The following is a 72,089-nucleotide window of genomic DNA, read 5'->3' on the forward strand; positions in this document are numbered from 1 at the left end:
CAGCGCTTGGATCATGGGGCAGCACAAAACACCAACTGCCCGAGGTGGAGCCTTCGGTGCAAGCTCTTACAGGAGGAAAATTGTCTTTCTACAGTCTTGTGACAGCTGGGACATTTCTGTTACCTTCCTCCTTGTCAGGTGCCTTTATAGATGAGAGAGAATGGGAGCATGAAGAGTGCCTGATGCCATAAAGTTTTAATAAATTGCTGGAAGTAACCTATCCCTCCTGGGACGTCACTGCCTTTCAGCCTAGAGCAGCCTGGTGTGTGTTTTCCCTACCATGAAGCAGGGTGGAAGAGGCAGCATAATCAGGCTTCTCCTCACTGATGCTTGATCCCCCCAGGCATGGGGCTGGGTGGAACAAGAAGGTTGTAGCGACGCTCCCCATCGCTCGCTTTGCGTCGTGCCCCACTCAGGAGCCGGCCACATGCAAACCTGCAAAGGAGGAGGCAAAAGCTGGAGGTGCAGGTGCTCTCCAAAGAGCAGGCTACTCGTGGGGGCTGGCAGGGAGCAACGGCTGCATTGGTCCTCAGCTGGCCACGAGGCACGCTTCTCCCCCATGGCCAGTGAAACCTGATGGAGGGAGGCTCAGGGATGCTTCTCCATCCTCAGAGAGCCCAGCAGCACAGTGCTCATAAAGCTTTATTTCCAAAGATGCTGAGAGCATACCATAATCTGCAAAGAGCAAGAAAACACCCAAGTGACAGAGGATAAAGCTATTAAATGTGGAACACACACAAAAGCTGAAGTGTTGTCAGAGGTCAGGAAGGAAAGTTCACAGTGTTGTGCCCACTTTGGAAAAAGACACTTGGCTGCTTTTGGAAACGTCTCCCTGAACAGTGAATATGTGAAATTATAGTAACAATATGTTATTACATCTCCTCCCACCTGTCTCCACTCCAGATCACAGCAGCTTCGGATATCACCATGTAAGGAAGGGCCGTGGCAATTGTGGCACTTCATATATGACAGTCTTGTCAGAAGAGCATTTGGGAGCCAGTGAAGTTTAAGGCCGAAGAAAGACTTACACCAGGTGTTAGTCTGCACAGGTGCTGCCAGAGAGAACTGGAAAAGCCTTGCACAAGCAAGGGCGTGTGCACACATCGAGAGGGTTTCCTACAGGCAGTGTTTGGTTTTATACTAACTTGCTTTACAGTGGCTGAAGCAAAGTACTTTGAACACCCAGGGGAGATTAGCAAAGGTAGGGAGGGAAATTTACAGTGGCTGCTTTCCTTTCGGTGACATGGAAAAAACTCCCCTTTTAAAACGCATTGTCCACCTTGGTTTGTTTCACTTTATCTCAGGAAAATTCTGAATATTCTCTGAATTTCACCTGACAGTTGATGCTGGCCCACAGTACCTTCTGAGGAGTTAACAGCTGCAGCAGCTGTTGTCATCTGATAGAGCCTGGATGGCCTATTGCATTAACTTATGTAGAGATTGCTCTTTTCTAATGGTGAAAAAAAAAAAAATATATCACTGCATGCATGGCTACCCTTGGTTAGCATGAACAGGAAGGATACCCTGAAGGGTGACTTACTAGCATGGGCGAATGCTTCCCTTTTGAAGCAAAATAAAGTTTTTCACATTGCCAGTGATGCAAGCTTAGCCATGCACACTTCTACTGAAGGCGCTGTGTGTTAGAAAATACCAAGAAATTCCCTCACCCACTTAGCATTACTCATTTTGTTACATAATTTTTTTTTTCCTTTTGCTGTGGATTGGGTAAAAAAATATGGTGCCTGCTAAAAAAAAAAAAAAACCAAACCAACAAGCAAGCAAACCTGTCTGTTGTGCTTGTTTATAGCAAATGTAATTCTGTCTGTGACTGAGTGGGTAGGCACAATGGGCCACAGGTCTGAGCAAGATGGCATGGTTAACTTGGCACTGGTTTTCCTGCATCACCTCAGGCTCATCATGGGGCAGCTCATCCATCCCTCCTTATTATCACCTCTGGATATTCAGATTTACCAGACTTAGAAATGCCTCCAAAATCCACTTGTGGTGCTCCGGAGCTCTTACTGCTTGAAGACCATACAAATAGCTGCCAATGGTTGCTGTAAAGAGCATATTGTCAAAACCCAGGTGTTTTAAAGTTTCTCTAACCCTTTTCTTTCATAGACATTTAGTCCTTGCAGATGGGAGAATTTATTTGTGACAGTGCAATGGTATGAGAAGTAGAGAAGCAATGCGATTTCATCTCATGTAAAGCAAAATCCTGTTACATCTCTTTCTTACTGCATTAGCCTTTCCACCACACTGGTGCTGCAGCTGGCTGCCTTGAGAAGGAGAAAGAAAAAAAGAAAAAGAAAGAAATGGGCACTTGGTGACCTTAACAAACTGCTACTCAAAGCACCAAAAGCCAGATCCTACTGTCACTGAGCTCAGGAGGAGTTTCCCTCCTGGCTTCACTGGGGGCAAAGCATCTGGGCCAGAAGCTGCCTGTTGCAGAGACAGACAGTCGCGGTCCTGCCAATGCAAGGGGCCGCCTGCTGCTATACTGCCTGAGCAGCCATAAATTATGAAGTTTCCCTCCCCAGCTGCAAGGCAATGACTTTTTAAAAGACTATTTGAAAAGGACAGACAACAGCATTTAAAGGGATTGCAGACAAAATTCCCTGCTGGAACAGTGCTTCTTGAGTAATGGTAAATGCTCAGCATGAAAAGGCACACATATCGGGGCTTCCGAGGCATCTCTCAGGTAAGGACTTTACTGGCACGGTTACTTCCAAGCCTCCACAGCACTGGCAGCACCATATTACTAGCAGTAATCTCAGGACACAGTTTCATTGTTGTTCCCTATCCCCCTAAACTCCACTCTGAAACCTAGACCAATACCCATTTAGTGTGTAATGCATCTCAATATGTTGAGAAATAGTGACTAGATACTCCAGTAATCCTATGTTTGGGATAGGTGTGCATTTCCACACTGGATAGTCAGATAAAGTCCTGGGAAAGCTCCAAGGACTGGATGAGGATCATATCATGTATTGTTGGAGAAGAAGCAGTACAAGCTGTCCTCATTAGATAAAAAAAGAAACATCTGACAGGGAACTCAAGAACATCATTATTGATGCCTGAGGATCATTTGGGAACCTATATTACAAGAGCTGCTCCAGCTCCGCTTGGTACCAATTCTTTCCTCTTCCCTCACAGGTCCTCTTGAACGAAGTTCCCAAAATTTTGATGCTCACCAGAGCTTGAAAGGATCCTTTTGGGAACTTCCAATCTATAAATTTACACTTTAAAATATTAACCTCACATTTCCAGTGCACAGAGGCCATTCAAGGAAGGTCCATAAGGCAGAATAGGGTGTTCCAGCATGGAAAAGCAATAAAGAGGGCACAGAAGCAACAGAGAGTCACCTCCATCTTCAGTTCATGAATGCACAAAGCAGCTACAGCGCACAGGATTGACAAGAAGTGTAGGTGCCTCCAGTGCTCCTCGGGATGAGGATAACTGTTGGTGACACTGAACCGCACAAGCAAAGGAATCAATGTTATATCTGCAGAACTGAGAAAAAACTATTCAGCTCAGTGCACACTTCAGTGAAGCTCCTCAGAGCTTAAGGGAACAGAGGCTGTCCACCTGCAACATCATCTCCCAGGTGCATTTTTGGCTTTCTTTCACTCCTCCACATAGGCAGGACTTTAAGGTACAAAATCTCAGTACAAAGAATGGAAAGCTGGGCCTATCTTTTCACTGCTCAGGAGAACATCAGGTGTCAGCATGGGCTCATGTAGCCTAAGTCTGCAAGTTCTACAGCTTCTCTGCTGATGCATTCATGCTCTCTCCTCATATTCCTGCTCCTCAAAAGTATTACAATGGTGCTGTAACCATTGCACTACCAAGTACAGTTCACTAGAGGCCAGTTTGTCTATGCCCTCTGGACTAAAACCATCAGTTTGGTTAGTCACTGTGTTTTCAATATTAGGTGGTTTTAGGGGTTTTTTGGGCACTGGCCAATGCAATTTTCAAATACTAGTCAATGTAATTTTCAAAGAAGAGTCCTTTTCCTTTCATCTTGATGTTTACACATATTAGCCATCTTTTCTGCCCTGTCAGAAAATCCAGAATAAAAACTTAACTCTACCTCACTGCATCTTTCTTAGGAAACTTATGCAGATCCTTAAAGTTCCTCATAATCTTCCTTCCAGCTCCCACAGGTGCCGCTATTTGCTTGTAGAGATTTCCCCTTGTGATAAAGCAACAGGAAACCAACAGACCAAAATCAAAGCCTTGCCTGGCTTTCCTCTAAAAACATCATTGTGCTTTTCTCTTACCTTCACTGAGCCAGGCCACTACAAACCCCATTAAGATCGGGTTATCTGTTTGACTGTTCACCTTCAGGGTCTTCACAAGCATGCACCGTGACTGTCCAACACACCAACAGTGAAACAAACTGAGAATCATTGGTGCAAAGCTCTAGAAGACTGTAGGAAAAAGAAATTTGATGACAGCCTGAAGTCATACAATGACTGTGAACCTTTTTTTTCCATTAAATTTTATGCGTTACTTTCAAAGATTATCATAGCAGCCATTTGCATAAGTCAAACAACTGTCACGTTTATTGTTCAAACTATCAGATGTCAGGATGATTTTAAACACATCACCTTGCTGGAAGTTCTTTTGAAACCTTAAGATTAGGCTATACTCTATCAGTAGTCTTGTTTAAATAAATTACCCCTCTCTAGAATGTGATCTTCGTAAAGTCTTCCCACATCTGATTATAATTGACAGGTGGAAGGGGAGGTATATCATAACACAGGTCTTCCTTTTTCTGACTTCTGTGACTTCCCTCCAGGAATGACTTTGCATCTGCAGGGCCTGATAAAAATCATCCCTGAAATGTGAAGCTTCTGTTTGCTAAAGCTGCAACAACATGCAACAGACCAAGAATATTGATCACCTACCTTTGAACGGTGGCTCAGAAACAAAACTGCCCAAAGCATCATTAACTTCTGAAAAAGTGCATTAAAGGCTTATCTTAGGATTGCACTCAATGTTTAAATCCTCCCTTCCAGGTCCTTCAGGCTAATTCTCTCCCAAACAGAGCATGTTCAATATTACCAATGCACAATCAACTCCCGTTGCCTGGGGTACAACCTATCCAGTTCATCAGTAAACCATGGCATGGGTCTGTGCTCAGCTCAGGCTGAGCTGGGCAGGATTGTTACCTTGGCCCTGGATGGGCTCTGTGCATTCAGACCTGGCTACGTCCGAGCTCATAAGCCCTCTGGGAAGCCAGAGCACGCTATGTGTCAAAGCACAGGGCCAGCTGGGATGCTCAGGCAGGCAACTGTCATCACTGTGCAGGTTTTACTCTAGGTGATGGAGACACTACCATATTTATTGCAGTTTCCCAGAAGATGGTCATTACATGCCACTTCGTTGTCAAATATTTCCTTCAGGCATCATTTTGGTAGCTTCTATTGAGATAGGGTTTCTAGCATCTCCTCCTGTCCCTTCTCAAATAAACATAACCCCTTAACTGCAATCTAGCCCCTGCTTGCTTTAATTGCAACCACTTGCTTAAACTATCCGCTGCCCATTTGCCCTCCCTCTCCCCTAGCACACACATGGGTGGAAATACTCTTGCTCAGAGGTTCACGGGACTTCATGAAATGTGAAATTCAAATGTGGCTTGTTTAAAACAACTACTACTGTGTTTCTTCTGCAGCCCACAAAGCATTCTTGTAACCAAAGCCACAAAAAAAGATGCATTTTTAAATGAGCCATGTGGATTGATTCACTGATTACTGTATCTTCCTCCCCATTATTGTTTCCCATCAGAGCTGGTAAATTACTCTCAGAGCACTCACCAAACCATGCTCTCCCTACTCTTACCTTGGCTATTTCCGCAACCTGGTTCCTCACATAGGTTATTTTCAGCTAGGTAAATCATCTATTAGTTTCTAACCATCCTAAAATATGTGCTTCAAATTAAAATGGATAAAACTGCTTGACTTGGTTGAATGAATGAACCACATGGAGTTCAGCATCCATCTTCACTCAGTCTTGAAGGGAGGGAGAGAGGCTTGGAGGGACTACAACAGTCCTAAGCACCCAGCTTGGCACTAGAAGCAACCATGGAGAGATCAAGGAGACCTTGGCCATCAGCAGAAAGACAGAAGCTTCTCCAACATGCGATTTGGATCTACTCTGGTTTGAAGTTAAAGGGAATTTTCCTTTTTAACTGAGGTGCCCACAGCAGGCACTGCAAGTTCCCCAACCCTGCTTGAAGTTCAGTGTGTTTCAAGGCACTGAGGCTCTCAAATCACTCAAACGGAGGAATGGAGGGTCAGTCCCCATGCATTGACCTCCCCCCCGAAATGACCTGAGAAGCAGCGCTGACTGCATTTCACACAACTGCAATGCATTCAGAGAAAAACAGCGGAATCAAGGGGGAGTCCCTTCCTCTGCTGCCTGGAGTTTCCAAGCAGTCTTTGGAAATGAATCAAATTCATGTCTTCCATGAAACAGTCCAAAAGTAGCAGCAGCAGCTTGGCCAAGGAGGCACTAATTTTGTTCCTCCTCCAGTTCTCATCTGCCAGAGCAGCTTTTATTAGATGTATTCTCCATATGTGCTTTCTTTCCAGAACAAGTCTAGGGGAAAATCAGGACATCAGTTTTTTCTGTCGTCATAACCATAGATCCAAAGTATAAGAAACAGTAGAGATTCCCTTTCATTTTTCTTTTTGCCTGCATACTTTTTCCTGCAGTGCATGGAACATATCTCAGCACACGTATCACCAGCCCTCACCACGTTACCTTTAGGTATTCTAATGCTTTAATTTTTTCCGTATGCTATTCCTCCTCCACTTGCCCCCTTTCATCATTCTTGACATCACAGGAGCATTGCATGTCCCTACCACTTAATTTTTACCTGAGATTTTATGTTCAACACATGCACCTGTGGGATGAATTTTGTTGGGGGCAGTCACAACCAGAATTGTTCTGGACTTCTTCCATTTGTCTATATAGAAATGGTGACATCTGCATTTTATGTAATTCACTTGAAACACAGCAACTGGTACCTAGGTAATCAAACCTTCATTTTTCCTTATTCCCATCAACACCCAACCACCATCCCATGCAGCACAGCACTTCCTACGCAGATGGACTGAGGTGTTAAGAATAAGCAAGAAGCCACCACGGCTCCTTGCCCTGCTTCAGAATCTGCTACAAAGGTATTTTAAGACTCTTCAGGTAGAGGACAGATACCCCATTTAACAATACACAACCAGCACTGATGCAGAGCTTTTCCTCAGATGCTTCGCAGAGCTGTACTGGGGAAAGTCATAACAATTCTTCCCATTTTGCTAGAAAAATGAACCAATCCAGAATTGAAGCAACTTGTCGAGTCACACAGCAAGTTGTAGCAGATTTGAGAACAGAATCCCAAATTCTTCTCCATCCAGCATTTTATGGATTGGACAAAGGTGGCTGTATCTCAATATGCCTTCTTGGTAAGCCAAAAGCGCAAGACTTTTGAGTCAAAAAGGACTATTGACTTCCCAGCCTGTCTTACTGCATCACAGGTTCTCTTGTGATCCTTTCTATGCCATTTTGAAAATTTATGTGCATATCAGGGATGTATAATTCTAAGGGAGAAAAGCTCAGCTAGAAATATGTAAGATCTCACAAGACAAACATTTCCTCCAGTGCAATCAACTTGATGTAAGGTGGTCACCCCAGGGAAACAAAGGTCAACTCTAAACATGACAGAAGCCCCACCTCAGTCCCTTGAAATTACAGTTAAGGAGGGAGTACTTAAGATCCTTCCAGTGACAGCAAAGTCCAGAGTGCAGTCACAGTGAATTAGTACATTATTATAATATACCTTGGTGGGTTTTGTATTGTGACAAACCTTTTCCCATTCATCACCTAAACTTATTACTGATGGTTAACTTCAGTATCATACAGACTTACCCAGCTGAGAAATGACAGAGGTACACTTGCAGAGCCTCCAAGATTTGCAGAAATGCAAATGGTCTTCAGTATGGTATCACTAGCCAGTAAAAGCCCCACCAGTTCATTTGTGTGCAACAGAGGCACCTTCCACAACTTGCCAACAGGCCCAGGCTACAGACTTCTGCAAAAATGAGTCTTTACTCAGAGGACAAAAGCTGTTGCATGACATATCCTACCTTCCAGACAAATGAACATCTTTATCGGGTCTGGTAAAAGCCTCACTGCAAACCAGACATTATCAAGGAAATAAGCTACTTAAGAACAGAAGAATCTCATGCCTAAAACCTGAGGATTTAACCAAAGCTTGCATAGCACTCAGGTTTGTTGTTTTTTTTTTTTTTCCTTGTCATCTGCTTTTGAGACATTCAGTGATTACATAAGCCATTTTGCTGGGAAATTATATGCTGCAGACTTACTTTCAAAGACTTCCAAAATGCAATCCTTGTGAAAATATGCAGTGAGCATGCATAAACACAGCCATAATTCTGACATCTCAAATACATCCTCTCTCTAAACAGGGCAGATTTTCCTCTGTTTACAAGCTTTCAACAAAGTCCCACCTTGCCTGAAAAAGCGAGGAATAGAGAGAAACAAGCAAAAAGTTGTTTGCAATCAGCAGCCTGTATATGATGCTGGGTCCACCAATGAACATTGCTTTTTGGCATACAAATAAAACTTAAATATCTCTTTCTAATTTTTCAAATGTCAGGTTCAATACCGTCATGGATCAGCGTTACTATTCCAAAACATTCAGTGCTCTACAGGAGCCAGACTGCCACAGGTGACAACATCCACAGAAGTCACATCAGGCTTGGCAAACCATCACCACCACCATTACAATACAGATGCACAAAAAGCAGAATTGTATTTGTTAACACAATCAAATCAGCAACCTTATAAATAAGCTTTTTTAATTAATACACATTTACAGGAAATAAATTGTTTGCAAGCCACACATTGGCGCTCACTTATGCTGACTCAAGAGCTTTGGGATAAATACCAGTTACTTAAAATAAAAAAGAGAGAAGATGTTCGAGAAATTCTAGCAAAAAATCCCATGTCCTGTATGTGACAAATTAAATAAAAACTTGCTTTCAGAGAAAGAAGGGAAGAAGAAGAATCAGAACTCAGACTTTCAAGGGGTCCATTTGTAAATGCATCTACCCAGATCTAAAGCTGTGAATAGATGACCAAGGGAGCAAACAACTTACACACTTTGCACTTCAAGTAGCTTGGATGTCTTGGTTCTGATCTTTCTATTCATAGTTCAATGAATAATGAAGGATAAAAGCCTGCACATTCATAACTGCCTCAACTAAAATGGAAACTGGGTGCAGGTCTGGCTGAAAATCCCATTTTTTTGAGACTGCTTGCAAATGAATTTTACTCAGTTTACTGCAAATGTGTTCGGTTCACACAAGCAGAACTAAGTCTCCTACAAGGACTGAGCTATGCAGTCGTTCAATGGCAAAAAGGCACATCCTGCTCACACTTCATCACGTGCCTACTCCTAATAATTACACTAGAAACTACATGGAAACTACAGGAAATCATCTTACTACTCACAAGCTGCTCACTTTTGGTAAACTGCAGTTTGCATAATTTACTAGAGCAAAGCACACATTCAAACATGTGTAAAGAAGAATTTGTTCCCTGGGTGAGGGCAGAAAAATAACACTGGAGAGCAGCTAAATGTAGCAATGAAATAGTTAAAACACAGAGGAGCCAGGGCACATGGAAAACGAGAACCACATTTAAAGCTCTGCTGAGAGCAAAGTGTGAAAATAGCTGTTTCTGTCAAATGCTTTCTGTCTCCAGGGGTTTCTACAGGAACATTGTACAGCGCAAGATCATCTTCCTCGTGCTAATATTTTCTAGAGACCATAATAATTTTCCCTCTGTACAATCTTCCTGAGGAGGTGGAAGGAATCCTATTTTGTTGACGAAGCCCAAACTCCTTATTGGGTTGAGAGCACATCTAAGGACATGTGGGTTTGCCCTCAAGTTCCCTCAATTTCCTGCAAGGTGGGAAAGGACTACATGAATCAAAGCAGAACTGACATTTTCTAGAACTCACAACAGTTACATACAATATTGAATGAAATGAGAGATACAGCTGAGAACAGCAACATGGCATCATGGTTGCAGCACAATTTTTACATGTGATTTGGAAAAAAACTGCCCTTGAGAGGTGCTGAGTGGTCAAATGGAAGACAAAGCAGCAGTGGTTTTCATTTCAAACTGCTGTTTTCCTTTGGGGTTAGGGGGAAGCCTCTACAACTGAAGAGATTTTCCTGGTTCACAAGGGATCATATCTTAAACATGCTTTCTGTCTTACCAATGCTACAGCATGCATATCTAAGACATTGCTATGGATAGCATATAGGAGAAAGGAGGTAATTACGCTGCTAATTCAAGCTTCACATAGCAGGCTGCATTGAATTTAAAGTCTTTTCATAGAAAGACAGGAAAGGACTAAAACACACATCTAAAAAATCAGAGGCATCCCACTTCCACTGGGGATGAACTGAAACATATTACAAACAAGGTGCATCTAGCAAACTCAAAGCTATCTACAGACGCATTATCTTCATTCCAGTGGAGGATAGTACTAATTAGTGGAATCTCTGAGATCCCTTAGGAAACATCCACACATTCCCAGAAGTCTATAAAAAAGTGCTGAGAGAAGGAGGAGAGGACAAAAATACAAGACCCAAAATCCACTGTGCCTGAGCATCTAAGTCTGCCTTCATGATGAGGAAGTCTCAACAAACAGACAGTTCAGCCTCCAGCAACAACTGAAGTGGCCATGAGATCTGGCTACTTAGGATGACTGATGATACCTTCGGGTTAGTGGGTTTTTTGTTTTGGGAGGTTTTTTTGATTGTTCGAATGTCAGAATTACCCTTTTAGCAGAGGTAGCGTCAAACCAGAAATTCAGTGTTATTACTGGGAATTTAAATGGGGCTTTTCCCCCCCTTACACTGTAAATTTTAAGTTTTTCTTTTCCCCTGCCACTTACATCAGCTTCCTCTGACAAACCACTACTGAGAGCCTTGTGTCTTGTTAGCCTGTAAACCAGTTAAGTTTTACATCTAATTAAGCCCTAAACCTGTGTGCTATGGAAAAGAAGATATTTCAAAAGAATAAAAAATTTGGATTCACCACACACCCTGTCACAATGATGGGCCAGCAACAGTAAGAGAGCAACATGCAACATCCTCTTGTGGGACTACTATCAAGAGATGCTTGCTCTGCAGATTCTTGAACTCACCTGGAAGAACTTAGTGAAGAGAGGGGAAGTCTCAAGAAGCCTGTGTGCAGGAGAAAAAGTAATCTAAATACCAAAATGAGTTAGTCTTGTACTCTTACTGTACCCACAGGGATACAAACAGCGAGTTGAAGCCTTTCAGACACTATTATTGACTTCAAGAAATACACAAGAAGATCAGGTGTTAACATTTACTTTTATTTATAAAAAAATTGTAGAATGTATTAAATACAAACATTTGGAAAAAGCAATCAAGGCTTCGCTAAGATGCCCAGGAAGAGGAAGACAGAATCAAGAAGCTTACCAGGTTTAGAGTTTTAAGCTGAAGTAATTACTATAATTTTTCACTGACTTCTTTATAGGCAGTGGCCATTATAGCAACCAATGTTATTACTCTCTTTTTTAAAAAACAGAGATATGATTTGCCATATCTTCCCACTCAACCACAAAATGTAAGGAAGCAACTCTTTCCGGGTTAAAAATCAGGGTAATAAATACTAATGCATTTACCCATTACCTACATTGTATAACACTAAACATTTGCTCATAATCACACATGGATATCAAGTTTAGCCCCCAAAAAATCGATTATACATTTCAAATCTGGATATCCAATAACGTGTTATAAACTTTATACATTTTTCAGTGAACATCAAAACGAGGACAGTATTTTGAAGTACAGAAACAAAATAACTGAATGCATCGCCTACACTATAAAGGCCAACTACCAAGAGGGGGAACTGGGGTCTAGTCATGTTCCAGATAGCTGGAAAGTCCTACAAACTGCCACTGAAAGACTGGTTGGAAGACAAATCATGTCAGTTCTCCGTTTGTGTTAGCTCCTCTCCCTTTCTAAAAGGTCAAAGGTGAGAACTGTAGCTACTCTCTTCCACACCTTGTGGTAATGAAGGAGTAAACTATCATTCTGCTCCCTACATGGGCAAACCAGATTCAAATTTTCCTAGACTGCTGTTGCTCTTTTACTACTCTTAAATGTGGTACATACAGACCACTAAACAAGATGTAGAAGCAAGAGACTACAGAAAATACCTCTTTTGGCTTTTAAAAAGAGAGAAGCACATATACTTTCTGACAATATGGCACTCCCTGTGTCTTCCTGCTTTACCCTGTATCTGCTTTTGAGCTGCAGCATAATGCACACTGAAGTGGCTATAGGGCCCTAAAGTCGAATTCAGTTCTAAAAAAATGCTGTTTGTGGGATTGACCCTTTGGTGATAACCAAACTATTAAAAAAAAATTCAGTACAGAATAATCTTGGACACATGAATATTAATAGATGTCTCCCATTCTGCCTTGTATTTGTCTAACAGAAAAAAGAATTGACACTTTACCAGCACTCACAGGGTTACTACCACAAAGACAAGAGTGCCAGAAGTGCTATGGGATACATAGCGTTGTCAGTCAGCTACAGGAGGGGTGGACTGAATACCTCCAAGAGCACAGGCAGAATGCTTCTGACAAACCTGCCCTTTGGGGACGGGCTGAAGTTGCACCACATATCCTATTATGAATCAAGGGTTGGACAAATGGACCAGCATCCTGAACATGTCTCAGACCCTGTTACGGAGGACAGCATTTTCCAATTACCACATGCTACCCTCAGAGCAGAGAGGGGACTGCCAACATGGGCACTGCTGTATGGGAATTCCTAAACAACCAATTATTTGTAGATCAACATCTTCAAGAAGAGCTAAATACTTCTACCAGGCAAACACAGAGCAGTTGCTGGATGTACCAAATAGGCAGTGGTTCATTTAGCTGCAAGGCTGAAAATAAAGCCAATTCCAGCACCTTTCCCAAATACAACAGCATCCCTTACTGCCACACAGACATGCTTATCCTGCTCTCCTTGTGTTCACTTAAAGCACTTAGTGCAACGAGAACCCTGATGTAGGCTTGAATTCAGATGAAACGGTCAGGCCAGTTCCACCCCATTCCCTTTTTTCCTTTTTGGCAATTATTGATAGGCAAGATCTGTATTTCACAAGCCATAACATTTTCTTTTTTGAAGATATTTAACAGCAGATATTTAACAGCCAGAGCTTACTTGACCCCAAAAGCCTTGCTCCCATCCAAAGAATTCACTGCCACCCAAAGCAAGCAAGAAATCACATGAAGAGGAATCTTGTGAAGGGATGGGAGGTCAGAGTACTGAAGAAACTGAAAGAGACAACAGTCTATTTAGTATGCTGACTGCTTCTCCCTCAGTGCTCAGCTTTTAGCATGATGTACACCACATTTAAACAACTGAAGGGGTTTGGTTTTGTTTTTCTATCCTGGCTGTTTGGGAGGCATTTTTTATTTTCTGAAATCTTCAAGAAAATTAGGCCTTCCATCCTCTGAGTCAAAGACAAGAAACCATCATCTTGGCATCAGTGCCACCCCCCATTACACCACCAGAAATCAATACACCACCCAGCATCTCTGGCGACACATTTGAAGTTACACTCTTAGAATACACTTGAGCCAGGCAATGGCTCCATTCCAGAAACACACAATGTTACCAAGAGCAGAATATGGCCCCTAGCTTTAACCTAGTTTAAAAATATTTTACAAATGCATTCCTACAAATCTGATCACAGCAAAATATATAGTGGTTTTTAAATGGCAGAAAGTTGAATTCAAACAACTCAGTTTTTAAACCAGTGAGAAATATGGGCAATTTTAAAAGAAAACAAAACTTTTCAAACACAGACATTTGTGAAATATACATGCGCACACATACACTCTCACACACACACCCACTTACTTCACTCAGTGTCAGATTAAGATTACACAAGGCAATTTTCAAGGTTGCATTTACAACCACAATGACAAGAACAGCATTTTTTGAGGTAGCTGAAGTCAAAGAGCAAACCACAGCACAAGCAAAGAAACAGGTGCTCACACTCACACCGAGCCCACTCTTTGGAGACACGTTATCATGTGCGCAGGGGCGTGTGTTGAAGAGGCACGTGTTCCACGGGGAATGAAGTCCAGCCGCACTGGAGACTGGATAAACTACTCTCCAGAAAAGCTTATGTTGGGAGACCAGATGCACGATCAAGGGACCACGGCTTAAATCACTGCACATCAGCTGAGCTGTGGTAACAGTCTTGGTGCTCTTGGTCTGTGGCAGTTCTGCCAACAGCTCTGTCTCACGTGCACTGAAGCAAGTACAACTGTGGCAGTTGAAGATGTTATTACTCAGAGCTGTCTGTCCCACTTCTCTCCTAGATGCTACTGTTTGCAGAAAGGTACACACGCCCGTATCTCACCTGCCCCTGTTTGCAGCCCAGCATTCAAGTTCAAGCCCACCTCTGCGGTATTACTTGCCAATGGACTGTGAACAGGAGCAGCAGAGACACAGACTTGAGTTTCCTTCTTCAGGTGCAATAACATCTTTACTACGTTAATAGTGCAGAGATGTCAAACTGCCACAGCTTGAATCACCAGACTTCATCTCTCAGAGCCCTTTGCTAGCCTACAACAAAAGGAGTTGAGCTAACCTCACAGCAAATGCCACGCAATGTGGACATACGGGGATAATAGCTGTGGCTGGCTGACAGACTGGATCAGCCACAGTAATTGGATCATGTCTCTGGACATACAGAGAGCTTGATCCTGCCCAAATTATGAAACTGTGTGAAACACACTCATACACACACACATAATGTAGTATTTTCATCAAGAAGCTTTCTACAAATCAACTATTTGTGATTACTGCTGAGAGTCTTGAAGATGGGATGGAAATTATGGCAAGATATTTTTCAAAGGTAGAAAAAAAAAAATCAACCTCCTGCGATTAGGTCTCTGTTGTGTAGTTGCTGTATGAGAGAGATGGCACAGATGAGAAGTTGTTATTCCACTGTCTTCCTCCAGTATTCTGCTGCAATTCTGCCTGCTCTTTATATTTGCTCAGAAGATTTTTGGCTTCTTGCAGATCCTGAGAAGAGTTTTCCCCATATTCTTCTTTCAGCCACTGCCTGAACTGCAGAAATTGAACAATACGATGAGACAATAACATGAGACTGATGCAGAATACTCCCTCTTGTCCTACAGAATTTCAAGAGCCTTTAAGAACACAAAAAGAGCTCCAAATACTACATGTCCTTCAATAGCAGCACAGAATACATAGGCACAGGAACACACATTTGAAATCACCGAGATCCCTTACATCCCTAAAATTACACACTTGTATAACAGCTTAGCTGACTGGAGTAATACAGAGTAAGGAACACCCACTGGGTAAGGACATCCTGGACTTAAAAGCACCCTCTTCCCATTGCATATACAAACAATAAGATGAATTAGTGTGGAAGCTAATACGATCATCTAACCTGCCCAAGTCACAACAGGCTGCAAGAAGGCTGAAAATCAGAAAGTGAACCACTCATACTGGGGTTTTTTTAATCCTGAGCCCACAAACACCAGCAGTTAAAAATGTACTGCAAATATCAGGAAAGGTATCTTCTGGAAAGAAAAGGTCCAGGAGCTTTAAAAGCTATAGTATAGGACCCTAATATGTTACTGACATGAATGACTGAATATGATACATGGTAACAGATGAACCAAGTCCAGCTGAAGGTCAGTCCATCTCTGTATCCTGGTATGACAGTAGCCAGATGTAAATGCTGAGAAAAGAATCAGGCAACAGCAGGACAATAATGCTGGGACCCTTCCCCTGGTCATTTCCTCAGCTTCCAGCAATTTTCAGCTCAGATACTTTCAGAGACTGAGGCAGAATCTTTGTTTTAGATAGCAACAAATTAATTTTTCTACCATGAGATCACTTTTTGAATCCATTTTTTTTACCACAAGATATCTGGATGCCAACAAACTCCATAAGTACATATTATATAAAAACTCCTCCTCTTCCTTGATTAGGACCTGCCAATTGATAGCTCCATCTCACATTACAGGGAAGAGTAGAAATCACACCTGTTTGCTTGATCGCATTCAACTTTACAGACCTTATCACATCCTTCTCTGTCATTTCTTTGCCAGTTGAATAATCTGAGTCCATTTAGTCATTCCTGGCAATCTTGTTGCTCTTTTCTGCAGAAGCAGCAAGCAAACATGAACCCCAACCATTCTGTCACAGTGGGAATAATATTCATTTTTGAAGCCTTAACTTTCAGAGCTTTGTTCTGTTTGGGGCTCATGGACAGCTTTATCCATTAAGATCGTTTACTAGGATGCTGGGAGACAAGACCTCAACATAGTTACTCCCTCCCATTCCCAAAAAATCATAAGGTACCGAGACAAATCTGAAACCTCAGGCTACCATGTGGGAGTTTGGAATTGGTACAAACCATATTGTGACCTTAGCGACTAAACGCCTTCCTGTAAAACTAAGATCAAGAGGACCCCATTCCAGAAACCCCACAGGATACCACCCTATAGTGGCACAGCAAAACACCCATGCTGCTGAAATCAGAAAAGAGTTCACACCCTTGGCAGATGGCATTATTCCACTGAAATCAGGTGTGTAAACAGACACCTGCTAAGGATGTGGTTGCTGTTAAAAGACAGTAGGAAACTACAGCCCAGCCAGCGACTACAGGTGGATATTTCTTTTTACAACCTACTGCCTCCCCCTCAGTGAAAAAAAGGCAGAATGTGCCGTCCATGGTGGATGAAAAAAAGAGAGACGTTACTGTCTTTATCAGGCTATTTGCATATAGCCTTAATTGTCATTGCTGTTAGCCCAGACCAATTAGAGTAGAAATGACTGTAAGGGAGGAAGGAGACAAGTCTGGAAAGTCCCCCTCTGACTTTTGTCTCTTAAAAATCGGTTACTCTTATCATTTACACCAGTTCCAAACGATCCAGGAAACATTCAGTTAAATATTAAAAAAACACAAATATTTACAGTTGCAAGCTGCATCATGCAAAACAAATGGTAATTTCTAAACTCTGAACTTTCTGCAGAAGAATGACGGGATGGAATAAAATCTAAAATAATCAACATCCTTTGCCTCATGTATTTTGCTTTCTGATTTTGGTTTGCCTCTGCTGTTGCCAATTTTTAATAAGCACAATAGGCACAAAAACCCAGAGAACAGCAATATGCTGAGCAATGGAAAATGGAGATGATGGCCAGATTAGGTTGTTAACATAAGTGGAAGTCACTGATCACCCACGGGGAGCAAGTCTTTTGCGTGGGATGGTTCTATTCAGGGGTAAGAAACTAGTTTTTGTTTTATGAAAACCACTTTGCAGTCTTACTGCTGCCTCAATTCTTCTAGGTATACAAAGCCTTCAAAAAGTTAAGAAGAAAAAAAGGGTCAGACCTGAGACTGTTTTACACATCAGAAAATTTATTAAGTCTAAGCCACAGAAGATAGGGGGAACATGACTCTTAAGTCATAATGGAACCTAGTTTAACTCCTGGATAGTAGATTTCTGATTATGATTTCTTTCCTGCTTACTATTCCAAATGAATGTGTAGGGGGGAAACCCACTATTTTTATGCAACTGGTGTGGTCCTTCTACTGCATCCTGAGCAGAACACTCTAGTTTTTAGCCCTCTAAAGGTGTCAGTCTTGTACTGTGTCTTAGCACACATGAAGCAATCACTGGATTTAGAGCATAGCTGGACAGGAGGTGTTTATATGTTGGCTTCATCTCTTATCCCATCCCGCATTCCCCAATACCTTCACTTCTATCTACACCTCCCCAGTGGAGCAGGCTTGGCCAAGAAGCCACTCCCTCCAAGCAAAAACAAGGACTCACATAAACCACCCACGCCTCAAAATAATGAGAAGTAGCCCGTGATCTGAGACTTGGGGTTGCGTTTCACAGCTCATTTGTCTGTAGTTAATTTACCTGATCAACATCGTGTTTTTCAAAATCCTGTAGCTGCCTCTGGAAGCCCATGTTAGGATTGGCACAGGATCTCGCTGCACGGACAACAGACAGTGCATCTTCCCAACCAAAGTCTGTGATGGTCATGATGTAGGCAACCACCAATGTTACGCTCCTAGAGACACCTGCAAGGCTGCATGAGAAAGGCGGTGCAATAAATTGAAGTAGTGCTGTACTTCACCTATCATAGTTAAAAGCATCACTTTCCAACATCACAGCAGACCACTGTGTTGCTTGCCACCAGGAAGAAATATTACAGTATTTGAGTTAAAAGGTTTTGGTGCTGCTTTTTCAAACACATCAAAACAAATCTATGACAAGATCAAGAAAGTGGGTTCTGAATGGTAATTCATATGAGACTGCAAAGGAAGAAATAAGCATTAAGTCTTCACAAAACCAGGGGATACTGTACATGTCCTAAGTTAGATTTGGTTTTTAACAAGCTAGAAATAAGTCACACCCTTTCATATGCCTATATAGATCAGAGCAGTGAAATAAGACCATTCCCTCTCCACCATGAATAAAGGCTTCAATTTCATGGCACCAAAATGGACTTTAACTGAATTGTTTAAGTGCATATGTCTGGTTGCTTGAGCTCTTCTCCTCCTTCTGCGATCCATGCATTGTGCAACTTCAACTCTCAAGACTCCAGTTCTGCCACGTGAAACACTAGGATAAAATAAGAATCATTCACTATTACTTGTCTGACAGCACTGGACAAAACTCTCAACTATTACTATTGCGAGTATAATGAATGTGTTTAAGTTACATTTGTACCAGATTCTTTCACTTGGCATTTCAAGAACATTTTATGTTCTTGCAATGTTTCACAAATTTGAGTATGTGATTTTTAAAACTCTACCAGAATTCAGACAAATTATCCCTGGCTTACATACATGGAGACTGACCAAATGACTCATGCACAGCCCTATCATGAGTCAGTAGCAAACTGAGGATTTCTGCTCAGGGCCTTTGTACAAGTCCAGTGTTCAAATCATGAGATGACTCTCATGCCCAGATATAGACTCAAATATGTAACTTGGACATACAGCACAAAGACTACAACCAATAGGAGAGAGCAAGAAAAAACCCAGGGTGGGATTTCTTCTTGTATTCTCTACAGTCCCAGGAGCACCTCTCCAATCAGAAACTTGCTATTAACAAATGCGACATTTGAATGCTTCAGCAGTTTAAAGAAAAAAAGAAGGGGAAAAAAAATCAATTTCTGTTCAGAGGAAATTTTTTTTTAACAACTCTGAAGTCACCAAAATAGCTATTATAGAAACTAATCAAATCACTAGGATTATGGAAATCATCTTTAGAAACACAGTGATTAAAATAATGGGAAATAAGTAATACCTCTCCAGTCAATGCATCTTTAGTCAAATCAGTACTACAAAAAGGTTTGATAAGAAGAGAAGGTCAAGAAGAATTTCTTGGGCTCCTTTTATCTCCAGGAAGCTGCCTACCTCAGTGACTCAAAAGTCCTAGCATGAGGCTTTAATAGCATTCACAAATCTTCTGGGGCTCTTCAAATAAAGGGGGCATTTCAGTCCAAGGGCATTTCGCTATAAAGTGGAGATGAACACTAACTTATTAAAATGATGAACATCCAAACCAAGGTAGAGAAATCCTCAGGAAGGTTTTTGGCAAGTGGCATACATACCAATGAACTAGGCAGCCTTCACCTGTAAGTCGGCACTCATGGATAAATTTGATGCTCTCTCTGAAATGCCTTGCCCTGAAAACAGAAGGGGAATAAAGAAAGTGCTCCAGTTAGTAAAATCATTACTTAGAGAGAAATGTATCTGAAAGCTCATTTAACGCTGTTGCTAGAATTTAGAACCAAATACAGGTCTTACAAGGTAAAAGTTAGTGTATGCCAATGAAATACAATACTCACTAGCACAGTTATTCTCCACTCCATCTGCAGAAGAAACTGGTATCTTATGTACTATGGTGTGATAAACATTAACAAACTCTTTATTCTGATGACTGTCAAGTCTGTATTTAAGTTTGTGTTTTATTCCTCTTTGAACTAGTAACTTGACCTTGCATGTCCTTGCATATGCTCCGATGTTAGATGAAACTCAGCACGACCACAAGAACAGTTCTCAAGGTAAACTGTCTCTCACAGAGGCATCCACTACCCGCTACTTAAACTTACACTTAACTTCTACGTCACCTCCCTCTTCAAACCATGTACTGGGAGACATCTAAATGTTGTGACTTTCTTCTTTGCAACAAGAAATCTCTACCTTTGGATGTTATGAAAAAATCCTCAATTGAAGCCATGGCTTCTTCAGCTCCTTCCAGTCTCATCCCCTCAGACTGCAGTACCCGTTCTGCCTGCCCTTATTCAGGGTGTCAGCCAACCCCTGCCTACAGCCCACCTTTTTTGAAGCCGTGGAAGAGAAAATGTGGAGAAGGCTCAGTTTACAAACCTTAAAGTTTGTACTTTCATTATCCTTTACACATGCCTTTTCATTTTAAGCAGGGCAAGTCTGAAGAAAAGTAACTGGGCAGCTGTCCTTACCTCAGTAAATATGCAGCATCACCCAGTCCCAAGTTCTCACTCTGCCTCTGCCTTTCAGACTGCAAAGCCTTTGGGGCTGCCTGCAATTTATCACAGGTGCAAGCAGCACCTCTTTGTTCAACAGAGCTGGAGATCACTGTGGCTTTGAGTACTCTTGCAATTTAAGCTCAGAAGCAGTAGCAATGTGTGCAACACAAAGAGCTTTTTAAGGGGCAGTCAGTATCAGCCTTACTAGCAAAGACAAACCTAAAAGCACACTGCGCTCAACACCCATGAAACACAACGTCCTGTATTCAAGATGTTTCCCCTCTCAGGTTGAATATTACACCACAAGGGTAAAAGAAAAAAACCTCAACCCAGCACCAACAGCCACACAAAAATCAGGAATACCCACATAAAAGGAAGCTTCCCTTCCTGCCCGACAGTGCAGCTGCTGATACTATAAACACTCAAGACCTGGAGGAGGACAACAGCGATTCAATAGAGTGACAGTACCTGTAGAACTTGCAAAGGCAACGATGTCTAAGCTGAAATATCTAAAAACAGGGATCTCAAAGCCCAGGACTCCCTCTCCAAGGCAGTTCTTGCATCACTGGATACAACATGTAGAACACAGCTGGAGAAGACCTGAGTGACTTATTTGGAAACTTTCAAGGGCACAATGCAACCCCAAGCTTTAGGATGGCATGTCAACTCAGAATTTTATGTTTCTCAAGAAACTGATCAAGTATGTGGGATAAGTGGAGAAAAGTGATGAAGCCTTACCAATGCATTTCTACTCAGACTGCCATTCCAAAACATTTTCAGTGACTGAATTCTAATAAATTATGGCATTCAGGTCTTCCTAGGGGGCACAAGCAGCTTTACATAAATGAACTCAGAAGACAAATGAGATGTGTGTGCAAGAGGCATTGCTATTGCACAACGAAGGAGCACTTATCTGAGATTGAACTGATTCAGTCAAATGAAACTTGGTTAGGGCTGGATTGACAACATCCCAATCTTCTCATACACCTATCTTTTCTCTTCCTCTCTAGAAAAATCTGGTCAACAGCAAAGCTCCAAGAACCACTGAATTCACTTCAATAGTCTAGAACAAGTTTTGGTTAAACACTTTGATATTTTGGTTTGAAAAAATATCTGTGAATGAGCATAACACCTTTGCAAGGTATTAAATATAGCTAGCAGTGAATTCCATTCACTCAGTTTTATTCACCCTTCCTTATTGCTGACACTCGGTCTGCTGAAACACTCTCAAGCGTAAGCATTTACAGGCATTCATGAAAATAAGTAGAGAAATAGCCAAGCTTAGAATTAGTGCTGCTCTACAGAACCATGACCCCTCCTCACCTGGAGTGAGAGAAAAGGAAAAACATACTCCTCAACAACCCTACGGTATCAGGGTCTATGCTGGCTCCAGCAAACACAGTTACCTAAATTAATTTTCAAAGTTAGGGTACAAACCACATTTACATGAAAACTAAGACCGAGGACCAGTTAGCTGTGTGGCTAGTGCCAGACACAAAGAAGAATGGCAAGTCTTACATTAACCACAAACAGTTGATTATCATCTGTAACAGGAAAGCACTTGACAAATGTGTTGATTTGCAGCCTATTTGTTGGACTGAACAGTTACTTCAAGACAATTTATTACATGATATCTGGCTTTTACATCTCCCAGCTTAAAGGTGGGTCTTGAACTGCATCATCTTCACAGTGGGATAACACCACAGGAAAAAGAACCAGTACAGTGCCCCTATCAGCAATAGCAAGCTGAATAATCCAAAACTAAGCTGAGGACAGAGTTATACCACCATATCTACATATTCATTTGTTGCTTGTCAAACTTCCACAAACATTAAAAAGGTTAAAAAGAAAGCATCCACATCAGTTAGGAAGAAACATCTTAACATTTCTTGCCTTTAGCAATGTAAATGTAATAAAGATCCATGTAGATTTCTTTTCTTAGTAGGTTATCTGGCTTCTGCATTACTACCATTAACAGCCTGACCACTGGAGGTTAGTTTCTTAAAAACACTTAGCCTAAGACAATTAGCTGGAACAGGACAGGAAGGGAAGGTTTGATTTCTAAAGAATTAACTTTTAGTAACCGGTTCTATAGGAGATGACATTTCTGGAGAAGTCAATGGACCAAAGTAAAATTCTCACAGTCCAGGCAAAAATTTAACACCTAGAAAGCACCTCAAGTCTCAAAAGCAACTTGATTCCTGTGCTTGGTAGGGGCAGAACATAGGAGTAGAAGCAAGCTTTTGAGACTTTTTTTACTGAACGCCCACATGTTAACAGGGGAATCCCTGGTGTATTTCCCTGGCAATTCATTCCTCTGAAGAAGCCTCACTAAACAAGCTTACTAGGAGTAAATGTGCATTACACACATAAGAAACCAGAAGTTTCCTTCACAGAAACTGAGCTGAAGTGAATTAAGAGCTCACAGTCCCAAAATTCAATGGGTAAAGGCTTTCGGTTAGACCTTACCAACCTGCCAGCAGTTGCAAAGTAGCAGCAAAGCTTCTGACAAACTTGGTGTTGGGAGAGACAGACAAGACAGCAGCATGTATCTGGTCAGTTGTTCCTGTTAACCATTGCCAAGAATATGCAATGACCTGCAATACAGGAGGCTGCTTTTTTTTCTTCCCCTGACAACACCAGAATTCCTCTTTTAAAAGAAGATGATAGATACATGAAGAAGTTGCAGAGGAACTAATTCCCTTTCCTGTACCTCAGCTATCCCTCCCTCCGCAGAGGGCACAGGCAGTACGGTTAACCACCCCTAGATAAGACTGTGTCAGATCCTCACGGGCTGAGCAAACACAGGTTTGTCTCTTGCTTTCAGAAAATTCTATGTGCGAAGCAAGCAACACTGCTATTGGCGAGCATCATCATTTGATTTTACTTAAAGATCTGGAATGTATAAAGCAAAAAAGAAAAATCGGTTACTCATCAAGTTTTATTTTAAGTGATAAAATGTATCAGTATTAGAAGTAATGACGTTTGCTTGCAACCACCTGATACCAAAGCATGTATTTTAGATGCCTGCAGCATAACAGAAACAATACTCATGCAAATATTCTATCTTCTTACTGAAGCTTTAAGAGCTTTGGTACTGTGCCAGACAGCTCAAGTGCTGGAGGTGGTTTTTCAGTATAACTCCTTGATATTTAACAGTGAGGGAGGAACTGAACTGTACACTGATTAACGTTCATCACAAATCCCATCCCTTCTATTTCCATTCCAAATTGATCCAGATCTCTATTAACAAAGGAAGCAGATTTGCAAAATGTTTTCAGAAATGCTACAGATCTCAGAATACCAACATACAATTAATATGACAACAAGTGAATGTTTCCCTCTAATCTCCTATCTTTTATCTTTCACATAAGAATTTTTTCTACATTTATTTAAGTATTAAGGCCACAGAAGTTGTCCATGACAAAGGCAGTTAGGTGTCTGCCTTCTCATTACAAACCTGTCTTGAAATTTAGGAGTTTGGGGTGGTTTTTGTTGTGGGTTGAGGGGGGTGCGTGTGTGGTGTTTTGGGGTTTTTTTCCCCCCTTTCCCCTAAAATCACAACAGAAATGCAGAATGAAAAGGCAAATCACCACACATCAAATGCCACGCTGGAATCTTTCTAGGGTATGAGAAACACATATTCTAAAAATATCCCCCGAAAGCATGAGCCAGAATATTGCTGTGATGTGAGAGAAAAGCAGTGCTGCATTTCCTTCCGCACCTACCAGGCCCCTTTCAACTACTTGTTTCTCTACAAAACTTGGTAGCAGGATGTGGCTGAAACCCCCCTCACCTCTCCCCAACATAAACAGTGAGCTCTGGAAGAAAGAGTTGGTCACCATCCAAGTTCTCTTACAAAACCTGTTTTAATTTCTCTTTGGAATCAAGACTTGCTATGCTCAGTGGTTCAAAACATTAAAACCAAGAGCAAGTCAATTAGTGTTTCATGAATGTTACCAGAGATGAAAAAGAGTGAAGCTGGGACACCCTAGTTTCAGTACATATCTCCTCAAGGCAAGAGGCATCACAGGGCAGAAGCTCCCCACCATGCCAGCCTACTACTAAGAGCAGTGGGGCCTTCTGAGACAGGTTCAAGAATTCCGGAGCAGAAAGTTGCAGGGGTACTTTGCACACTGGGACTTTATCTTGAAGGCCTACTGTGAGGCATTTATTTCAACCCTTGAAGCACCAGGCTTCATACCTCTTCCAAGTATTTTCTTTTTGTTAATGGCTGGAGATGGCACTAACAAAAAAGAAGAGCCAAGCAAAAAGATTCACAACAGTAGCTAGAATAAACTGGGACTAAATTAAGAGTAGACTCACAAAGGAATTCCTGAAGTTTAAGGACACAAATTAAAAGTGTTTAGATACCGATCCTCCTACAAACCCTCACACACACAAAAAAAGCAGGGTCTGAACCAAAGTGGCTAGGATAAAGTGTTACTGTGTTTTCTTAACGGATTAAAACCCGCATTTGTGTAATACTTGTGAGAGATCAGAATGAGATCTTTCAACTCACTGTAAAACAGACATCACAGTACTGAGGGATTTCTGGGGTTTTTTGATTTATTTTTAAAGAAAACTTACAAGTTCTGCGAGGGTGAGTCAGCAGCAGGAATGCACAGATACTTCACTCCCTGTGTAAAGAAGCAAAAATGAATGAGAAGAAAATATCCAAGTTAAATACATTTATGTACCACTGTGCAAGTCCTGCTCTAGACTTGTGTAGTTTTATTGATTTTGAGAAAAGCACACCATTATTCACGCAAGCAGAGATCATCTCTATGCAGTCAGATTTTAAAACACTGCTTTCACATATGCTTTGTTGCCAAGACACCAGCACATAGCTTAGTCATGCTTATCCCAAGGCCCAATATCAAGCTTTTTAAAGTAGAAGCATCTTTACTAAAAAGGTGTAAACTTCTTTTTCAAAAATCTCATTCTTCTTACATTTCTAGAAAAACTAAGCTGCATCTTCTCCTGCCCTTCCATTTCTCTGAACAGATGCTACAACCTAAAATTGTGATAAGCAGTTTATTTTGATCCCACACAATCATTTTTATTTACCTAGTTGATAAACCAAACAAAATGCATTTCAGAGAAGAAACGTGTTTGTGGTGTGACTTTTGTTTTTTATTTTTTGGAAACTTCGAGAAGGACAACTGTAAAACTCATTCTTTTTTTCCACAAAGATAGCCTCACTTTCTTAGTCAGTCATCATAGTAAGTTAAAAGATAATTAGGGAAGTTAGATAACCATTTCTGATGCATTAAAAAGGTTACTGTGTATATTTAAAACAACACTATAAACATACACTACTGCTTTGCATTGTCAATGCTCATTTTAACTGTCATTTTATTTTCAAAGCTTGTTTTGCTCTTATGACTGTTAAGAAAAAGAACACTTCTGAAAGCATATTTAGCTAACTTCTCAAATAGGACTTCCAAGAATACAGATTGCAGCTCAGACACACAAAAACTAAATCATTCACCAAGAGTCTTTCGACATCTCAGATGAAGAGTTATGAATTTTTCAGATGTACTTGTAAAGATAAGGATTCACAGCAAAAGGTCCACCATAAAATGCACCTTAGTCTACTTTTCTGAAATAAAGCAAAGACCCATAATGATCCTGCATGTTCAATGACTCACTCATGGAAAGTCACATATTTATCTAAAAGAGATCTTTTGTCAACAAGGTGGAACACAACTTGCATCTACCAGGCATTTCATTTGCCAGGTGGGGTGGGGGGTGAAAATTTTATTGCTCAACTGTGGTGGCCATCCTCTGCAAGATGCATGAACTTCACCACTGTGTCAGAGAGGGTGGGGTGATACCTCAGCCCCATCCACCACTTGCACGTGGCACCAGCCATTTTCTCAATCCACCAGAACCCCTTCGGCCAGTGTCTTCTTCACAGTCACACAGATCTGAGAGCCTGCCCTGTCCCCACCATGCTTTACCAGGCTTCCTCGCTCTGACAGGCCATCCCCATCATGCCACAACCATAGCAGAGATGCTACTGTCTATGGCCTCTGGTTTGGACAATGCAGAGTCAGAATGGGGAAGGCTCTGCAGACAGTGCTAAGCATGGAGACGGAGATGTGATAGTGCCTGACGGGGGAGAAAGCACCATCAGGACAAGACCAAGCCAGTGACAGCATGTGGCATTTTGCATGAGAGCTGCATGGGAAAATGCAGCTGAGGAGAGAATGAGAATGAAATCAGTTTGCAAGCCAAAGCAGCTTGCTGCCGGAGGCAACGGCATCAACAAGTAACAGGTCCTCCTGCCTTGTTCAGGGAGAAGGGATGCCTGCTGTGGGAAACCAGGATGGCTCCACAGCCATAAGCTGATCCACAACAGCTTGCAGAGATACATTCATTTAGAAAGACGATGTAGCAGTAATACATATCTATTGATAGGCTGCTGAGCCGAGCATGGTAATTATATTGTGACAGATGAATTACGATAATAAGCATCTTATATGACACATCCAAGAGATTTATCTCGGACACTAGTACCACTTCAAGTGAGTCACTCCAGTAGAATAAGAGCCTGTGACCTGAAAGTAAATTTACATCCTATTCTTTCCCCTTACACCTCTAGACAACTCCATGCCACTAACTCTGCACCATCAAGGGAGAAAACAGGAAGAAAACTGAAGGTAGATGGGTTCACTCTAGATTACACTATATGCCAGAAGGTTCGCTCCTCCAGCATGCACTGACGCAAGTTGTTCCACAGATTTCAGAAGCTACAGCACATACTGAGTGCTTTTCACAGGCTGAGTGCAGAGGGGCTTTCAGATCATGTTCACTTTAAAAGCAGAAGTAGCACCAACGCAAGTTTAAGACCCACAACGTTCTTTTTTTGTCATGGCTGACTAGTTGCCACTACCACAAGCAAGCATGAAACTAGCCTATGAGAGACCACACATGGTACTGAATGGCTCATCCAGAGCCTGATCCTGGAGATCTTCGGCTTACAACTTCCAGCAAAGCCGACAGCACACTTTTCACTACTGTGCTTGCAAATGATCAGTATCAGCCTATTAGCCTTATTAATAGAGCTTCTCAGGCAGGAGATGGTTGAAGTTACTGGAATTTCAAGTTTTGACAGATGCATGTCACTTGTATGGTGGTTTTGGAAGGCTGTGGTGATGGACTCCTCCCTGTGAGGAAATAATCACACACTCAACTCAGAAATAGTTAGAGGTGGGATTTCAAAAGTACTGTGCAGTGACCTAACCCGACTCCCACAAAAATCAACAGTGAAACTGTCAGTGACTTTGACCCAAACACAATTTGGCCAGAGTTGGTAACTCCTGAGGATCCCACCCTACCATCAAGTGTTGCTTCTCTTGGTTGAAATAATAATAATAATAATAATAGGATCAAATATAATTCATTGTTAACTGGATACCTGAAATACGACGACGCAAGATGGTATGGGTCAGGTATTCATAAATGAGACTCGGGGGATCTTCTGTGTAGATACTGTATGTTGATTGCTGGAATTAGCTCTTCCTCACGTGTGCTGGACAGATTTTGGTTTTTAAACATATTGGCAATAGGAAGACAATTACTGAACGCCACTGTCTGTGACTGTTTTTAAAAAAACGCTACTCAGGATCATAGTATTATTTGTATGTTTGTGCCCCAAGACACTGCTGTCCTTCCTGTGCACATACCCTGCAGATAACATCTAAGAACTGTCCCAAAGGGACCTTTCAAAGCAGAACAGTTTATGCCAATGAACAAGTAAATACCTACAACATTTTAGATGGGGTACTAGTATGGAAGACAGACAGACATCACTATTTTATTACCTAGCAGTTTGTTTGCCATTCTGAAACTGCAAAGCAGAACATGTAAGAAGGCAACAATTGCTGAAACAGCAACTAAAATAAAGTAAGCTAAATCAAAAAATTGTTGAAGAGTTCAGCAGAGCAGCTTCTAGTGAAAATTTCAACAGGCTCCAAATCAGAACCTAGTCTGCAGTTTCATTAAACGAACCTGAATCTGGCTTCAGGTGCAATATCCAAAGTTGAACCAAAACTGCATATTAATAAGGATGTGAAGACATTTGATATCAACCCTACAGAAGTCTTTATTTATTAATGTATTTTTCAATTAACTCTGTTTTGTTCCCTAGGAACAACAATTCTCTAAAATTATTCAGTGGAGGAAGGACAAAACAACTCAAACCAGGTACTGTACCAGTTCACCTACACACATTAAATTAAGTGCCACAGAATAGCTACTCATCCCAAAACATGGTATTTGTTCAAAGAGAAAAGCTAGCAATTATAAAAAATGATGAAAAGAGAAATATTGTTTTAAATCCTATATGAAGTAATACATCCACTTTGTTTATTGAATATTGCTGCTAATATATTGCTATTCAAACATTTCTTCAGCTGACAGCTGTCAGCCATGTCTTATATTTCCAAACAAATTTTTTCACAGATTATCCATTTTAAAAGAGAAAAAAAAAAAATCCAACCTTTTTAATTAAACAGAAGTTATATATGTTCTCAGGTAATAAAATGTTCCACATATGCAATGTGCTCAAACACAAGCTCCCAGGTCAATGAGATGCTGAACACATCTTTCTTGTGGTCATCTTAATTCCCTACTACTTTCCACTTGTTACTTTTAAATCACTGCTCACTTTCTTTTCTCCATCAGTGACCTTTACCCCTACCTTCCAACACACACACACTTCTCGAAACCTTTTCCTTATTATTCACATCCTAACTGATGACCTCATCAAATAAAAGCAGCACTCTCATTTCTTTTAGTGTATTTAACCTCTTAAGATTACCCCCCAAAAACAGTAAATTAAAATATAATTTACTTTTCTGCTTTCTGTTTCAGCAGAGTAACCACCAAAACTAGATTTCTGTCTCTTAGGCCCTGAAACTAAATGCTACAGTTAAACCGATACAGTGAGAGCTAACAAAACTAGAGCAAGTATTCTGATTTCAAGATTGTCAAAGTTGAAACAAGCGAGAGTTAAGTAAAATTTCTAAAATTCACTGTATTTGAGAAACAATGACAACACTTACACAATTTCATCACAGATTCTAGAACCAAGTCAGTTCTGCTACAAAACAAAAAGGTTTGGGCGCACACACATATATGCAGAGGTTTCATACTACAGTTAGTAATGTATTCATGGATTTGCAATCATTTTCAAATTTGCAATTATTTTAGAGGTCTATCTACTAAGATTGGAAACTGAACTGTTATCTCATCTTTGGAAAAGTCAGTAAGACTATAGAACACTACCTTCCTAATATCATTAGCTTTTAAGGAAGATAAAACTAAATCTTTATTAAATCCCATTATTTCATGAAGTGGTCAGGAAACGTTAAGAGTCCAGTTTAAGGAACACTGTCTCTATTCTAGTTACCTATAATCTATTTTAAAAACTCCAGCTTCATTTTAACTAAACTTGTAAAAACTGGCATTCGGGTTTCTTCATTAGAACACGCAGAATTTTGCGGTAGCAAGATGACACATCTACAAGTGCTACCTGTCAGATAATGGGTCAGTGACTGAAAATAGGATCTCTGAAGAGCACACACAAATTCAATCACACAATACCAAGAATAATTTCGACTCCAAACAGGGTAATGCGCAAAAAGTATTGCGAGACAAATGCAGCACCAATACAGATGCCTGCTCCTTTGTAACAGTCAAAGATGAAGTCATTAAGAATGATGCTCAGTCCGATTATACTCTAAATCACACTAACATACAGTTTATCCATGAAAGGAATCTGTCCAGCAATTTTTATATAAAACTGAACACTTTAGCAAAACAGTATACATGAGAATAAGAGGAAGGACTAGAAATGCTACTCATTACTTCACGTGTGGTGGGTTTTCCAAGAAATGTTTTTACAGATGTTCTTCAGAACATTGCCTATTGCTATATATATACAATATTTCTGAGGTTCTAGTTAGCACTGGAAACCTGAATCTAGAACTTCAGATGTTAAAAGGCAGGAGAGGGGAAAAGAACCTCAAATTACAAAATTTCTCCAAGGACAGTGTGTGGGGGGAAGGAGCTGTAAAAAAAAAGTTTAAAAACAGCAGAATTGTATTTTTGGCATTAAACCTCTCTATTTAAATTTATGTAAAGATACCATCAACGACTTCCAAGAAATTTTTTTTAAACCTAAACCCTTAAACTTAAATTTGTGAACCCAGATGCAAATAGAAAACCAGCACCTGGCAAGTTCTTTCAGGTTAGTCAAAAACCATGTGTTAATTTGAGTCGTCACATCAACAGACGAGGGCAGGAGGACTTATTTTTGTTTAGGGGCATTTCAGCAAAAAAGCTAAAGTGGGAAACAGCCAGCACAAAGCTTCCTCAAGCCAAACCAACAAGAGGTTATCAAGGGTTTAGTCCAGTAATGCACCAAACTGAATTTGCTAAACTGAAAACCGTTCAACCGTTTGTTTGTCCTTTCAGTTACTTTCTGTAGCAATCACCATTGGTGCTTATTTTATTAATGACTCATAGAAAATACACTTGTGTTTCAGCAAAAAACAACCACTAATTAACTTTAGTGAACAACAGAGCCAGGTTTGGTTTTGAAGAATATTATAAATGAAATTGAAATTATGAAATTACATGAAAAACATGAACAACAGAAAGCAGGATGCTCCTACAATAGAATTTATACATTTGGTTTGTGTTTTCTGGAATAATACAATATTTTTTACAAGTCATGGGTTTTCTGTAATGCTCGTTCATGGTTTTCGTAGAAAATAGTTTCAGTGACACTTTTGAAAAGTCCATGTCATTAAGGCTGGAATATGCCAATCACAAAGATAGTGTCCTGTTAAAGCCCTCCTTCCCCATCTCTCCTATCACCCTTTCTAAAACTGTAAGAGGCAAATTTGGAAGAGATAAGGATTTTACTTTACTTGCACGAAGAGCCGTGCACACTGTTTCCAGTTTTAACCCTGAATTCCAGTTCCAACCTGGTGCATCTAAAGGAAGACAGAGTGGGAGAAAACACTGATAGTTTTCAGTAAATTGTGGTTTATCTCCTTTAGGACACACCAAGAATATTTACAGGACTACATACTTCAGCTGAGAGGAAGGACTCTGTTAGTCTGCCTTGACTAGATGATATATGTTAGACATGTCAGGGCGTATCTAACATCGGAGCACTACCTATCACACTTGGTCCCTGAACCCTCAAGGGGATACCCGAGTACTACAATAAAACAACATATCCCACCTGCCTATTTCTTTCAGAAAATGCTGGGACATGATTGCTACACCTCTGGAATACGCTCACATTGCAAGCATGGATTAATACACTCTCCACATCATCTCCTCTGTAGAGCAGGTTGGAGCATTTGCTCTGTTCTGGTCAACACTCTATCCAAGCAATGAGAAACATCAGGCATTTACTGGCCTAAACATCTCTCATGCAAACAGCTCGCCATTGAAAACTTCAAACATTCCTCATCGTCTCCTTCTGTGCCATCTGTGCCATCATGCTTCCCCTGACACAGCTAGTGTGTGCTAAACAATTCATACAGTGAACTAATTCAGTGCATCACCATAGCAGCCTCTGTCAAGGGTACCTCATGATGAAGGCCCTGCCTGACACACTTTAAAAGCCACTTCATGGAAGTCTCTTGGAAGCTTCTTAGTGGGCTACTGATGTCATTTTTGAAAAATTAGTCAGAACTCCCAACTTCACAAGCAGAGCCGATGCCAGACAGGGCATTACTCCAAACTAGAGAGAATCTTCTGGTGCTGCTACACCTGAAAGAAAAATGGTAGCTATTTTGCTCAGCATGGTCTTCTGAAACATCTCATGAGAGGAAATCCTTACCATGAAAAGGCAGTGAAACATCATAGAAGAAAGTCAAACTTTTTATTAGAAGAAGCTCGTGTACACTTCCTCTTGATGGTAGCACAAAGGCTGAAAATTGACAGCTTCCGGCACTGGTGATACAAGAGTTCACTGCTAGAGATGGAAATGCAACAGTCTGACTTGACTAAATTATTAATTTGCAGAGCTGATCTTTATACAACAGCAGTGACCTTGCAATAAGATATTAATATCTCTGATTTTGAAGACTGTCTTGCCATCTCCTCCTTTAGTAGTTCCCATAACTCCTTGGGCTGGATACCAAAACCAGCAGAGTCTGGGCAGAGAACCATGGATGGTATGCCCAGCCATACCCAGCAGGGACTTCTCTCATCATGTCATCAAGATGCAATTTTCATATATGAATGGCCTCCTACAGCTCAAGACTTCTGTATGCTATCCAACATCATAATATGGTTTTAATAGACTGGCAATTCTCACTTGCTGAGCAGCATCTGTCCAGAATTAGCATATGCTTTTTTTCAAAAAAATAAAAAAGTAGGGCTGATTGGTTTCCCAATATTTTTCCCTATTTAGTTATTTCATGTTGAGCAGTGATATGATTTTGAGTCCAGACAAATGTTTTCTGAACTGCTGTCTGCATGAGGATATTCTTTTGGATTACAGAACCAAAGAAGAAAGCATTAAGGAAACTTTCAGCACTTCCTGAGTTATCAGCTTGGGGAGCTGGGGACACAGCACAAGAATTTTTTCCTTTGTTTTTTGCACACGGTAATCAGTTATACACACACACAATAAACGAAATCAGGCCAGAATGTGCCACCATAAGAGAAAGAAAGAAGTTTCCACAAACTGGTGCTGTAAAGAAAAAATGTGAAAACTAAAAGGAGATGAGTCTATTCCCCTTCAACTCTTCAGTAAAGGCTCCCTCACAGAAAACCTCACATTTAGGGCTAACAGCAGATATTTATAGGTGCCTATAGCAAAAAACAAAAACAGCTGCCAAAATACTATCCACAAACTATGCTAAGCGGATTACTTGCATTGTGCCAGAGCTGACAGTTCAGTTCCTCTAGTTTGCTTTCCTTCTAAAAACCTGCACATGTATAGTCTAAAGATCATCTGTAAACATGCAAGACTATCATGGCCAGCTAAAACTGCATTAAGATTCACAACATCTAGCCAGGTTTAAAAAATTCCAGATCTTAATGCAAGCTGATATGAATGCATTATCTATACTAGGTGTGCAGGCCATAACCATGTGATCTTAGAAACATTTCTCAGTTTTTGACAGGTATTCAGTCATTTAGCTCTTCACTTTCCTCCAAAAGTCTGGATTTCAGCCAGTCATACACTTTTTTTTAAATTCATAAACTTGATCCAGCACTTCCTCTTGTAATTTCCCCAGCTACAATTTTCTCATCCTTAACACCTTATAAAACAGGTATATCATATAAAACTGGTGCAGGTTAAGTTACACAGCTTCTCTGTATCATCCTTATTTTTCTACAACTTCTATTTCTCACACTTACTGGTTCTGTTCCAGTTACAGCATCTTTTTGTTGCCTGTATTCTATTAATGTATTTGACTGTTTACTCAGGGAGCATGAAAGATTGTTCTAAAAGATCAGCACAGATTTTAACTGTGCTCTTCCCATTCAGTTCACATTCTTAGATACTGAGTATTTGAAACCCTAATTCTACTCTGATTAAAATTTTAAAGTTTGCAAGGAAAAACAAATAAAATTCTTTAAGATAACCTGGCCTGTGAAGATTTTATTTTCAAAGATACAGTTCGTTTAAATTGCACTGGCTGCACAAGCAACAGACCAAACAAGAAAGATGCTCGACTTAGTTGAGTCAGCAATTAGCTCTTCTCTACCTCCACCCACCTATCATGTCAACACTTATTTAGGTAGCCATCAATTTAGAAAGAGGAGGGGGAAAAAACACTGCTCTGGAGATAGCATGAACCAGATTAAGATTATATTGTTAATGGCATCAGAATACAGAGAAAAAAGGGTAACTGTCCTCTGTGTGTGCTCTGGTTAACTATGCAGAATGAGAGAGAAAAACTATAACCTATAAAGGTAATATTTTAAGAAAATTAGAGGGAAAAAAAACAGTGAATGTTTCATAGGCATAACAGAGTATTTTCTCAGTACCCAGAAGACATTATTGCAACATTTAGTAAATTCCATGCAGTGCTTTAAGATCACTCATTTTGTTTGAAAAAGAAATCCCACAAACTATAAGACTTGAAACAGAACATCTGGTACTGGCTATCACAGGGACACAGGTCAGCTATTCACATGAAATGGAGATGCCTAAAATTTATGACAGCTTTGGTACTGAGCAGAGAGAGATGACAGCATCCCTCAACCCAAAAAATTGTGCATGTCTTGTTGGGATTCCATTTACTTATGCTTCATCCAAATTACTTTAATTGAAACGATCACATATACCAATATACTCTTTCCTCATCTGAAAAAAACAACATACTATAAATAAAAACAAAACAAATACTCTGTACAACAGAAAACAAGAAAGAAAATTGGCATGCATTAGAAGCAGCACACATGCAAAAGCCTACTCTTATTGCAATTTGTCGTAAACAGAGTGAACAATTGAAAGCTTTTGTGGCAGAGGACAGTACAGCAATGCCCAGGTAAACTCTTGGTGATTTGAGATCTACACGACTGTGATTGTTACAATGTCTTCAAGATGGGTGCAGCATACAGAGCTTCCTGTGATGCAGCAGTGGTCATTCTGACAATGATACTGTTATAAATAAATGAAATGCCAAAGGACTCCACAGCCACAGGTGACTGCTAACAGGATTCATACATCTACTAGATCAAGCCTCTGGTGCAGGTCAAGGGCAACAGCAAAATTACTAGTAACTGACAAGTGTGTGATGGACCATGTGAAAAGCTGGTCGTTTCAGTCCATTTCCTGACCGATGGACAGGTGTCTACAATGCACCCAACAGTCACCACAACTGGCACCTCAGAGCATCTCAGACAGTCCAAGGACTGTGAAATGCTCTGGCTGTAAAGTGCAAAGCTCAAAGACCTCTGTGACCCCTCCTTACCCGAAACAACTCCCACACAAAAACGGAGCATGTGAGAAATCCACTGTTGCCTCTGGCAATATATTTCAGCAATTACTTACCTCATGGTTAAAGTCTTGCTTACTTCCAGTCTGAAACTGTGCGGCATCATTTGCCAGCTATGCATATCATGCTGTTCTCTGCATGGGGACCCATGGAATGTCTATCCGTCCCTGTCCCTCTTTGCGATAATACCTCTCTGGGACAGGACCTGAGTGACTGTCTGACCAGAATAACTTCTAGCACACCTTCCTCCCCAGGATTCCTGCTGTACTCCTTTCTACATTACACATAGCAGTTGCTGCCCAGTGCAGCAGAGGAAGCATTTAAGTGTGTGTGACTGGGGGGACAGCAAGAAGAATGGTAAGAGAGGATTAAGGATGCTTCAAGTCCAGCTGCCTGGATGCAACTGTCCACCACAGCACACACTTTCCAGAATGAGATGCAGCTGTTTTCAAGCAACTGCACAATCCAGACCAACATCCTATTTGGTTTGGGCCCACTTTCATCTCTATGTGACATCCCCCAGAACAGGGTCAAACACCTGAAAAATCCACAGAGAAACACTCTTAGCTACAATGGGCCTGCAAGCCGATTCTTCTAGTGAGATTAACAAGATTTGCCTTTACTTACTTCACTTTGATCAAGTGGCACAAAATTTGTTAGACTCCAGATCTAATTCAGTAGAGTAACACCTAGCTGGCATCCTCTGAAGCAACAGTGGGAAAAATTGCTCAGGATTTGTTAAGAGCGCTTCCACGTTCTCCGTGGGTTCTGACTGCACCAGCTTGGATATCCCAACAGTTAGACCTTTCAACTTCTGGTCTCCAACCCCAACAGCTTTTAGTGCTAGATTCAAAAAAAAAAAAAAAAAAAAAGAAAAAAAAAAGTTCTACCAAGAGATCATAGAATGGTTTGGGTTGGAAGTGATCTTTAAAGGCCATGTAGTCCAACCCCCCTGCAATAAGCACAGGCATCTTCCACTAGATCAGGTTGCTCAGAGCCCCATCCAATCTGACCCTGAACGTTTCCAGGGAGGGGGCATCTACCACCTCTCTGGACAACCTGTTCCAGTGTTTTACCACCCTCATTGTAAAAAATTTCTTCCTTATATCTAGTCTAAATCTACCCTCTTTCAGTTTAGAACCATTAACCCTTGTTCTGTTGCAACTGGGTGTCCCTTCTTCAGGCTGAACAACCCCAACTCTCTCAGCCTGTCCTCATAGGGGAGGTGTTTCATCCCTCTGATCATTTTTGTGGCCTCCTCTGGACTCATTCCAACAGGTCCACATCCTTCCTGTACTGAGGGCTCCAGAGCTGAATGCAGTACTCCAGGTGGGATCTCACCAGAGCAGAGGGGGAGAATCACCTCCCTCAACCTGCTGGCCACACTTCTTTTGATGCAAACAGGATATGGTTGGCTTTCTGGGCTGTGAGTGCACACTGCTGGCTTATATCCAGCTTTTCATCCACCAGGAACCCCAAGTCCTTCTCTGCAGGACTGCTCTCAATCTCTTCATCTCCCAGCCTGTATTGATACTGGTGGTTGCCCCAACCCAGGCGCAGCACCTTGCACTTGGCCTTGTTGAACCTCATGAAGTTCACATGGGCCCACTTCTTGAGCTTGTCCAGGTCCCTCTGAACAGCATCCCATCCCTCAGGCGTGTCAACCGCACCACTCAGCTTGACATCATCTGTAAACATGCCGAGGATGCACTCGATACACTGTCTGTGTCACTGACAACAATATTAAACAGTACTGGTCCCAATATGGACCCCTGAGGGACACCACCCATCATGGATCTCCATCTGGACACTGAGCCGTTGACCAGTAGCCTCTGGATGCAACCATCCAACCAGTTCCTCATCCACTAAACAGCTCATCCATCAAATCTGTATTTCTCCAATTTAGTGAGAAGGATATTGTGGGGGACGATGTCAAAGGCCTTATGGAAGTACAGATAGATGACAACCTATTGGACAGATCCAACAGGTCACTGTCAGATACACTATTATTTAAAGCACACTGAGATACGTCCTCATCTGCCTTTCAGTGTGTCTCACATTCTGAACAGAGATTTTAAAACCTGAACTAGCTGAGAAATAGATTAGAATGCAGGTGGCAATAAACCTAATTATTCTCCTCTGTATATGGCTTTTGTGTGGATTTATAAAACATCTGTGAGTGTTCTATGGGCAGCCATCCAAAGTGCTCTGGAAGAACCAACTCAATTCACCAAGGCTACTGTCTCTGTGCCTCTGTGGGAACAAACATGATGTTGTTGAACACTGCTCTTACTCAGGGTCTAACTTCTGTGCATCTGAAATAACAAACCTTGTTCCATATGGCATGCAGTCCTTTCTATTGGACACACCACAAGTTACTTACGGTTCTTTGTGATGGAGTTACAAACTTGCATCTTTAAACTACAAAATGCTTACTTAAGTCGTTAAGATGTTGTATAACAATACAGGCGTACTTTACTGGAATAATAGCCTTATGATGTTCTCAAAATATAAAGTAATTTCAGGATTGGTTTTATTGTAAGACAAATTTCCTTGAAACAGTTTATGCAAAAAGAACTAAAGGGCAATATTGTAAGACAGTTGAGGCCAGATTTTGGCAAATTCCTTCCAGTCTAAATCACTCAAAGCCTTACAAACCAATCTTGTATCTTGTATTTAATGCAGGCTGCCAATGTCTGAAGGTATAAAAAGTCTTAGAATCCAACTGATTTTTAAACCTACCTTCCCCTGTTATTCCAGCCTGAAAGTATGCAATAACTTCCTACAGCCAAACTTTGATTATTAGGCACCCATAAATCAGACATCCATGAAAGTTTGTAAATGATCATTGAGATAATGTCTGAAACCAAACTTTAGTAAAAAAACATTCTCTTTTTTTAAGTTATTTCTTAACAGGCACACACTAAACCTAAACCAATATAATTCCTTCTTGAGAAACTTCAATCATTTTCTAATAGCTTGCCAAGTTATGAGGAACTACAGCAACACAAACCCAAATACTGAAGTATGTAAAGCAGAGGGAGGCACACTTTTTAAAAGGTACTGTATTTTAAACAATCAAGTAAAACCAGTCTGTAACATCAGAGAGGACCAATGCCGCAAGTTACTACAGTGGAAAATAATTTTACAATCTGTATCAAGTTGGTGTTCACCACATACACTGACATTTGCTTTTATTCTTGAGTATTGCATTCTTGGGCATGAACAATGAAGCCAGACTGTCCATTTTCATTCTCTAACCACCATCATCAGTTTTAAGTGCTGTATCAGAAGTAGTATTGCATCAAAACAGTCATTGCTGAAACTTCAAAATCTGAAAAGCAAGATGTGGTAATTTGTGACCTCTTTAAGAGTTAAGGTATGTATCCATATTCGTTTGTTCCACAGACAGCCAAAAAAGGCCAATTTCTCTTTGATAACATGTTACAACACTACTGAGTTTTCAATGTCTAAAAATACTTACCTCCCATAGCTTACACAGAAAGCTTTGGTTAACGAAGTATTTGTAGCATTTTCTATAGGTCGACTAGGAAATACTTGAGATAAAATATTGTTAGTAGAAAACAAATGTAACTACCACAGTCGAAGGAAAGGCAGCTTTTTATAGATGATCAGTAAATACACAAAACAGAGCATCTCAGGAAAAAGATTCTCATATCACTTCAGTTCCATGTTTAAAGGTCCAAATAACATCAGAAGAATTTCTGAACACAAGTGTAAGCCATCACTTTCCACAAGTGAAATTGGGGGGGGAAAGGGGAAGAGGGAGACATAGGGAAAGCATTCCCATTTGATTTCAGTGGACTTGAGAACAAGCCCCAAGCACAGTGTGGATACAGAAGCTGTAAACATACCTACCTACAACCTGGCAAAGTAACAAAGGAAGTGACACAACCTAGTAGATGTTTTCTAGGCCCTTGTTCCTGAACAGGAGCATTTAGTTGCAAGCAAGCACCACAGTAAGACCACGAATGATAAAGTAATTAATAATCAGCTCAGCTCCCAAACAATAGAACTTGCAATCCTTCCACTACTTTAAGAACTGGGGAGAAGTTTAACAGTTGTTTTCCAGACTACAGGCACATGAAGGAGTATACTGCATGTTGAGAAAACAGAAGGCACAGTTGGAGAACCATTTATTTTAGAAGCAGGGGTGAATAAAGCAAGTCCATCTTTAGCCAGCCACTACTTGTTCCCATGCCACTGTAACTTTTGAGACACTATTATGAATCAGATTGGGAACAGATCTGGGTAAATATCATTCTTCAAGTCTTTTGTGGGGGTAGCTAGAGGAAGAAATGGTGACTTGGTTATATTTAACTCACAAAGGCTCCCGGATTTATTTACTGTGTGGCCTCACAAACAGATGCACCACCACAAGCAAGGAGGTGGCACGTGAGCTGTCAAAACTACCACCACCACAAGAAACACTGGCCTGAGGCTGCAGCTGATCTGTACCATAATTAGTCTTCCTACTTTTCTAATCATGACAATAAAACAAAGCAAGATTCTATTCATTTAGAGAACAGCACCCAGGAAACATTACATCTCCCTTAGTACCACTGTTTATCTCTTCAACTAAGAGCATTCTTGAAATTCAGTATGTTTCAGACTTAAGAAGCATCAGGCACAACAGAAGTCAAATGGACAGTATAATCAAGTCAACAGCTTAAGCTCTGCTTTGGCACACTTCCAAGTTCAAGGTCAACTCTGAATTCACTGTTAACATGATTTTGGTTTTAATCATGTCATACTAGGGACACGTTTTGTTCAGCTTACATTTTGATTAGTCTGGGAAAGGTAGAAATTCTGCAGTTTAAAGACTGAATTCACAAAAGACTTTTTACATGAAGAGAATGCAGAGATTCCCAGCAGCATCTGAGGGGTAACACCAGCAACTGCCTTACCCACTACTTTGCCATATTTCATGAAAAGTGGAATGCAGGGAATAACAAACAAATTGAAGGTGACAACAGTTCCCAGCATAAATCAAATAGCAGGATTTTAAGGTGTAGAAAGGCCCAGCCAAAGTCCCCTTCTTCCAAGGTAAGCTGGCGTAAAGCACAACAGTCCAACACAGGCAACCTGCAGCCTGGTCCCAGCTCTTTCACTGCTGAAGATGACACAAGTCAAGTAATTTCAGCTCTTTGTATCAGCTTCCCTTCAGCAAAATGGGGAATAATACTTCATGTTAAAGTGTTGGAGACCTACAGATGCTCTGCTACATTGGATGTATTATACGAAGGAACACCAGTTCCTCCCACACCCCAAGCTTAAATAAGGCTATTTTAAACAGAAAAGGACCGCAAACCTCTTACACAACCATCTGCTATGAAGATTCAAGAAAGGGGCCCAAGTACAAAGGAGGGTTGGTAGTGGGGAAGGGGGAGAAGGGAAGTTGTTGATGCGATGCTTGATTCCACACAGAAGGAAACTTACCTTTACTATTTAATTAATAACACAATCCCATTATTGTGTTATATTGATTGACACTGTAATTGTCTCTTCCTTTGTTGGTTAGATTTCTTGTTGTTGTAACAGCAGCAACACAAAATCTGTGACTGGATCCTAAAACTACAGCTGTCAAACATTTCCATGAGAAAATCAGTCTTAAAACACCAATTGTTCAGAACAAGAAATTAACCTCAAGATGACTATAACAGTCAACTGCAAAGTAAGGATTTACCATGGAGTCCCCCATACCTCTTACCTCAAGCATAGGGCGGGCACTGTCATGGATTGAAAGAATGTGCGTAATGTTATTCTTACTCAATTGCTCTACATCTCGGGCATCTGCGATAAAGGGAAAAAAGGAAGATAATTTCTTTAATCTTTTGAAATACCCACTCCCCTTTCCTTTGTGCATGTTGAAAATCACTTATCATTGGTACATTTCTTTTTGAAGCTTCACAAAGTAAAGCAAAACCCCAAATGCAGCTGTTCTAGAACACCATCATCAGAGTGACTAACGGGAAGACACACTTCTAACTCCAAAACAAATTATATACTATATAAAGAACAAGCTTAAGTGACTCAGGAATGTGTTCTTAAGTCAGAAGTTTCATGTATTTTGCATCTGAAATATAAGTCTGTGTATGCCCATGTGCAGGTGATGGCCATCTGAACAAGCAGTCAGAGCTGTACAAGAAATAGCTTACCTCCTCTCTACCCACAAATCCCCCTTCAGGAGATGTATTTTCACTTAGGAGATAAACCTTGTGATATCCAGGTCTGAGAAGTGAAGTCAACCGTATCACTTGAATTTAGGTATTAACAGGCAACCCAAAACAATAACTAGATTCTTATGTCCTGTGGACTAGTAGGCAAAAATGTGCATTTAGCCAATACATACTATAATTTTAAGTCTGAAGAGAGGTCAAGATGATAAAGATATTTAACATATGAAAAAGCAAAATGCTACAGCAAGGAAGTAGAGTTGTGAAAAGGTGGTTCCTAGACCTGTAACCAAGGGGTTTCAAACATTCAAAACTGGAAAGCAAACTGGGACGACTGATGCTAGATATTGAGAAAGCATAGGCTTGTTTCTATGAGAAAGAAGGTAAAACAGATTATCTGTCATCAGTAAGCAACTTTCCCCATACCAAACCATTAGCATGCCAAAAAATTACCTCAAAGAACCACTAACACAGATAAAAGTTAGTCTGTGTCCATTTACTTTTGACCTTTTCACTTGAGAATGGCACAGCACACCATGGCAACTACAGCAGTGGTTTTGCAATGTGAACACCTGCCTTCCAAATCTGCCCATACAATCTGTTCACATTAGCCTGCTTGCACACAAAAAAAGAGCACTGACCACAAAGGTTTCAAACCGGCTCTCTCTAGGTACAAAAATAACAATAGCATCACCTGTACATTCTTTATGTACGTGCAAGAGTTCAATTAGCATCTCTTGCTTCATCTTATTCCACTCTATTATATAAAGTCTCAATGCCTCTTCTACATTGCAAAGAGGAATTGTACTTTTAATTATATTATCCCACAGACAAGATCCATGTGAGCACAATAACAAGCAATAAAATTTAAACCTAATTCAATTATGAAAGCTTCTATAAGGCTACTAAAATGAAGAGTCAAAACTGCACTGATTTCCCTTGCTACTGGTCAAGCCTGCACAATCAACAGATGCCTCATCCTTCAGGAGGGAGCTAACACAAATTCCATCTGAAACAAAATTAAAGTCTAGCTTCACAGAACAATTAAAATTTCCTAAAATTCTCAGCGTGAGCATTTCAAAGATGAAATGCTAATGTTTGCCAGGAAAGGGCTTCTAATCCACCTGACCTTCAGATTTTTAACAGTTTATAGGACAGTTCCTCAGCAAACATTTAAGCAGGCAAGGGTTTGCAAGTCCAGAATCCAGCCTAAGTGTCCCTAAAAATCACTGCTTTCAGTTCTCCAAAGTCTAAGGGCAGATTTCAGAGCCTGCTGGCTGGAACTCAGGGTGTTAATGCATACCTAGCAAAACAAGACCCCACTCTCTAATTATCAGTATGACCCACATGGTAAGAAATGGCTTGCCACACAAGGCAAACTGATTTAAAAGGAGATAATGATCCAAATTAAACATTGGCTGCTTTGAACCAGTCTGAAAGGCCTAATGGACACAGTACAACTCAAAAGGACTGAAAGATTTTAGTTCTTCAGTTAAGCAAGGGCTTCGGCTAAAAGAGTTTCAACAAATCAGAACTACAGAGTAAGACAATGAGACGTCAGACATTCCTAGAAACAAGCTGGAAATGGCGATCCCAGATCTAAATCCCAGGGTAACCACCAGATCCTCAATATATTTAGGAAACAACCATTCAAACTACAAAAGTAGAGGAGAAAAAGCCTCCCAGTCAATGATCTAAATAATCTGGATCTAAACTTTAAACAGTTTACAAAGGGGAAATTCCCCTGGTTCCCCCAGCACCTGCCGTAAGTCTCTACAGATACTACAGACAAAGCTATTTAAACAGTGATACAAATGAGATATCCTGTCACTCAGTGTCTCATACCATGAATTACAAAAAAATTAAGGGGTTTTGTAAAGGACCACCAAAAGCCAGAAGAATCACCTTTACCACAGAAATTCCAACTTTTTTACTGTAGTACAGCACTGTACAGCCACAGGCAGGCTCACATTTTGAAATCAGTGTCAAAGACCCCATTTCCAAATTTAAATATGAAAGAAACCTAACAGATTCCATCTTGTGCACCCCTAAAGGTCCCCCAAAATGTGGCATTATTCTTCACAGTAATACCTAATACTCCATTTCATACAGCAAAACACTTCTCAGCTGATGCGGACTTCGAGTAAAGCCTTCAGGTAACTCTCTCCCTCACACAAAAGGACACACACAGTTCACAGTGGGGAAGTCCTCCTCTCTCCCTCCCACACCCATATTTAGTGCTTTTCCCTCAATTTAATTCTATGACTCCTAGCTTAATCTCTTCATATGCAGAGACCTGCAAACACTTAATTGCAAAAGCAATAGCAAAGTCATCAAAATGGGACTGGGGGCAGGAAGGTGGGTTATATGTGTCAGAATTTGTTTCCCTGCAGCTCTGGGAGCCTTACTGTGTGGCTGGGGAGCAAATTGTATTGTGCTTGCATATTGTGCTTCCATTCCCCATTCACAAAAGGGAGACAATACTGCTCCAATCACTCCAACTAAGCCACATCAATGACTGAAGGACCCCCAATACTAGGATGATGAAGTCTCAAATGTACATACAACCATTCTGGTTTTAAGTACCTCCATAGAGATGCAGGGTGAGGAATTAAGACTTCTCCCCTTTGTAGCCTTAGATGGGAAGAAAAAGCTGTAGGGTCTTTTCCACCTCTTACTGCTAACAACAAAACACAAAATCATCCTGCCAGGAACAGGGGAAAAAAGAATTACAGTGACATGGGTCTGACCTGCAACATTTAACAGCAACTCACTTGTGAATTTAGAAGATTTAAACATCTCCACAAGATAAGCGAGACTAGTTTATTTTCATTTTGTCACCTTTCCTCCCATTAGCCAGTTATCCCAAACTAAAGGCATCCTCCCTTCTTCCTCCTCCAAAGCTCACATTTCTGACACTGCTGTTAGTCTGAAGACAGACAAGCTTCTATAACAGAGTAAGCTAGTGAGTATTAAGCTCTCAGTATAAAATTTTGTTATTCATACAAAAACAAGGTAAGTACTTAGAGAAGACAAGTCAGACCAGTACTTACAACAGAATTAAATCTCAATCTGCAAATGTATAGAGAATACAGTTTCATCATCACCCAAAGTACTTATCTTTTTAAAATAAAGCAACTTTTTGTCTACACTTTGTTTTCTGCTTTGGAGAGAACTAGAGAGACAGACACCTAAAGGAGAACCTCCTCTCCAGTGATTCAGAGCACTAAGAGCTACTACTGAGAATGGTTTCCCATCAGGAGAGCTTGTTCCAGCATTTAATGATCCCCACTTAAAGACACACACACACACACAGAAACTAAGGACACGAACAAAAACTTCACATCGCCTGTCCCCACTTCAAACTACGTTCCAATACATATTTTGTCCCAGCCTCTCAGAAGGACCTTTCTGGAGAGTGAGAAAGATGGGGAATATGGTCCAGTGCTCTGTTTCATGAGAGTACCTATAAAATGTTCTCCTTCAAAAGAGCCACCTGAAAAAGGGAACGGTATCTTCACCCTGTCCTGTTTTCAGTACATGAAATAAAGACCTAGAAAAGGAAACTTTTCCCCCAAAAAAACAAGCAGCTGATAACAGACATTGATTGGATCTACGAACACAGCAGAACCACTTGGTGAGCACAGCCTTTTTATATACTTAGTAATGGGAAGGGTAGAAACTTTCCCAAGACTCTCCTGCTCATCTAGAGCAACACTGGACTCTTTGGGGGGAATTAAACCTCATATTGTGGCTTTCCCCTTCAAATCAAAAAGCCCCCAAATATTCCATTGGAAAAACCTGAATCTTCCAAATATGATTACAAGCAAGGAAGGACACAAGCTCTTTAATATTCAAGGTAGAAACACTCGAGTCTCTGGTGCTTGCTACTGCTATACCTTTTGGTTTGGAATCAAACAAGCACCTATTTAGAACCTCCTATCAGAATAAATGGTATTTTCTCTATTTGCGCAGAAAAACAGGCTAAAAACCCCTGTCATATCAGTCCCTTAAGGAACAAAGCACCTATTTTCATTGTGAGCATGGGTGCTTTTCAAGGAACCTCAGGTTTCCAGTGCAGAAGACATGTGGGCATGCAATCCCACAATAAATTCTTTGTCTTTTGAGGGGATTGAATTTCCTTTGTAACAAACCAAGATTTTCCCTAAACTAGAGGTGGGAAGAGTTAACTTCCTCATCCTCTTCCCTCATCTTTTTCTCTTGGCCCCCCACCCTCCCATTTGCAAAGAAATAACTCCTTCACTATCACTGAAGAAGTCCAAGAGCTCTGCTTCCTTCCGGGCTTTCAGACCAAACTGTCTTGGTATTTTGTATGGACATCTGTGGTTCTTGATTTTTTCTGCCCTCTAGCTGTGCAATCTCAAATACACTCTCTCAGAGACATACCACAATTTTAATGTGCTATTGATGAGCAAAATCAGATCTTGTAAGATAACAAGCAGTTAAGCACATGCCAAAATCTATACTTTTTCAGGAAAGTTTTCCAGAGACATACTGAAGTCCTGGGGACTTAGGGGGATTTCAGCATGTACTTCAGTGCTTTCTGTAATCAGGACTACACATAACTTTCAACCCTAAAGACCCTAAGGTGGTTACAAAAGCCCCTCTCGTTGCCTACACGTTTGCGCAGCAGCCAAACCAGAAGCAGCAAGTTCAACTCCCATTTCTGCCACAGATTTATTTCACAAGTCTTTCTTGGGCCTCAGTCTATCTCCCAGTCAAATGAGGAGGAGTTTACACTTCCTCTGTCATGGATTGTTTTTAAGTTGATATGGCCTAAGAAAAGAAACCCTATACATAAAGTAGAAATATTGCTGAGTATTGAATAATAATTCCCCAACTGGAACAATTGCTGAATGCCTTCTCCAGACAGCAGCCCTCCAGGATTACAGTGCTTAACATCTTTAACACCCTGCGTTCATTCATCAGGAAGGCACCCATCTGAAACAACTGTGCCTCTTCCCAGTCTGTCCGTGTCCCCAGAGGTCTGCCAAACAGCAGGGAGACAGGAGTGTGCCTAGAACGGTATTTCTACCTAGCTATGGAAACCCTGCCTGCTCAGGCTCACTGGAGAAGGGAGGGGAGACTATCCTCCAGAGGGCAGATCAGAGCAATTCAGAGACTCCCCTGACTCGTCTTCTGGAGAAGTTCCCTCCTCTCTACCCCCTACACTGAGACCTGGAGGGTACCACAAAGTCTGAGCTCTGTGTCCAGACAAGATGCACAATGCCAAGTTTTCAGTGTTACTCCTCCTACTGACAAGATGCAACTTTATTCAATTCAAGCTTTCGGTCTCAAGCTGAAGAAATAGGAGACTGTTCAAAAATACATTACAGGAAATAATTTTGTAAACCCACGTCTTTAAAAGTATCTAGACATTTCAGCTGCCCATATCAGGATACCCTAATCAATCCCAACTGTATATGGTACTGAGTATTTCTCAGTCAACAATCCCCTTCTGGCAGTCTCAAAATTCATTAGTCACTTTTTCAAAAAGTGCCACAAATCAGAACATGCCCCGAGAACACAGTAATCAAACTCCTCCAGAAAAATGCACTGGTGATTAACCAACAGCCTGTCCCTAAATGGGATGACTTCACTGCACAGAGAGCTTGAAAGCAGTGAGGCAGGGTGGGTGTTAAGGGCAGAGGATGCAGAAAAAGAATAATAAAAGTTTGCTTTTGAATTAGTTAAGTACTGTAACACCAATCTTCTCTCTTCCTCTCCAGGTACGGTAGCTAACTTGAGATTATAACAGATACCCATGATGGTAGAACATAATGATTAAATGTAATGTGATCAAAGGTCATAGCAATAAACAAACGCTTGGTGGTTTTAGTCAATTTAAAAAACAGATTCCATAAGATAAACAGAGACTAAAGCTAACCCGTCCTTACTGTCTTCTATGGAGGTCCTTCCTCTCTTTTATGGAGCTAGACTCCCTGAAAGACTGCCCACTCACACCACCTTCATGCGCACGCCTCTGGTCTATGCACAGAAGTGACCTGTCGTACCATTTAAGGACCATTTGCAAGACGCACAGCTGAGTGGCCAGAGCAGCGCGAGGGAGAGGGTCGCAGGCCCTGGCATCAGCAGAGATGCTGACTCACTCCGCAACCTTGGCCAACTCCCCTCAGCTGGTCAAAAACTGTTCATCGGCTGAAAACAGAACTGCACCATGAAACAGATGCTTTGGCTGGGTTTCGCTCCCCAGGGCAGACCGTCAAGGCCTTACCAGCAGGATGGCCACAGATGGAGGGACAGATTGAGAGCCACGTTCCCTGGGCCCATCCTGCCCAACCTGCCAGACAGCTTGAAAGTTAAAGGACTCTGCTATCAAACACCCTCCCATCCCACCCCTCTCCTAAATTACTTGACAGGAAAGAAAAAAAAAAATAAAAAGAGGAAGCAACACAGCTGTGACCAAGTTATTTAGTTTTGTCACTGGCCCATGCATCGGTCTGTCCAAAGCATCTTCCCCTTATTTTCCTTTTTTCCTGCTTGCTTTCTTTTTAATTCTTTGATTACCTACTTCCACCAGTATAAACTCACCTCCACCCTTTCATTTTCATTACCATGCCATGATTAATTCCCTCTCACGCCCTAGCTGTTGTACTTGAGTTTGCATCCCAGTGTGGTAAAAGTCAGCTTTTAGCTTCACATGTACCTCCAGGCTGTGTCTCAAGGTGATCGGCTCCACTTCCCAAGGGGCAGCAAGCACTGGACCACCAACAGGGGTCAGCAGGTCCAGAAGCACGTAAATCAGGCAAAACCCACAGGTTTCAGGATGGGGGTAGGGAAGGAAGGGTGGGCATGAGGCACAGAAGAGGTGCCGCACCGTCTAAATCCAGTGGAGGCGTTGTCCAATCTTAACAGACCAGCTGTGATACCAGACAGACCAGGAAGGACAGGATATCACAGCAGTGCCTGCAGGTCCTGCCCTGCTGTTTTACCCAAGCATAGGAAATACAGGGTCTACATGTATCAAAACGACTGTACAGACACAACTGGTTTACTTCTGAGTAGGGACAGTCAGCAGGAACTGCTGCTAACAGGGTGCTTTGGGAACAGGTCATTTATTTGGATGTCAACACAAAGTTTCCTGTGTTTTCTAAAAATGGTCCTGTCTTCCTGTACACAAAAAATAAACCTCATGCAAAAAGGGAAAAAAGTCCAGAGAATCTTACATCCGCGACACAAACTGCGAGTATCAGTGGTCAGACAGCAATCTGCAGACCTATCAGTCCTGCAAGCAGTGATTACAGGAACTCTTTAGCAGTTATTATAAATAACCAAAACAATGAAAGCAACAAACGGGAGGCATACTAAACCTTTAGTTATAAGGAGGGCTCGAAATAAGCCTTACAAAGAATCTGCCTGGCTCATAGGCTTGCCTGCCAAGCACAGGAATCATTTAAGGCAGGCCAATGTTTAGGAATCCCAGCTGAAGCACGCTCCAAGGAGATGGCGTTCATTTTTCTTTACTTAAAGTACTTGCAGCACAGCACATGGATAAGAGGGCAAACAAGTTCTTCTTTAAGTGCTACCAGGTGAATCCAGAAATGAAGCAAGATAGGGTTAAAGCAGCTGCAGAGATATCAGAGAATTCCGTAGGCCTGCGAAACACCTTAAGACCCATGCTAAGTAATCCTAGAGATAATGATTAAACTAATCTTACCTTTAAAGTTGCCAATGAACAAGCCAGGCAGAATCTGTGAGAAAGAAATATAGTATCAAATATAGATATCTTGTGGTAAGACAATTTGACAAAGTTCGATTTGCATACAGGATGGAACATACTACTTTAGCAGACTGTTGTCAAATGCAGTCTAAAAGGCGGACAACATTTTGTGCTTCTTTGCAACCTTCTGCAGCTACACAGCTCTAGGTACACCGTGGTTTGAGAGCACTCGCTGACAGCCGGGGGTTGTTAATCATGCGGACTCTCACATAATGGAGTCTCTCCAAGGACAGCAAAAGTGGTTTACAAATATGAAGCGGGCCTCGAAGTGCACTCCTCCCCCTGCCCTTCCCCCCCCAGCAGCTGGATAAGAGTCACCCTCATTTAACTAATGATGAAGCTTCATACAGAAAAGGTGATTTGCCTAAAGTTGCAAAGCAAGCTGGACAAAGCACTGCAAAACATCCTTGAAGTCTTTTGAAGTGCAAAGCCATGCAATTCAGGGCTGCAGCACTGTGGAGCTCTTCAATAGAGGAAATCACTGCAAACAACAAGTTGTGCATTCACATAGAAAGAGAACTGTCCCAAACGCTCCAATTGCGTGTTTCTCTCCCAGATCTAGCCATTCACCCCAACCCTCCCAGAAGCCTGCCCGGGTCTCAGTTACAGGGCTTCCTTTAACTGGGGAGTTCCAAGGTCAGCCTGGGGACCAGCCTGTGCAGGCTGAGGATGCATGCACGCACACATACAGAGAGGCAGGTGACACTGCGGTGCTACCCGTCCCACCCTCTCACAACCCTCCCAAGGTGGAGAAGCTGTAAGGACATGAAAAAACCCCGGGCTACACCACATACACACTTTCTGGCCAAGAAATTAATTCTCTGCCGCCTGAAGTTTCTGACCCACACCCTTTGAAGAGACCCAAACTGTGGCAGTGAGACCGCACAATCCATTTCTCTTCGGTGCATGCAGAGCATACCACCAATACAGATATGTCAGCACTGACTTCCTAAAGCCTTAGCAACACCCAAGTGTCACCACAACAGCAGCAACAGTCTCTCGGGCACAGCTATTTAAAGGGAAAACTCCACCCATTTTTCTCGGTCCGGCAGCCGTGAAGTTCCGAAAGTCATGAAGGACTTTTCATCGGGGATTAGCACCCCAGTCTCCATTTCACTGCAGCCTTCCTGCTGAAAGGCAATCCGGCTTACCACGCAAAGGTTAGCGGGCCGGCAAAAGGGCCTGCAAAATAACTTCTGATCTGCCTTAACTCCAAGGCCTTCATTCGATAAAACCATCATGTTCACTGTTATTTATCTAGCCTTGCAGAAAACAAGAAGGCTGCAGCACTTCTTACACTCCCTGCAGCTTTGTGCAAACATTCCTCCCTCAGCTTCGCTGGGTGATCTCTCTCTCTCCCTGCTGTTTCATACCAGCTCTAACCACGGGACTCAATTCTGCCACCGATATCAAAAGACCACTTCTCAGGGACCCTTGATGTATCTTCAACTGCTTACAAATTAAGGGCTGCATGACAACACCAGCTAGACAAAAAAATGGTTCTTTAGTCTGGCACAAACAGGCACCTGTAAGTTTCGCATAATAGATCAGACAGCTTTCTCCCCTTTCCCTGCCTCTTTAGTTTTCATCTGTACAAATTCAACATTCATACAAAGGCACCAAAAAAAACAGTGGGGCAGTTTCCAATGCCAGGGTATCAAGGAGGGAAAGGAACCCTTACAACATTCTGCTGTCCCTTTCCGCATACTCACGGTTTCATGGACTGGTTTGTTATTTAAAGCACACTTGATGACTCTGCTAGAAGTGCAGCTCAAAGGCCAGCATCCCAGGCTATGAATCAGAAGCAGGTATCTGCTCCAAAGAGCAGACTACCCAAGGGCCATGGCCAACAACCAAATTCTACAAACAAAAAACATGCTCTAAAGCAAAAGAGAGTCAACTTATGAACAAACTTCACCAACCATATCACCCCAGCCAGCTCCCTCAACATAAGCTTAAAAAAAAAAAAAGGACAAAAGCCTGTCTGATATTTTTAAATTGCTATCTGGTATTTCCTATCTGCAACACAAATCTCAAATCACACTACCACTACTGTAGACTCCAGCAATTTAGACCCCAGGACATTATTTCTGCATCAAATATATGCTCTCAAGAGAAGATAAAAGCTTAAATTCCAGTCACAGTCATTAAGCTTAGACATTATAAATTAAAGATATCAAGGAACACCGGGGGGTTGCAAAAATAAGGCTTCTTAGATTGTTGTCGGCAAAGGAGGAAAAATCCAGAAGTTTGCATTTGTGCATGATGAAGCAACATTCTATGCTAGATAGGAAATTAGGACACCGTGCAACCAAGGGCAGATGTTACCCCTGTTGTCCTAGTCATTCAAGAAGCAAGAAACATTACTATGGGTGAAAGCTACCTGGAAAGAAGTGAATCTTCATGCCGTGCTGACTAATACTTCAGCACTAGACTACGGCTGGGAACTTTCAGCTGTGTCATCTCACACTGCCTTCAGTAACTGCAACTCCGGGCCGAGCAAAATGAAGGCCGATGGCTATGAGGGGCGTGTAAGAGAGAAGGGGTGGGAGTCAGAAGAAAAATAAGGAGGTTGTTTTTGTAAACTTTTCAACCACTGCTTTATGAATAAAAACAGTAGCTTCTCTATATCATCCGAAACATTGAGAAAATGACCATGGACTAAATAACAGATGTAGAAGAGTGCACAGCCAAGCAACAAGGACAGCAACGCCTGTCTTCGTTCCTGTCTTGCGTGAGAACAGCTCACGTTCACCACCTCACACAAAGACAGAGCCCTGTAACAGACAGCTAACACATCTCATCAGTCCTCCCTGAAAATACACCTCTCTGGAGAATGGCTTAAAGGGCTACTTTGCTGCTGTTTCCTATACAGACACACACTTAGAATAAAGCATCTAACTCCCTGCCTGATGCTGCTTCTAGATGCGCTACTGCTGATGGGCACTCCAGCCAAGTTCATGAGGCCTCCTGCAGAGATGGCCAGGCACTGTAGAAAGTGGAGACAAGCCCACCCCGTCCATTGGTACAGGAGAGCGGCACTGGTCAGGCAGAGGGCTTTGCTGCTGACATGAACTGGCACAGCTTCCCTGGCTTCCACAGAACTGGTTGCATCAGCCCTAACTATCCACGCTGATTTACATTTCTTATGAATCAGCTCCTACAACGAACATGATTTATCTGCCCTTTTTTGTAGAGATAACACTCAACTCACCCCTTCAGAAGAGTCTGCATGAATAACGGGCAGTTAACTGTAACAGGACAAACAAGAACTAAAACCCAGGGGGAACTCTTCACTAAGCATATCCTGTTCACAGATAATCAAATCTAAGTATTACAATCTCCTGTCACCATCTCAGCCGCTAGACTTCAGCTCCTGGAAAACATCTTTGTCATTTTCAGCCACAGACTTCAACTTGAACTTTGAATACAAGTCAAAGTTAGATATTAAGCATGAAGATGAATCAGGCCACCCAGACAATTTCCTAAATCTTTACTCATTCTGTACTTAAAAAACATTAAAAAAAAGTAAAGCACTATAAAATTATTAGCAGCTAAGTCAATACACACTCACTAGCCAATTCTCCTTCTCTGAGCAGAATAAGAAGGGTATTTGTGAACCAATGCTTTCAGTTGAATTCAGGAGAAGTCAGGAGGCTTGGATGGGCTTAAGGAAAAAAACTAAGCACAGCTAATTTTACAGAGAAAACTAGCAACAAAAGACAAACCCCGCCTAAACAAAATGCCAGGCCTCCAGCCCTTAATCAGCACTAACGGCCACATAAAGTCAGATGCAACTGCTATTTGCTACAAAATACATCCATATCATGTGACAGAAAAATAGGAGGGCACCATGCCACCGAGAAAGGCTCAGCATCCAAGAGCGGTCACAGCAGCTGTAGCAATCTCTGAAGCTTTTCCTTACCATACCCATTACAGGTCACCACTAATCCTCTTCCCTGGCATCAGTACAAAGAGATTCCCTAAATGAAATAATCCACCATCGGATAAGCTGCTTATTTTCCCTACCATCCGCATATAGCTCTGCCACAAAAAACACACTTCAGTTGGAAACTAAGGCAATTTGTATTGATAAGACTGCAAAATACAGTCAAGCAAACATCAGTGTTGATGACTCCACACCTCCCCTTGCCTGTCTGGCCTTTGCTGACTCAAGATCAGAAGGAACAGATGATCCAGGGGCACATTCTGAAGGTGGCAAGCACCAGACCTACATGTGAGACCCCTACAAAAATAAAGCCTGATGACCAGTACCCAATGTGGCTGTAGCCTCCTTAAAGGAGCCAGCTCCTCCTGAACTGCTGACCATTTCATCCTCTTGGACACAGCCATAAGAAGGGAGGAGAAAAATCAGTGTAGTAATATGCTTGTCCCAAAAGCTCTGGTTGGTATATGACTGGGCAACACTTAACTGACTTAAAATTACTAAATTGCCCGGAGTCACCGATTGCCAATTCCTGCCCACATGGTACCACAGCAAGATGGAATACAGACAAAGAGGGCTAAGCTACAAAGGGTTGAGAATTGTCCTTTTCTGCCCATCCCACCACCACCACCCCCCCCAGATTGCAAATTTAGCATCCGATACCCTCTAAAAGTTTTGGTAAATTCAAACATTCCCAGAAAATACTACAAACATACCAGAAGTCTAAAAGAAGTCTCTCAGGCTGTGTTTCTTCCTAACTGGCCACTCTTAGAAGGTACCTCCAGGGAGTAGCTACATATCACAACATTATCCCTAGACTTTGAAAGCAAAAATGAAAAGAAAGACCAAAGCATGTTCTACCTCCTCCCTGCTAACTTAGTTGGACTAACTGGCCAGATCTTTCCCCTGCCTAAAGTTTCTACTACAACGTCTCTATCCATAGGATGAAAAGGCTTCACCTCCCAGGTAGTGTGCAACGCACACAGGGTGTTCACCAGTTTGACTTCCCGGGGCAAGGATGGACAACTTGTGGGCAGCTATGTCTAGCTCTTCTCCTCCGCTTTGTTAGAGGTCATGCTCACAGCAAAGCTACTCCCAAAGTACTCAAAGCAGGATGTTAAGACAGATGACTCAACTTCTGTTCCTCATAGTAAGCTATATATAAAAGGCTAGTTACCACCGCACTTTCAAACCTGGGTTTAAAACAGAGGTGGAGACAGTGAGAAAAATCACAGCTGTCCCTTGATAACCACCACAACATGCCAGGGGAATCGGCGCTTACAATAAGCCCCCACTGCCAAAAAGCCAACACCCTTTGCAAAACAGATCCATCTTCCTTCCTCGCTGCGATCTCCACCGGGGCCAAGCGCCTTCCTGTCCCACCGGGACCACCCCTCCAGCGACCGCCCGCGTCCGCCACCGGCTCCCCGCCCGGGGAGACCCCCGCGGGCCCGCACTCCTGCTTGGGGGGGGAACGAGGGATGGAGAAGTTAAATGACTTAATCCCGCGCTCGCTGGGTTGGCCGGGCTGACAGCCCGACGCCCCGGGTCCTGCCGCAAGCAGGGGGGGGCGTGCCGGGCTCTGCCCCAAGCTCCCCTCCAGGGCACCGCGAGGGGCACAGCCGAGGAGGGCGGCGGGGAAGGGCCCGGCGCTGCGGCGGACCAAAGCGCCGCGCCGGGGGGGCGGGGGGTGCACGGCGGCCGTCAGCGACCGCTGGGGGCGCGGAGCCGCCCCCAGCCCCGCCGGCCGGCTTCGCCCGGCGAGGGGAAACCCGGGCGAGCATCAGCGAAACCGGGGCCCCCCTCCTGCCTGCCCGCGCTGCGGCTGGGGAGGAGGCGCGCCCCGAGGGAGCGGCGCGGCCACCGGCTCCTTCCCCCCCTCGCTCTCCCCCGCCCTTCCTCCTCCTCCCCGGGGTGGGGGACCCCCGAGGTTGAAGGCAGCCGCCTCTCCTGCCCTGGCCTTTGTTCTTGGAGCGGGCGCCCGGGGGCGAGACAAAGGCGGGGGCGCCGCGGCGGGGAGGGACCGGCCGCCCCCGGCCCCGCACACGCACTCACGCGCAGCAGCAACGGCGACGAGCGGCGTTACCTTGTTCATCCCATTCCCCATGGCTTAAGCGACCCGCGCGCCGGCACCGCGGGAGGAGCCGTCGCCAGCTGCCGCCGGCGGGTCGGCGCGCATGGGACAGGGCTGGCGGGGGGCGGGGGGTGACCGGGGACGAGCTAATTGCTAATTAAGGATGGCCGCGGCTTTGCCGTCGTTGGGAAGGCGCATCTCCCCCCGCCCTGACTGGAGCTTTCTCCTGGCGGCTGGGGGCGGGTTTCCGCTCGGCCGCCCCCGGGAGCGGTGAGCGGCGGGGCCGCGCCACCAGGAACTGCCTCCTCCCGCCGCTGCCGCCGTTGCCGCCGCCGCCCCCCCGGCGTGCGGTTAAAGCCCCGGCCCGCGGGGCGCCCTGGTCCTTGTAGTCCGCGGCGCCGCCCCGCCCCTCCGCCGCCCGCCCGCCGGAACTACGGCTCCCAGCGCCCCCCGCGCCGCCGACCTGCCCCACCTGTAGCGGCGCCCGGCGCGGCCTCGCCCCGTTCCTGAGGTCTCCCGCGGGGCGCCGCCTCCCAGAGCCGCGCTGCGGCTGCCCGGGCAGGTACCTGCCGGGGAGCACAGGGCCGGGCTGCGGCACGCCGCGCTGGAGCGGGAGGGTGCTGCCCGCCTGCCTGGGACCCAAGCCGGTTTTGTTTCGACCTCAAACGGGCCGCGGCGTCCTGCCAGGCGGCGGGCAGCAGGCCCCGGGCTGCCGCCGCAGCCTCCCGCTGGCCAGCCCGTCCCTCCGCGGCGTGCGGCCCCGGCCGCGGGTGTGAGGGCCCGGCTGCGCGGAGAGCCGGGGCGCTGCCGTGGCCTCCTGCTCCGTGACCGCCGCCGCGCTGCAGGTCGGCCGGTACACGAAGGACATTCACGCCCTTGATTACACGAACAGAGCGCAGAAAGCAAAGAGTTTGCAACAAACGTCGCAGAATCGGGCTGGCTGATGTGGGAAGGGACGGGCAGAGGTCACCCGGTCCAACCCTCCTCGCGCTTATTGCAGAGTCACAGCAAGCGTGGCTCCAAAGCCATGCTCAGCCCTTCCACACTCGTCCTTTGCTCCCTGACACCCAGCTAAATATGACATGATGCAGCCACATCCCTCGAGCCACAGGGATGTGCTTTGGGGAGGTGTGGTGATGGGATGGGGGATTTGGTGGTTAGCGAAGGAAATTTACTCCGAAGAGTTAATGTGATAGGGAATCCAGGCAAGGACCTAAGGGATATGCACAGTTTAAATATGCAGGGACAGGATAGTACTACATAAGATCTTTTCTGTTAGCCAGCACAGTAACATCCCCTCCAAAAGAGTAAAATTCTTAGTGGCTCAAATGCAGAACAAAGAAGGATGCTGCCGTGTAGCCATTGCCAGGCTCTCTATGCATTTATTACATCAGTGTGAAATGTATATAAGAAGTGATGTCAAGATGTCATTTGCTGGGCATTGTTCAGTAGGCCTGGGCAGGTCAGGGGCCTCTGCAGCCCAAGACAGGCAGTGGAAGGGTGAAAGATGGAGAATAGGGTAACGCCGACAGGCAGTGAAGACAGGTATCAGATAACGGATGGATGAACTCTGAAATGACGGATAGATGAGTGATTGGGGACTCAAGTGTTGCCCATCTGTTTGTTCAAGCACACTCTTAGGGGACAATTTCACAACCTCCAGTTGCAGTCAAGTGCTGGCTGTTGCCAAAGAGGCTGTCTCACGTCCTCCATGCTACCCGCTACAGCTGTGACCATTTCCTTAAGCAACCCTCAACACCTGTCTGACCCAACACCAAACTTGTCCAGAGAACGAACCCCATAGAAAGCTGGGGAGTGACAGCCCGCTCCCCATGGCGTCAGACCAGCACACACACGGAGACAGGGAGCAGGACCAGTTGCCTCAGCAGTGGCATGTCATTGGATTGCCGCATCTTCAAAAACCAGTGCTGTTCCCACAGAAGCCAATGACACGCTTGAAAGCCAACAGAAGCTAAGCCATCGGTTTCACTGCCTAGAAAGCTGGGAAACTCTTGCCCTTGAAAGAGCCGTGTCATCACCACAGATGCTTAAATTTCCAGGGAAGGGAACATGCCTGAGAGCAGCGCTGCTGGAGGAGCAGAGCCCAGGGCAGCTGAGGTGGGATGGGCTCCTGAGCAGTCTGCAGCTGGCAGGTAGTTTGTTGCCGACTACCTTGACAGTGGTGTGTCAAGTGACCGGCGAGGAGGCAGGGTGCTAGCAAGAGGTTTGCTGAAAAATCTTATCCTGGGGTTGTAAGAGGAAAGCCAGCAGCATGGACTGCTGAAGCTAGGCCGCTTCTGGTCTGTCTGAATTGGGTGGCCCTGGGAGCACTGCTGAGCTACACCTCAACCCGGGTTAGGTGAGGCTCAGTGTGAGGTAGCCCCCACCGCTTTCTGCAGACCTGTGTCTCCCCTATGGAACTGTGCCAGCAGGGCAGTAGGAAGCCAACACATGCTTCAACCTCAACTGTTTGGGATCAGGACCTTGTCTTCAGCTCATGACTCCCCTGCCCCCAGCCTCTTGGACCTAGCAATATGCCTCAGCTCACAGCAGAAAAGGGGAACACCAGAGAGACACCTTTACTTTTGAACCATTCCTGAACCTCTCCCTCCCTGAAGCTTCACAGAGATTGGGGCGTCTATTATGTCATCATCAGCCTCAAAAACATCAGAGCGATCTCTCTAAGGCTGGGAAGGATAGACACCTGGCTTAATATACTGCACTTCTCCCTCAGTACTGCTGAAAAGCATAGCAATGAGCTTTATCACAGATATTGACTTTAATATTTCATTGGCAAAGCTCTCCAGAATGTAATTTACTTCGTTCTCATGCCATGCAAAATATGACTGAGATCCAAACGTTATGAATCACAGCTTGCTATAATAACTACTAAACACATTGTGCCCCTAAAGTGAAAGAATTCCTTGTCAGCAACATTGGCCAGTAGCTTTTTTTTGTGAGACAGAAGGATAAACAATAAATTATATCCCTGATAACTTCAGAGATCTGTGTTGTGCTAAGAAGTCCATGATAGCTGGAAAGCCTTGCATTCAATGTGCTAGAAGTCTGGGCTGGTCAGTTCTGTTCCCCATAACTCAGTTTCTCCAACTGTAAAATGCAAATAACAATATTTCTGATTTTTGCCAAGAGCCCTGAAAAGTACTTTTCATGGGCAATTCATGTGAAATTGTTATATTAGACAATACAGATGGAATACAAGTATATATATATATATATATATAACTTAGCTGACATTTTTTTGAATGGGTAGTGTCACACATTCCCATTCTTCTGAATGGGAAGTGTGATTCTCTGTTTTATTTTCAAGTTTCGTGACTCCCTTCAGGATGCCTACTTCAGCCTGCAGTGCTTTCCCTTATTAGAATTTTATTGCATGCATGCAGCTTTTTACAGTGAAAGAGCAAAAATTAGAGTGGGAGAGTGTAACATACTAAGATTAAAAAGCAGTGGGAGGAAATCCACTTCTCCCTTAAACATTTACCATGATGTATAGCATCTCCTTTTCCTCCTCACAGGTCTAGAGGGGGAATCCTGATACTGTTGCCAGACCTGTCTCTCTTTCCAGTTATTCTAAAAACCAATTGGTTTAGTTCTTCTGCTGTTTAAAAAACTACCACATAATGCATTTATGGGGGCTGGTCTTCAGCAAGCCTAAATCATCATGAAGTATTTATTCATTGTCACGTATCAAAATCTTATTCCTTGTGCTTAGTATGTGCCCTGTTTTTAATATTTTGAAAGTCCATTTTAAAAAGCAAGCTGTCCTGAGATGACTGGACTGGACTGATTAAATGAACTTAGAAAATAAGAGCAAAAAGCTCTTGCTGAATCTCAACAGCTTTCAGTATCCCTGAAAAAAGATCACTTTAGCGTGGCCTGTAATCCTACAAATCCAGGTATTTTTCTATTACTTTGTGATATGAGGATGATAAATTGAATAATCTCCACTTCTTGACTTTGCAGGCAAATGTATCTGGTAATGACAAGTCTTCAGCAGCAGCGATTGTCTTCTAGGCAATTGCCTGAAAACTAGGAACCAACCAAACTGATACTGAAACTGAATCTTCTTAAAAATTAGATAAAACTTCTGCTTTGACAGTACGCTGAGCTTACTATATTAAAAATAAGTAAGTAAATACTCTCTGCTTCTTATCTTCTGATCTCACTTTCTGTAAACCCTGAGCTCACGTTCAGCCATAGGCAGAATGCATGTCAGCTATCCATGATCTGTCAGGAACTGATAAGACCGGGGCTGGGTTCCCCTGAATCCACGTCACAACTGAGTTCTCAGAGGTGGCAAGTAGGGAGATAAAAAGGGTGATTGGTTAGAAATAGCCAGGTTTTCCTCTGAAATTGATTTGACAGAAAGGAACTGTTTCATGTCATTGCTGCGGGCACTTGGCTCAGCAGCTAGGGTGCTTGAAACGCCCCAGCAAGTTTTGCCAAAGTTAAATATTTATTGTAATATTGCATGTAAGTGTTTGCTGCAGTGCTTGCGTTATTGCAATACTGGCAGAAAAAAAAATCCCTCGGTAAATGGAGAATGGTGGAGTCCCCATCCCTGGAGGGGTTTAAGAGTCGGGTTGACCCAGTGCTGAGTGATCTGGTGGAGTTGGGAACGGTCAGTGTGAGGTTAATGGTTGGACTGGATGATCTTCAAGGTCTTTTCCATGACCTTGAGGTCAAGGTCAAGATGATTCTGTGATCCTGTGAAATAATGAAACCTTAAAATCCATGAATAACACTGAGCTTGCTTTATAACTGTGCTCAGAGGGAGGCCAATAGAAGGGAAAGAGCTTGGAGAACTCATTGCCCTTTCTTTTAATATTTCTACCTGGTAATAAGCTTTGCTAAAGCATTTCAAAGCCTGTTTTCTGGATAGAAGAGATAGCACCCTGCTTTACTGCCATGCATCCACAGAGCAGAATTCATTCATCATTTGATAAATTCACTTTCTTAAAGCCAAATTTGGCTTTTATTATGTCACTGTGAATTTATAGTAACTTTGTCAAAATCAATGATTTGCAGCAAGCTTTAAGTCCTGAAACCGAACGGAGTTACCACTGTGGTTTACTTCAGCAAAAATCAGCTTTCAAGAAGCTGCTCTCAACAGGCAGAGTAACTGGAAGACCATCATTTCCCTCTGCCTCATACTCCTCTGGCTTCCCCTTCCATTAACGGATAATATCAATGGAATATGGAGTAAGCCAGGATGAAAGGGCTGAGCCAGCAGATGAGGCCAAAGTGGCACAAAGGAGTGCTTTGTGGAAGTCAGGCCTCAAAAGAAAGGAACTGACAATTCAAACAGGAGGAACGACTCTAGAGAGAGAGCCTGAGAAAGCGTACAGGCTAATTTAGATGTAGGTTAGCTGCCATGACAACTGTGTACCAAATTACTGCACTTCTGTGTCTCTAAACCTATCAGCAGCTACTTTGGTTTGTATGTACTCACCATAGAATCATAGACTCATAGAATCATTCAGGTTGGAAAAGACCCTTAGGATCATCGAGTCCAACCATCAGCCCTGCTCTACAAAGTTCTCTCCTACACCATATCCCCCAACATCTCATCCAAACAACCCTTAAACACATCCAGGGGTGGTGACTCCACCACCTCCCTGGGCAGCCTATTCCACTGTTTGACCACTCTTTCTGTGAAAAATTTTTTCCTGATGTCCAGTCTAAACCTCCCCTGCTAGAGTTTAAAGCCATTCCCTCTTGTTCTGTCGCTAATCACCTGTGAGAAGAGACCAGCACCAACCTCTCTACAATGTCCTTTCATGTAGTTGTAGAGAGTGATGAGGTCTCCCCTCAGCCTTCTCTTCCTCAAACTAAACAGTCCCAGCTTCTTCAATTGCTCATCATAGGATCTGTTCTCCAGGCCCTTCACCAGCTTCATTGCCCTCCTCTGCACTCACTCCAGCACCTCGATATCTCTCTCGTATTGAGGTGCCCAAAACTCGACACAATACTCCAGGTGCAGCCTCACCAGTTCTGCTGGTCACACTATTTCTAATACAAGCCAGGATGCCATTGGCTTTCTTGGCCACCTGGGCACACTGCTGGCTCATGTTCAGTTGTTTGTCAGTTAGAACCCCCAGATGCTTCTCTTCCAGACAGCTCTCCAGCCACACTGCCCCAAGCCTGTAGTGATGCATGGGGTTGTTGTAACCCAAGTGCAGGACCTGGCACTTGGCCTTGTTGAAGCTCATCCCATTAATGTCCCACCGATCCAATCTATCCAAGTCTCTCTGTAGAGCCTCCCTATCTTCATGCAGATCGACATTGCCGCTTAACTTGGTGTCATCTGTGAACTTACTGACGATACACTCTATGTCCTTATCAAGATCATCAATAAAGATGTTGAACAGAAATGGTCCCAACACTGAGCCCTGAGGAACACCACTTGTGATCGGCCACCATCTGGATTTATCTCCACTGACCACCACTCTCTGGGACTGACCATCCAGCCAGTGCTTGACACAGCAGACCGTTTGCTCATCCAGGCCATGAACAGCCAGTATTTCTATGAGAATCCTGTGGGTAACTGTGTCAAATGCTTTTTGAAAATCCAGGTAGATAATATCCACAGCTTTTCTCTTGTCCAATAGTAGGGTCATTTTGTCATAGAAGGAGATCAAGTTTGTTAGGCAGGACCTGCCTTTAATAAACCCATGCTGACTAGGCCTGATCCCCTGGTTGTCCATTATATGACTTCAGGCTTTAAAAAAAAAAGAATCCACCTTAAAACTCATGATGGATTGCAAATGAAGTACAGATACTGGGATTGCTGTGGGGTGCTTGGTTTAAACATTTAGAAAATAAGAGACAGAAAAAAATAATAGGCTTTGAAAATTCTAGTTTCACTAAGTGGTTCAAAAATACATAATTTCTTTAACATTTATAGCAGTCAGTTCTAACTCTTAATTTATACTGCTTTGACTTGGGACATACTTACTAGGTCAACCTGATACCTTTGCCTCCAATGTGTATGTAAGAAAGAAATTGGTCCTGGCAGCAGCTCTACTTATTTTTCACTGTAAGAAACTGCCATGTTATAAAAAGAGTAAGACATTTTTTTTTAATCTAAGATTCTTTAGAAATATGGTAAAATATTAGATCCCTAAAGAATAGAAACGAGGCTATCAAAAAGCATGCTGCAAGGCACATGTATATTATTAGTTACTAAGAATAGTCCATTGCTGAGTGCGAGTGAAAATATCCAAATGCATTCCCTTGATAAGCTAGGTATGTATTCATTTCTCTGAGCACACGTCGAAGTGTCCTCAACAAATGGAAAAAATAATATTATAATAACCTAACTGCTGCTTCCAGTTCCTATACATGTAATTCTGGGGGAACAGAGCCTTCACAACACCTCTCTGCAGGAAGCCAATAGACCATAGAATCCATTGGATTTCTCTTATATGGTCCATGAAATTTCTTCAGAGTAGAAAGAGGTCAGTTTTGAAGTTCCCACTGAAACTTGGTGGACATCACTGAGGTGTTCAGCCATCAGTTGAAAGCCATTAGGGTTGACCCACCAAAGTCAGTAGGAATCTTTGAATCAGCTGCACAAGCAGCTGTCGTCAGTGCCAGGAGGTAGTTCCCCAACCCTCCACCATCACATGATACTCAGTATAGACAGTGATATTCAGTAATGACGGCCTGCCTCCAGCTAAAACATTAGGCAGAGATCTTTATTTTGATGACATTTTCCCAATAGCTTCTGCTTAATGGCATGTGTCTTAAGAGTTTCCATGTTTAGAAAACTAAAAAAAGTTAAAGCTACAGTTCTCCGTTCCGTATTTTGTTTTCTTGGCCAAAATCTAAGATAGTAGCCCTTAAATACTGCTTATGAAAACTACAATCCAAATACTTACACTTCCAACACGTTCACTACATTTCTCCAAGAATATTCAGTTACTTGAGGCCCTTGTGCTGTTGCTTGTACTGGTGGCTTGCTCTTGATACAGTATCATAGTTACTAGATTCAATCCAGAGTTAGGTTATTCAATTTTCCCTCCAGAGTTTTCATTTGGTTTCGTTATTTTGATCTGTTGCAGTTATCTATCTGACCATGGCAACAGAGTCCCTCCCTCCAAAGTTGCTTCCAAGCTACGTGGTTACCTAGAAAGTCTGGCAATATGTCTCCAGTGCATCTGGGATTCTGCATGTCCAGGACACTTCAGTGGGCTGTCTGTGGGGCAGCTGAGAATGGGAGATGAGTGAAAACCAGAGCACAGAGCACACTTAAAGCCAAGAAACATGCTTCTTTGTGTGTATAGGTGTAAACCACACAGACATTCTCAGGTTAAGCAGCAGACTCAGTGCCCCTTGCCTGTCTGCCTGTCTTCTGCAAGTTATAATAAAAAATGTGTTTTCTCTCTAAGTATATGGCCACCTGAGACACCCTGGATCAGTATGATTCCAACTGCTATCAGCAACTGTTTAGTGCCTTTGGGGATGTGAATCATGTCAAGCTCAGGAAGCAGTAACAATGCCAGGACTTCAAATTCTACTGCTTGCCTCTGTATCTGCCTCCCCGTACTTCTGCAAATCTCCGTTCTTCTAACATCCCTTCCTGCTGAGCACTGTGTCTGCTGAACAAAGTATCAACTGCTGACAAACTATTCCACTGTTGTGGCCCCATTAAGTACAGATTAACATCTGAGGTTGGTATGTAAACCTGTATCCCACTGCACATTGTCTAAATTCAGGGTCATTAAACTAAGGATATTTTCAGGCATTATAATATCTGATATGCCTTGTCCAGCACAACAGGCACAGTCATCAGCAAAGTTATGTCACACTGGGATGGGTTCTGTTTGCTTTCAGGTTGACAGCTCATTGATATTCTTTCCAACCAGTGGCTTTTTCCAAGAGAAGAATTACTGCAACTGCTGATACTGTCTTCCTTGTATACACTCTGTTCACTAAGCTGATGTCTGTCTCTTTCTGCACCTATTGGACACCTTGAGGTTGCAGGATGGATTGCCCACACCTGTCTCTGAGTTGTTCTGTGATGTTTCATTGTGGTATTTTGAAGTTTTAGTCAACCCCTGTGCTAAAGTGCCAGCAACATCCAGCAAGCTTCTAACCTGTCAAGGGTTAATTCTGAGTCTCCTGTGGTCTCTTCTGAGGCTTTTTAGTTTGTTCTGATCCTTTGGTCCTTTGTCTGGGACTTGATTACATGCACGACTTTAGACACTGGTTCTCAGGTTTTATACTTCTCTGTAGTTTCACTTTCCTTTGCCACTCCAAATTAGATCTTCTCTGAACAGTTGATTTTACATAAGGATATAAAACAGCTGTTCTAGGTCACAGCAAAGATCCATATAGCTCCACATCTCTCAACAGTGGCAAGTAGTGGACACCTAAGAGAAACAGGGTGAGTACAGAGGGTTCCTTCCCCTTTTGTATCTTCCAGTTTCTGGCAACCAGCAGCTCAGGTACGTGAGCCAAGGGCACACCCAGTCCCTGGTCTGAATGTTAAGATGGTGTTTTTATGTTAACATTTACGGTGACTCCAAGATCTCTTTCTTGAGTGGAAACTGCTCATTCAGAACAGTTTCCATTTATTAGGGCTGTATTTTTCCCATATGCACCATTTTGTATTTATCAGCATTGTATTTTTTCTGCCATTTTGCTACCCAGTCAGTTGATAATGTGAGATTACTGTGCTACTTTCTCAAGCAGCTTTTGTTTTTGACTACTGAAAACAACTTTGTATCATCAGCCACCTTGGCTATCCACCATCTCTTCCAGCTCATTTGGGAATGTGTTGGACAATGCAGGACCTGGCACAGTCTCCTTCCCCAGCCTTCCTCTTGCAACTTCCTTTAATTGTGAAAAATGATCAGTAGCTCCCACCTTTGCTTTTCATCCTCTAACCAGTTACTAATCCACAAAACAACCTTCCTTAAAACTAAGGTTTTTTTAATAAGCCTTTTGGGGTTTGGGGAATCCTGCAAAAAAATTTCTGAAGAATACCATTATACAAACGCTGAGGGAAATTGGAAAAGGGAGAAAGGTGGGGAGCAAGGAGATGTATTTGTCTCTGAGACCAGAAAGTTTTTAGTCTTCCTTATGTCTAAGCTTCCCCTTAACCTGAGAAAATTGTGTAGTCTGCCAGAACACTACTTGTGAAAAAGCAGTATATTTCCACTGAAATCCATCTGTCAATGCTGATGACACAGTCTGAATGTTCTGCTTATCAGCAGGCTTACTAAGTTTTATTTCATTAACTCATGTCTTTGAACCTGGTTCTGTAAGCAAAAATACTTTTGTCTCTTCATTGTGAACAATTGTACTTTGTTCAGAAAGGGTCAAACCTATCTGGAGAGAATGCAATCATCAAATTCTAGTTAGACTTGGGTAGGGTTAATGCAAATTTGCAATGAAGTCCATGAAGGCACATTCAGGGTTTGTATTTTTACTGACTAAAAGGAACAGCCTATGCTGCTAGTGAAGTCAATGAAGCTTTGTCATTGATGTCAGTAGGAACAGGAACACCATTTGTCATAAAAGATTCACTTGACCTAATCTTTTTGTAAATAAAGAAAGAAGACATTTCAGGAAATTTCAGTGTCTTTGTTCATTTGATTAGTATTTCACCTGCTTTGATGGTTACTTTATGTGTTGTCTGGCAGAAAATGAAACTCATTTTATACTCTTAATATCCGAATAGAGCTATAATGCATGTAGATGGGCTTGTAATTAGGAGTGGTGCCAACACTGGGTAATTTTAATATATTATATAGTTGATAATATCTGACCAAATATTCTAGAATAAGTCACTATAGAAATGAAGGTAGGTTTCCTGTGTGGCTTACAATATCATACTAAAATACAAAAGAAACCTGACTGGGTTTCAGTTATGAAATAATAGATACTGAGCCATTTTCAGATTTGCTCCATATTGCCAAAGTGTTTAAGCAGGTGTGTTTCACAAAGTTTATGAAACAAAGGCTCAGCTGAAAGCAAATCAACATTAGGAAGCAAAACCAGTGCTGAGTGATAGTGCTTAAAAACTGAGAAACAAGAGTGGTTTTAAACAGCAACTGAAAAGATGCTTTGATGTTTTTAAAGCACTCCCTTATACTCTAAAAACATGTTAAAAGTTTTCTGCAGTTATGTACAAGACATTGCATCTTATATTAGTGTTACTTTTGTAGTCTGGATTATACCCATCAGACATTAACTTTTTTCTTGTAATATGAGCACATTCTTTCAAAACAGCAGTTTTTGAAGATTAGGAAAACATGTTCATGAACCTAATGACTAAATACCTTTTTTTTTTTTTTTTTTTTTTTTTTTTCCCCAGAGCATTATCTTATGTATACAAATAGGGAAAAATGGCGATGAACCTAAATGCCTCAGTATCTTCACATGACCAGCAATTATCCTGTCAGTTTGTAGAAACCCCTTCACAGCAAATGCAAGGGTAGGCCAAATATTGTTTGTTGAATTCACGTGATATCTGTAATCAACATCTTAACTCAACTTCAGCTGAGAAAGTAGCCTTCCCTTGCACTGCGAGCTGAACACCTTCCGTTGCCGTGCAGAACAACAAGAGGTCTCTCTCTGAAATGCGACAGGCTCAGCAGTAGCACAGTCAGAAATATTTGGGTCAAAGACAGCTATCGGAGGCAAAGGTGGACAGCATGAACTGAGAGGAAATTAAGAAAATCTTAAGAATTCTGGCTGATTTTTCATAAGTCCTTAAAAGCCTTGAATTCATATGAATTCACTGAAGGCAAATCACCTCATGCCTCAAAGTGTACAGAAGCCTTTTGACAGCAGGGCTTGTATTGTGTAGCTCTCTGACATGATTTACGAAGATAAGACATGAACAATGGAGAGTTATTAACATGAATAATTTCCCATGCAAATTGGAAGCACCACAGAACAATAGGATGGCTGTGGCTTAATGGCACCAGGTTGTCTGCAGGGCTGAACACAGAATATCACACTAGGAAAGAAATAACAAAGACAAAAGCTACTAGAACAGAACTGCTTTCAAAATTGAGCTAGGGCAGCTGGACCACAAGATCCCTTTGCCTGGAAATGGTTCCAGAGATTCAGTGCCCAGAAAACATGCCTCAAAAGCCAGAGTTAAAAAATAACTGCAGATTTGCTAGACCTGAAGAACTTCATGGATTCAATGCATGAATCTTCACCGGATTCACCTTCATTCCACATCTCAGGATCAGCAGGATTATGACAGATGTATTTGCAAAAGGCTAGGATCTGTGTTAGTCAAACACGTTGGCCTCTTCAATACAGGAAACAGAGAAGCAACATAAAGAGATGAGCAAATTAACATTTCCACAGGTGGCTTTGTGTATTGTCTTTTCTGAAAGAAGTCTTCAGCAGAAAGAATGTAGGCAGGTGAAGGGTCAGTGGAAGTTGCCAGTATTGGGATACATGTCCCCTGGGGTAGACAGTTGCTGCTGTGACTTTCTCAAGACATAATTCTGCTATGTGTGTTGCTACAACTCACAGCTGAGCAGCAGAGCTGGTGCTACTCCAGGTGGCAATAGCTTATGCTGTTTGAAATACCAATCCCAAGAAGCTCAAGGGAAAAAAAAGTTCACACAACAAAGAAAGAGATACCAGCTGTTCCACTGGCTCTTTTGTCCTCTCCTTGCTGAAGCATCCTCCATTTATACATAACTGACACCCATAGGAGTGATCATACAGAAGAAAAGTATTTCCATTTGACGTTTTGGTGGACAATCTATGTAGCAGCAGGATGCTCTGTGAAACACTCAGGCCTTTTTTGGTTTATTCACTCCAACAGTGGGGAGTATTTTAGAACACAAGTGACAGGAAATAATGTTTTCTGTAGTTTGTCAGAAAACAGAACAAGGCAAAGCACTGACTCTCGAGGAACAGGAGCTATGACATCCTGTCCATGCTGCACATTCAGTGCCTCTGCCCCTAAAAGGAATCTGAAATAGACCTTTCATAAAAGGGGTTGATTTTGCTGAGTCAAATCAAACTACTGTATGTCTCTGTCTTCAAAAACTCCCAGTGACATTTATGTTCTATTGGAAACCAAAAGGTGACAGTCAGCCAGCTCTAATCCATCAAGTGCAACATTCCCTGAAATTAATAGAGCAGTACCCCTTGCCCCAGAATCTGAAAGTTTTCCAACAAGTTGCTGTCACAGAAGAGGTCACTCAACCATTTCTAGTACTGTGGGTGGAAGGAGGGCAGGGCAGGTGTCCTGGTTCAGCTAGAATAGGGTTAAGTTTCCCCAGCAGAAAGGGGGAAAGGATCTCCAGGCGGGTTATTCATACCATGCTGATGTCACGTCTGGCACAGCAGCGCAGGAACTTTTTCCTTTGTGGCTTTGGTCCAGGGAAGCAAGCATGGCAGGCTGGCTGTGTCCACTGTGGTATTTCTCTGTATATCTTTTCTCTTGTTTATTGTTATTACTGTTTATTGTTGTTATTATTGTTGTTGTTCAGATTGTTATTTATTACACTGTTGTATTAAATTTCTACTTATTTCAACCCAGGGGTTTGTGCCCTACTTGTGTCTGAGGGTGGGGGAGGGACAACGGCAACGTGGTCTCCAGTCCCGGCAGGGCCTAAAGGAAGGAAGGAAGGAAGGAAGGAAGGAAGGAAGGAAGGAAGGAAGGAAGGAAGGAAGGAAGGAAGGAAGGAAGGAAGGAAGGAAGGAAGGAAGGAAGGATAGTCAAAGCACAGGTTTTCTACATATGTGGAAGCAAGATCACCCAGTTTCTGCAGTATATATTTATCCAAATCCCCTTTTATCCTTCCCCTTAATCTTTGTCCCTCATTCATCTCACCATTCCTCCCTGTCCTCTTCTTGCTCCCAAATCACAGCTCCAAGCCTTACTATCTTTCATTCTCTAGAGACCAAACTGCAGAAGCATAAAACATGAAGGGTAGATGGGTCAAACTGTTACAACTGACTGTTCGCTTCCCTTTTTATGTAAGTCTGTCTTTCACCTTCATTTCTGCCCTCCAAGAATCTGGTCTTCAGCCACTGAGAATGAAAGCAACCATGCAAAGGAGTTTGATTTTGGACCTTTTTTCCAGAAGAATAGCAGAATTTTTCTGGCTAAACTGGTTTCCAGTATAAAAGTAAAGTTGGGCTTTCAAGTAAACCAAAATATCTACTTTTTAAACCAGCTTACAGGAAGACATGGGATAAAGAGAGATGAGAATGAGTATCATTAAAACTTTAATGCTTTTACCACCAAATTAATAATTTTCCATAAAAATAATGTATTATTTTAAATTAACCAGAATTTTCTATGGAGAAAACACATCTCAAGTCAGTAAACCTTCCTTCCAAACTACCTGTTTATCCAGAAGCTTTGGAGCTTGAGAATAATTCACGGGTACATATATTACCTACATGAGTGTGGAACATGCTGCTGTGTAAGATACAGACTCAGAAGACTCCATCATGCGAAAGATGTGGCTGATGAAGGATGTGTTTAGAGATCTATTAAAGTAGGTGCCATAGGGAATGTGAATAGGTAATAACTGTCCCTAGTCTCTCCTCCAGTACAAGAGCTAAGGGGCATCAGATAAAACTTGCACAGAGCAGGCTGGAATAAAGGCAGTGGTCCTTTACATATTGAGCTAAACTGTAGAAATCCTTGCTGCAAAAGAGTGTGTGTACAAAGGTCCTGCAGGGGCTCATCAAGCGACTGAAAAAGTCCATAAAGGATCACTGAATAGGAAAGCCTTTGGCAATGGAAGTCCATGAGCTACATATCACTGAAGGCCAGAAGAAGATTCTGGAAAAGTTTCACTATATCCTTACCTTACCTTTTAATTCCCCCCTAGGTATCTGCTCTCAGCCACCATTGGAAAAGGGCTAATATGATCTTCCATCTGACCAGTCTGACCAGGCACACCTGTTCCAGTGTTCTTCAACTCTGACTCAAAATAAGGATCTTTTATATATAGCAGTATGTACTGCTTAGAGCTCACCAAAGGTATTGATCAGCTTTACTAATTCAGCCAGACTTAACATCTTAAGGGCAGTTCTACTCCGTAAAGTGCTTCCAGTAATGGCGTTACACATTTGTCATCTTCAGTATTTCCCCTCACAAATGTGCTTAGTTTCATGTATAACATGATAGCATAAATCCAGCCTGATCTCTACAGCTTGTGATGGCTTCTTTCCTTCTTGAAATTTTTCTTCAGAAGATCGTATTGTGTCCCTTAATATTTTCTATGCAAACTGACTGCTGTCAGAGTGACTGGAATATAATGTGAAACAAAGGAAGTGCTCCTGTATACATTGAGTCAAGCTGTGAAAGTCCTTGCTGCAAAAGACTGAACTTTTTCACACAGAACTGAATCAAATATTGCCTCCCTTAGTTGGTCACAACTACAAGCTGGGCAGAGAGAAAATGAGGGGGAAAACCCCTTCTGTGGTCACCAATGCAAGTGATGATGTCAGCTGTTCCTACAGAAGGTGGAATTCTTTCATGGTGACTTCAGGACAGAGTCACACTTAAATTGGCCTTTGGCTCTTCTTGGCTTTAGACGAGAGATCTCTCTTTAGTGAGCCTTCACTGACCCTATTGTGACGTTAGTTTGGCGGCTGACCAGAGAGAAGGTTGCTATTTCAGCAAAAATGCAGGAGAAATGGTGACGGTTATGTGGGCAGCAGCAAAGTTAGAAGCACTACACTTCTCGGAAATGAGACAGGCCTTGAAGCTACTTCTAGATTAAGAAACAGAAGAAAACTATCCAGTTCCTGAGACCAGGTACTCACCTTAGCTGCATCCTAACATCAGCTTCACTGGAGTTTGATCTCAAAGCACAATTACTCCTATTTCACTGACACCTCAGCCATGGAGCCTAGATGCACAAACTTGTGAGGAGCTACAGTGCACTCCAGCACGTCATCTAGAACAAGGCACAAGTCTCTCCCTAGGACCTGAAACGAACTATTTCCACTATAAATGTTACTTATCAGCTGAATAAACATCCAAGTTGATGTCTAGCTGGAAGTCTGCTACATGCTTTGCATACTTGTGTGCTTGTGACATTCAAGATATTGTTTCATTATTTTGTGGCCTCTTGAGACACCCTTTGATAATAAAGTAGTTCTGCCTTGCCTTGGGCAGGGTGTGACTCTGTGTGTGTGGCACCGAGGTGAGAAAACTGAGTTTGTCCAGCACCTACACAAGTACACAGCATTACTAGATTGTGAGATGTAACTCCTAGTCTCAAATATCATTACTTATGCATTTTTTCCATCACAGTTAATATTCTGAGTAGTTTCAGTTGTCATCTATGGGTAGAATTTTCAAAACCACAAAGTGTCAGCCTAACTCTGCTTCCATCAAAATCAACAGCATTTTTATTGACTTTGGTTTTGGGTGATGGCTGCACACTATGAGGCATTTCATCTTGTAT

General features: G+C 42.4%; 1 protein-coding gene across 3 annotated transcripts; it reads right to left on the minus strand.

Moving 5' to 3' along the window:
- Positions 1–11,421: 11,421 nt before the first annotated feature.
- On the minus strand, positions 11,422–55,969 carry DUSP22 (dual specificity phosphatase 22). 3 transcript variants are annotated; one of them, XM_074899594.1, is made up of 7 exons: positions 55,660–55,969; positions 49,565–49,598; positions 41,400–41,482; positions 25,269–25,318; positions 19,782–19,856; positions 18,077–18,248; positions 11,422–15,236 (listed from the first exon to the last, which is right to left on the minus strand). In XM_074899594.1, the coding sequence occupies exons 1-7, from the start codon at positions 55,678–55,680 to the stop codon at positions 15,051–15,053; spliced, it is 621 nt and encodes a 206-aa protein (XP_074755695.1). In that variant the 5' UTR covers positions 55,681–55,969; the 3' UTR covers positions 11,422–15,050. The 3 variants fall into 3 exon arrangements, with proteins under 3 accessions (XP_074755695.1, XP_074755696.1, XP_074755697.1); XM_074899595.1 differs by lacking the exon at positions 41,400–41,482; XM_074899596.1 differs by lacking the exon at positions 41,400–41,482 and having other exon boundaries at positions 18,077–18,784.
- Positions 55,970–72,089: the final 16,120 nt, after the last annotated feature.

Source organism: Athene noctua, chromosome 2, assembly GCF_965140245.1.
Source record: "Athene noctua chromosome 2, bAthNoc1.hap1.1, whole genome shotgun sequence".
NCBI lineage: Eukaryota > Metazoa > Chordata > Aves > Strigiformes > Strigidae > Athene > Athene noctua.

What these genes read in the sequence shown, in the direction of transcription:
- DUSP22 (XM_074899594.1), bottom strand. Translation starts at nt 55,680, where the DNA reads ATGGGGAATGGGATGAACAAG. An exon ending in TGGGGAATGGGATGAACAAG is followed by an intron (nt 49,599 to 55,659) that starts GTAACGCCGCTC and finishes TCTTTCTCACAG; the next exon opens with ATTCTGCCTGGCTTGTTCAT. An exon ending in GTTCATTGGCAACTTTAAAG is followed by an intron (nt 41,483 to 49,564) that starts GTAAGATTAGTT and finishes CCTTTATCGCAG; the next exon opens with ATGCCCGAGATGTAGAGCAA.